At 40.5% G+C, this 72,089-nt stretch overlaps 2 protein-coding genes across 5 annotated transcripts; both read right to left on the reverse strand.

The window, feature by feature from the left end:
- Positions 1-10,524: 10,524 nt before the first annotated feature.
- On the reverse strand, positions 10,525-32,699 carry Vgll1 (vestigial like family member 1). 2 transcript variants are annotated; one of them, XM_087202096.1, is made up of 6 exons: positions 32,563-32,699; positions 31,939-32,026; positions 28,229-28,467; positions 18,884-19,303; positions 17,064-17,123; positions 10,525-10,824 (listed from the first exon to the last, which is right to left on the reverse strand). In XM_087202096.1, the coding sequence occupies exons 3-6, from the start codon at positions 28,440-28,442 to the stop codon at positions 10,646-10,648; spliced, it is 873 nt and encodes a 290-aa protein (XP_087058222.1). In that variant the 5' UTR covers positions 28,443-28,467; positions 31,939-32,026; positions 32,563-32,699; the 3' UTR covers positions 10,525-10,645. The 2 variants fall into 2 exon arrangements, with proteins under 2 accessions (XP_087058222.1, XP_012934127.2); XM_013078673.3 differs by having other exon boundaries at positions 10,720-11,826.
- A 22,448-nt stretch (positions 32,700-55,147) lies between these two features.
- Positions 55,148-69,050, reverse strand: Htatsf1 (HIV-1 Tat specific factor 1). Of its 3 annotated transcripts, none has more exons than XM_004862332.3 (10): positions 68,830-69,050; positions 68,414-68,644; positions 66,531-66,711; positions 66,128-66,175; positions 65,536-65,690; positions 63,353-63,516; positions 61,897-61,996; positions 58,279-58,368; positions 57,181-57,318; positions 55,148-56,678 (listed from the first exon to the last, which is right to left on the reverse strand). In XM_004862332.3, the coding sequence occupies exons 2-10, from the start codon at positions 68,597-68,599 to the stop codon at positions 55,476-55,478; spliced, it is 2,265 nt and encodes a 754-aa protein (XP_004862389.2). In that variant the 5' UTR covers positions 68,600-68,644; positions 68,830-69,050; the 3' UTR covers positions 55,148-55,475. The 3 variants fall into 3 exon arrangements, with proteins under 3 accessions (XP_004862389.2, XP_012934154.2, XP_012934153.2); XM_013078700.3 differs by having other exon boundaries at positions 66,531-66,681; positions 68,830-69,048; XM_013078699.3 differs by lacking the exon at positions 68,830-69,050 and having other exon boundaries at positions 68,414-68,789.
- Positions 69,051-72,089: the final 3,039 nt, after the last annotated feature.

The following is a 72,089-nucleotide window of genomic DNA, read 5'->3' on the forward strand; positions in this document are numbered from 1 at the left end:
GAAGTCTGCTGTGATTTTGATGGGCTTTCCTTTGTATGTGATTTGTTTCTTTTCTCTAACTGCTTGTAGAACTTTGTTCTTCTGCTGGGTTTCTGGAATCTTAACAATTATATGCCATGTGTAGATTTTTTTTGATCAAAGCTAGTTGGAGTCCTATATGCATCACTTATCTGTATGTCAAGTTCTTTTCCCCTGCTTGGGAATTTTTCTGCCATTATGTCTGTGAACATTTTTTTTTATGTCATCTGCACTCTCTCCTATTTCTTTGTTGATTCCAATCTGTCCTATGTTATTCTTCTTTGCATCGTCTAGCAGTTGCTGGATTGATTTCTTGGGGTCCCTTACAATTTTGAAGCAATTTTTCTTTTCCTGGTCACTAATTGCAATCTTATCTTCTATATCTGAAATTCTGTCCTCACATTGGCTCATTCTGCTGTGTAGACTTTCAATGGAGATTTTAATCTCCTGGAAATCTCTTTGTATCTGTTTTATGGATTCCATTTTTTTCCTGTGTTGGGATTCCATCATGTTCCTCAGCTCCTCTATTATTTTATCTGTGTCTCTCTAGATTTTTTAATCATGTCTTGCACTGTGGGCACAATCTCTGATGTTATCTGAGAAATTGTTTCTGATTTCATTATTTCCAGATCCTCTTTTGTTGCCAGTTCAGGGAGTCCAGGCGGTTGAGTATCAGAGTGTTCTGTCTCCTTTCCCTTTCAGGTTGCTGTAGGTGATCTGGAAGTCTGGCTTTGAGATTTGTTTACATGTCTTCTGCTTTTGATGGGGGGGGTGCTGTTGGCACCCACACCGCTCACCTCCTCTGTGTGGGGAGTGGTGGAATGGCAGCTCAGAAGCCCCTTCCTCTGGGCTGGGAGCAATGGACCAGCGGTCTGGAAGAAGTTTATCTTTCTTTATATTTTCTTTACCCATTTCTCTGAGACAAGGAATTGTTAAACTGGGATGATCATGCTATGGCTGGTGCTAGAATCTGGTATCAGGTGCTGTAGAGCCCAGGGAGCTTTGGGAACTCAGAGGCAGGCAGCTCATCCAGTCTTGGAAGAGAAAGGTATGGTCCAAGAAGGATTTGCAAAGTTTATTGGTGCTCTTTGGTAACTAAACATAATATCAACTTGTGAGTGGCATAATGTTATCCTTTATTCACTTATTTATTGAACAAATATTTACTGACTTGTGTTGCTAAACTAGGCATGATTAAAAAAAACAGATGGTGTGGACACGGAAGTTGCTTTTCTAAAAACTGGCTCTTTTATTTAGGAAGTGGGTGACCATAATTCTCTTCAGTTTGTTCAGAATTATCGACTCTGTCAGCTGCAGGTAACAGGTAACAATAGAGCCAAAGCATTCATTGGTTGGATTTCTGCCTAGTTAAATCATCCATTGAGTATTTGTTGTTTTTGTGTCACAAAGTGTGTTGGTTCACAGGCATACAATGTTCCTGATTTTTTGGAACTTCCTACATAATTACATGTTATGCGACTAGCTAATGGAATTATGAAGACTGACTATCAGCTTTTGAGAATGATATTGAGTTCAATGTCAGAGATATGGGCAGACATGTTAATACTGAGGCTTGCCCTACCTGCCATGGTGGAGAATACCTAGACAGAACCTGCTAAATTGTTTTTCTGGGTATTCAAGGCATTTGTGGCTGTGACTTTGAACAAATAATAAAGAAAGGTTCAAATGGTATGCCCACTAATTATTCCAGAATGTTCCATCATGGCACCACTTGAGTATAGTTTCTTATAACTCTTTCACTGGTTTAGGTAGGCATTGCTACTTCTTTCTATGTTTTCTGTTTATTTGTTCTAATGTTCATGTTTTACCATGTCTGTCCAGGTGACTCCTGAAAGTCCTCTCCTGGAACTTCTAACCCTGCATTTTCTCCTGAGGCTTTGCATCTCTAATAAAAACCTGGACTTGTGAATCTTAAAGATAGTGAAGGAGTCATGATTCTGATTTTTCAGTGGAATACAACAGTGAGCCTTTCTAGGTCTTGAGGAGGCATTTGGAAAAACCAATAACATTTAGCTCAAACCATGACTGTGATTCTGAATTTCCACTCTGAGTAGAGATTGGCCATCCTGCTAGGTCATTTATATAGAAACTGTTCAGAGGAGCTACTCCAAGTCCTCTGGGAATTTCGCCTTCTATTAGTGAATTTAATAGCCCATAGAGATTTGCTCCTCTATGGAGGGAGAACTCTGCGAAGCTTATCCACACTAAAAGGTGTGTTAGTCAGTTCTCTGTTACTGTGACAAAATACTGGACATGAACAACTTAAAAGGAGGAAAGATTTATTTTGTCTCAAAGTTTCAGAGGTTTCAGTCCACAGTTAGTTGGTTCCATTGTTTCTGGGCCTGGGGCAGGGCAGAACATCATGGCAGGAAGGATGTTATGGAGAAAAGCTGCTAATCTTGAAGGAAAAGAGAGAGGCTGGAAGGGGGTGAAAGTTCCAATATCTCCTTCAAAGATTCACTTCCAATGACCTAACTTTCTTCCACCATGTCTTACCTTGTAAATATTCCACTGCCTCCCAAGGTGCCTCAGGCTGGCGACCAAACCTCTAACACATGGAACTTTGTGGGACTTTCAAGACCCAAACTATATCAGAAGGCTTTAATGAATACTTTGCCCAGAATGACTGCACTAAAATTCCAGCTTTCAGCTCTGAGCTAGTGGTGCTATCCCAGTATGACTTCTCCAAGCCAGGCTTCAATTCTCTCAGACGGTCTTGAGACAAGTTGAATAATATCTTTTCAAACAGGAAGAGTTCTGTAATTCAGTCCCCACTGACTGAGGTTACCTCTGTATTATGGCCCTTTGTAGCTGCTGTAGAGTGGAAAGAATGTTGACTTTGGAGTCTGTTCAACCAGGAATACATGTGAGACTCCACTGCTGCTTAGCTGTGTGACCTTACACAAGTGACTTAACACCTCTGACCTTCCATCCCCTCATCAATAAAATGAAAATATAGTAGTTATTTCTGATATCATTGTAAAGGTATGGTAGTTAATTATCATGTCAACTTGAATAAGAAACACCTTGCAGATTGGCTTAGCACAGTTCTGGGGTGTCTTGATGATTGATTTACTGAACAGGGAAGCTCCACACTGGGTGTGGGTGGCACTAACGAATAGGCTTCTAGTCTGGATGGGATAAAAAGAGAAAGAAGAAATTCTCACTTCCGTTTCAGAGGAGAGCCAATCTCCACCATTGCCTTTAGATGTCTGCCTCCAAGCTCCCAGTGCAGACCTTTCTGCTTCCTGATACAGACTCCCATGAGACTCTGCAGTGAGCTCCAGGTCTTCTACCTTTGATCAGATCCTCCAGTTCTCTAACACACAGAGAGCCCTTTTGTACTCCCACACCTGGCTCTGTTGGCGGCCATTGTAAGCCTACCTTATTAATCCTACATATATATGATTTTTAATATTAGTGAACCCTGACTGATACAAAAGGATAATGAGATAATGCCTGTAAAGTGATATATAGTGAACAACTCTCCTGGTTTTCCTGGGACTGATGGATTCCTGGGACATGAGACATTCAGGGCTAAGACTAATCAGTCTGGAGCAAACTCCGATGGTTGATCACTTAGATGAGTCTGAGTAAGATGTTCCTTTTCCTTTTTGTTTATCATCCAGGTCAGGAGACCCTCCTTCCAGATGTACATCTGATCTACATCTCTTGCCTGTTCCAGGCAACTTGTTCCACTTACATGAAAATAAAAAATTCAAATTTTCAAGTGCTATATGTGTTTAAACCATTACTGTTGCTCTTATAATGTATATCCTTACATTCTAATAATGATAGATAGGTTCAGCGGTAGAATATACAATGCCATTAAAAGAGAATCAATATTTATTGACTGCCTACTCTGTGAAAGATACTATGCTAAGCACTAGAGAAACAATAATATACTGGGGAAATGGACTAATAAAATTATAACTTCTTGTTTTGGTAAACTTCTTTTTTTCTTTTTCAGTACTGGGGATGGAACCTCATGTATACTAGATAAGCACTTTACCACTGAGCTACACTGCCAGCCCTTTGGTAAACTTCTTAGTGAAGTTTAAAATGCATATGAGAAAGGGCATACATCTTAAGGGGCCAGCTCAGCGAATTGTCAGAAAGCCAAAATACATGTGTAAAGGGCATCCAAATGACAATATAGAGCATTACCAGCATCCCCAAGGAACCAGTCTCTTTGGCCCGTGATTAACCATTAACTCCTCTCCCCTGGAAACCTTGATGTTTGTTTTTTTACTTTATTATACCCTTCCTATACTCTCTTTGGGCTTACCTTATTCTTTCTCTCTAGTTTTTTGAGTTGAGAATTAAATCCATTAATTTTGATTCCTTTATTTTTATTGCTGTAGATGTTTAGGGCTATGAATTTTCTTTTGGCCAGTCCTTTAAATGTATCCCATAGATTCTGATGTGTAGTGTTTTCATCACATATTTTTCAGAAAATTTGTAATTTCTGATTTTTGCCTTTCATCCAAGATTTTTTTTAATAGAAATTATTTAAATTTTCCCTATGGAAGGGCTTTTTTCTTTTCTGTTTTTATTTTAAAATTCTAGTTTTATTCCATTAGATCCTTGTCATATAAGACCATACATTTATTGTTTGTTTTTGAAGTTTATATGAATACAATCCTTCTACTATCTCTTTTGGAACTCCAAAATATTTTTCTTTTCAGAAAAGATAATATATTCTCAAGGTATCAAGCTCTTTTCATCCAAACTTGGAGATTTTTCTACTATAATTTCCATAATTCTAGAAGTTACTGAGACTAAACCAGTTAGAATTGACATATTACCATTGCAACTGTATTTGGGACACAAAACCCAGCCAAAGAGTAGAGAAATTTTGAAAATGTGTCTAGATTGTCTTTTTGAAATGTGCCTTTTCTGTCAATAACAAGCTGGAAGCAAACTAAACACAAAAAAAGAGAACACAATGTTGGTTTTCCAGCTGTTATTCTAATGTGTTTCATTTTCCAATTTCATCAAGAATATAGCCAGAGTACTTCAAATTAGATACTCTATTGTCACCTTGGCAACAGGACAAAATCATTACCAGAAAACTAGGTGGGTTTTTTTTGTTTTTTTTTTTGTACCAGGGATCGAAAGAAAACTAGGTTTTTGTAGCATCTAGTGATGTAGGCAAATATAGCTGGCACGGAAATGCTTTTGAAGTTAACAGTTTTTAAGAGAACCCTTAAGGGCTCAGGTCATGGGGATTGTTTCCCAAGTAGGTTATAGGTGTAAGGAAATTGTCAGCCCCACACACTTTGCTATTACCATGAGATCTGTGGCTGGATTCCTCACTCTGTATGACAGGGTCAGGTCTGTAATCTGAAGATTCTAAGTCTGCACTGGCTACAAGCATAAAGGCAAGCAATACATTTACAGTTACAAAGAAGAAAATAACATTTTCATCATTTCACTCTCATTTTTTTTTCTTTCTTGGACATTGTTTAAAAGCTCTAAGATCTCTGTGATAGAGTTTGTTTTCAACTTCCAATTGCAATAGAAAAACAATATAAAATTTACCATTTTTAGATGGAGCATCCAGTAGTGTTAATTAAATCCACATTGTTATATAGCACCTCTAGAATTTGTTTTATCTTGCAAAATCAAAGCTCTAGACCCACTGAACAAATGCACCTCATATCCCCCTCCACCCCTGCCACTGCCTCATCACCGATCATTCATACAGGGACATTCTGATATGGTCAGTGTTTTTACCAAAAACAGTAATTACCACGAAAATAAACCATATCTTTCTTTTTTCCTGCCAGCCCCCTCAGGAGCAAAAGAATACTTCTGAAATAGCGATGTTCTTATCTTTTGTTAACTAAACCTTAGAGCTACTCTGTGTTTTCATCCATTGCTGCCCACAAGGGCTGGGAGCAGAAAGTTTGAGGTCCTCAAGAACAGGATTTGGTAGTCTACAAAAATTTAAAAAGTAAACATTTTTAAATTGCAAGTATACATCAAGGGAATTCAAACCCTACCAGAAAAAAGTTGCAGAGCTCCAAGCAGGCTCATGGAGAAAACATTTCCCTTGGAAAGGAAAGGGCTGGTTTGGAATTCTGGCTCTGCCAAGTTTCAAGCTGTGTGATCTTTGGGGGGTGGGGGGTGGTTACCGAACCTCTCAGTAATCCCTCATCTGTGAGATAGGAAAAGTAACGCCTATATGTGGTGAAGATAAAAAGAAGTTATACCCTACAACTATCGCATAGTGGGTACTCATTTACTGTTAGCTCCCTCCCTCTCCCCATTTTGGCTATGTGTATGTATCTCCCTGAGCTTCAGTTCCCTCGCCTGTCAGGTGTACAGGGTCACTATGAGGCTTAAAAGGCGAAAAGTATGTAAATGTGTAAGAATAATTTCATACTAGACAATAATTGTTTTTAAATGAACTTTTATTTCTACAGATATTGTAACTAATCAGGAAAGAAAATAAGCATTGAATACAGATAATTAGTATTTCCCCAAAGAAGATTATTAACATTTACCTGATAAACAATGATTGTTCCTGGAACATTTAAATCTCTTATCTGTTTGAGAGCAAAGGGCTGGCCTGGATCTCTTGAGGGTGTATGTGCCCTCAGGACTATATGGTTCTGTCCTAATCCTACAAAAAGACCAACACAAGAAAAGACAATTGGTCTGGGTTTTTAAAGAAGTTTCAAGAGAAAAGAGGGTTTTGCTCTGCATCATAATTATCCCGACCACTCAGAGTCAGGCACTGTTTATTTTACTAAAGATTTTCTGCTTAAGATATATATTACAATGATTTTCTCATGAAAGCAACACAGGCTTATAAAAATTCAAATAGCACAAAAAGGTGTCATACCACTACCAACACACACACGCATATGCATATACTATCATCTCCCTTTTTAAAAAACATATATGTAGTAATACTAAATACAGTAGACTATTTGATAAATTGCCTTTTCAATTAATCTTACATGTCTTTCCATATCAATGTATACAAATCTACTTGATTATTTTTTACCAGCTCTATAGTGTTCAATTGTGCAGATGCATCAAAATTTAATTAGCCAATTTGTTTTTGATAGAATTAGGTGTCACTTCAATTTTTCGCTACTACTACTAGTGCTTTAAAAGTAATTATACTTATTTTAATTATGTGTGTATTTTTACCATGAATTTAAAGTGTGTATATGTACAGTATATGTGTATATAACTTATTGTACTTCATATGTATTTTCATGAATAAATGTAGATCTATGGCTTCGTTTTTAGTGTGATTATAAGATATTAGATATATATGGAACTAATTTGTTTAATGAATGCCCTACTATTGGTCATTTATGTTATTCTTTTTTTATTTTTTTTGGTACCAGGGATCGAACTTGGGACCTTGCGCTTGTGTGGCAGGTGGTGGAACCACTGAGCTAAATCCCCAGTCCATTTATGTTATTCTTGATTTTTTCACTATCATGAGCAATGCAATATTGAACACCTGTCTATTTAAATCTTTGTGTGTTTGTCAAATTTATTTTCTTTGAATCTGCTTCTAGAGGTGAAGTTGCCGGATGAAAGGTGTACATGTTTTTAAGAATAGTCACTCCATTTAAAAGGAATGTAAGTTTTGTCATGTAGATTCATTGAACAAAGTTCCTCAGTATGATAGCCTTGGAAAAAAACATATATATTGCATAGTTGTTGGTTTCTAAACCTGGTATGGTAGGCAGAATAATAGCCCTATGTCCATATCCTGAACCCCAAACCTATAATTATGATATGTTACATGTCAAAGGAGAGGTGAGAGTGCAGATGGAATTAAGATTGCTAATCAGCTGACTTAAAAACCAGTGTGGGTATCTGAGATTCAGTATAATTACAAGGATTCTTAAAAATGGAAGATAAATGCAAAAGAAGCGAGTCAGAGGGAGATGCGACTAGGGAAGAGTGATTAAAGAGATCCAATATTACTGGCTTTGAGGACAGAAACAGGAAGCCATGAGACAAGGAATGTGGGCAGTCTCCAGAAGCTGGAAAGAGTAAAGAAACAAGAGTCTTCCCTAGAGGCTCCTGAAGGAATGCAGCTTGTAGACATCTTGAGTGTAGCCTGATGAGACCTAGGTAGGAGGACTTCTCATATCCAGTGTTGTACGATAAGACATTTGTGTTGTTTTTAAGCTAATAAGTTTGTGGTGGTCTGTTTATAGCAACAATAGGAAACTGATACACCTGGTCAACATGAGACTAATGGCAGTGGTGTGTGTGTTGGGAGGAAGTTCTTATCCCTAGAGATACTGATTCAGTAGTCTAGGGAAGAGCTGAGAGGCGCTTATTTTTAACAAGCTCCACCTGTGATACTGCTGCAGCCAGTGAGGATTTGAAGAGCTCTGATATAGATAACCTAGGTCCGTGGAAGTGGTTGTCTCCTGTTATGTAGACAGTTGCTTGGTGGCTGGAAGGATGGTCCCTAGGAAGGGGATTGAAGATGTGGCTAGGCCTCCAATCTGGCAACAACCTCAACCCCTCAAGTGACAGTGTTGTTCAACCTCATCAATCCAAGCCTAATATAATTATCACCTTGATTCTCAACTGCTCATCAGCTCACATGTTCCACTCTAGTCATCACTGCCTGTCTATTCTATAGGATTTCTCTGTATTTGATCTTGAAATTCTGCTATATGTTTGTATCTGCCGGGCGCTCCGAGAAGCAGATGCCAAGGAGTTAGGAATGTAAGAATTTTATGGGGGCTTGCTGGGTAACACCTGTGAAAGAGAAAAGGCAGGCAGAAGCAGGATTGAGCAGGGATAAAATCAGACCATGATGCAGATCTGACAGAGTCTCAGCCACCTCAACAGGAGTTTTAGAACAAATACTTTGCAGCAGAGGAGCACTGCATCGGGCAGAAATACCCAGGCCCTAGTATTCTTATAATGCTCAGGCACTGGCTTGGGGTCACAAAGAGCACGGCTGAAAAGAATCCTAAGACGTGTTAACAGACTGAGGCACTCAGATAATCACATTCCTTGCAGCTGAACGGAAAATTCTGTCCTAAAGAGTGCTCCTTTTTAGAACGAACATAAAAGCACTTAAACCCAAGCCTCAATTGCATCTGTGAATATTTTTTTTTTAATTTAAGGTAGTTTTTGTTACCTAACAAAGGGAATTGTTACCTTTTATGTTTTTCCAGAGACAGGCATCATTCAATTGCCTGAGGGTTTTCAGCCCAATTGAAGCAATTTCATTCCTCCCAGATTGTAAAGTTCGAGAATGGGTGTGTTTGGAAGTAGAGGGTGAGGACAAAGACAGCTGAGGAGGCAGAGCCACTTGTTAATTTCTCAAAACTGTAGAGAAGGATGCGAATGAGATTTACCGGCTCTAGCTCTATCAGAGCTTGACTTCTGCAGTTTCAAGACCTTGATCAATGTGATGGGGGAAATGTCATCCCCTGCCTCTCAAGTAACTAGCATCTGACAAGATCATCAACAAATGTGTGGGTGAAGTCACAAACAGACAACACTCGGGGACCAAGTGCCCCAAGGAGCTTTTGTGTCGAGGACGGTACATATCTTGGGGAGTGTGAGTCAAATGGAGACTATTTTCTTTTAATTTTAAGGGTAAAATGCCAAAGTGAGTCAAAAACATCCTTTTCAACTCAGGTCTTTGGAAATAAGATAGGAAATGAAACACAGGATGGATAATAGAAAGCCAGAAGTCTGAGATTAAGTAGCAGTCGATCTATACAGGGATCTACCTGTATATGTCAGAGGAGTGAGGATCTATTAGTGACCAGAGATATTTTTCCCTCTTTATTAAAGTATAACATTGATTACCACTTCCAGCTTTATTCAGTCAAGAGCTTCTAAGGATTTGTAAATAAATGTTGTCAGATCACCCAGGCTGCCTAAGATGTCCGCTTTATTGGAATCATTTCTTCTTTTCCCTAAACAGCATATTAAAGCTCAGTTCTTATGATATATGTTATCCTCTAACACAGATGAATCTTTCTAGAATGAGCCAAGATAAACACACTGTGTAATTATACATCATGAGTGCTAGAATCAGCTTTCCAACCATCACCTAAAAATGAGCAAGGCTTTGAAGGTACATGACTTTAAGGGAAGCTCTATTGGCCAGGTCTTTTTTCCTCTTGCTAAATCTAGGAAGTATATGCAACACACTGGCAAAGCTGTCCTTGAGATAGGAGAATTGCTGTATTACTGCCAAAGATTGCCTATGTCCTCAAGCAAGATTTGTGTTCTTACTTACATAGCACACGTGAGGCAGACGTATCTAACCCTTGATAAGTATTGTGAAGAGAGTAGTGGAGGCCGGGGTTTCAGTGTTGGCTCTGTTATATGAGGGAAGGTGACTTACCTTTTCTGAGCCTCAGTATTCATATACATTAAATGGACATAATAATACCAATCTTGGGGTAATTGGAAAGTTTGAATGAGATGGTAGATATGAAAAAATTACAACCAGAATAGCATCATCTGAATTAATTTTATTATGATTCACCCTCTGAGCCATCATGCAAGAGCAAGTGGTGTATGGATTGGGCATGCTGATAGCAGGGGCTTCCAGTATTGTCACAGGGCAACTACTCAGTTCACACTAGATACAAAGCTGTCTACCAGAGTAGGGAGAGGACACTTGAGAAAGTGTCATTTGGTCTGGAGCAATCTTCAGTGAGGTCTCGCTGCCATATCTTGGGCCAAGCCTCACCCTGTTCCTCCAACTTGACTGAAGATGCAGCAGGTATGCACCTGGGTGGCCCCAACGCCAGTTCAGTGCTGAAAAGAAAGTGAGTATTTCTCAGATGTCACTAATGCTGAGTGAACTAAAAGAGAAGTTGTATTGTTTGTGAAAGCCAGGTGGGCCCCTTTGGGAGGGTCTCATACTCCACTAAGTTCCAAAAGAACACCTGTAGGTTGTCAGGTGTGAGCTCCCATCATCAGAGCAAGCAAAGATGGAAACTCATAGAACTGCCTTCAGGAAATGATCTGGATACAGAATAAGTTCTGCTCCAGCAACAAGCCCAACTTGGGATGGGGCCGTTTACTCAGTTTACGATAAGTAAGTTGTCAAATTGCTCAACAAATTTTTGTTTAGAATGGAGGAAACACATTTTCCAAGTGAACATATTTCATTCACTCATCAGGTTCAGACTGATAGTTTTCAGCTTTTTTCCAGATTTGGGATATGTAGAGAGACTGCGGCCTCAACCCATTCTTGGTAGGCCTTGCCTACTCCATTTTCCTTTTGCTTTTGGTAGAGGCAGGAGTGAAGTTGGCCATAGTCTAATTAAAACTGGAAAGCTTCAGACTGTTGTTGATGCCCGGATTCACATGGAAAAATGGGACAACTCCATAAGATCCCACGTGGTCAGTCTTGTCTCAAAGGATGCTGCTCTGGAAAGTGGGGGGGCTATGCTTTTTCAGTAAGAGGGTAGTGGGTATAGTGAGTGAGTGGTGTGGGGAGGCAGGTGGGCCTTTATGCTCTCCACTCCACAACAGCTCTTTTAACCCTTTTGTGTGCTGGGAATTCACTTAACAGGTTTGAAAACCCCTGCCAAAGGACATAGTTGCCAAGGAAAAGAAAAGCACGATTTGAGGGAGAGCATATGCTTCTTCCTGATTCAGTGTTCTTTAGTGGCAGAAACAGAAAACAGAGAAGAGACTCTCTGGATTCACAGTAAAAACAAAATTTTGTGTAGGTTTAGAAAAAAGTATTCTCTTCATCACACCAAGGTTAATAAAAGAACAGATCCTTTCTTCTCTCTGGAGACTGGTTTCCTGTAAAACAAAATAAGCATGATGATGAAGAAGCTAGCTCTGGAGTCAAATTAGCCCAAGTTTGAGCCTTGAATTCCCCACTGCCCAGCTGTGTCGCCTTGAGCCAGTTACCTGGTCTATCGGATTGGTCATGCTAATTGCATGCTTACTTCATAACAACTACTTCCTAAAATTCTGCCAAGGGTTGAGTTAAATATATATAAAGCCCCTAGAAGAGTGGCTGGCACATATCTGTTCAGCAAACGTTCACTATTATTTTGTTTAAAAAGGCAGTGTCTCTGTACATGGTAGAGTTGAATTATTGAGTGGCCAAGCTGCACTTAGCTTAGTGAGCATGACCAAGGACTTCAAAGCCAAAGGGCCTCTGACACTCACCTGAACTTTCAGTAGGTTAGTTAACTTCCCTAAAACTGCAATTTCCCCATCTATTCCTGAGGATATAGAATCTGCATCGTAAGTAGCTACTAGGGTTTTGTTGCTTTCTGTTTCTGTAGTGCTGGCGGGGGTCTCATGCATGCTAGGTAAGCACTCTACCACTGAGCTACATCCCAGCCCACTACTAGCTGTTATTTTGCTTCACTTTTGTGATATTTGTCATTCTCCTCCTCTCTAATGAGCTTGTACTTTACCCGAGCCAACCATTCCTGTGGTCACACCCTAGAATTTGTCACCACCCACAAAGATGAGACCCTTACAATCTCAATTTCAAACATCTACTCTCCCACTTCATTGGCTTAAGCACTCTTATCCCTGCATTTTTATGTTACCTCCAAACCATAGACCTCCGCTACCCTGGCAACTTCCATCTGTGTCCAGTTCCTTCTTTACACAGCTTGGATACCATGGTCTTTTGTTAAATCTCCTTTCAAATACCCTCCATTCCTCATTCTTATGTGTCATGATTACTCGCCACAACCTCATCCCTGGATAAGATAACCACTGCCTTCTCTGCATATTATATGAACCTAACGTCACTGGTGAAAATCCCACAACACAGCTGGCTGTTCCCACTTGACATGCTTGATCTCAAATGTCAGACAAGCATTCAGAAATTCTGCTTCTATTTCTTGACTAGTAGGCTTGCTGTCCCAAAGCCCCCAAAGACTTTTCATACTTTCCTACTCTCTTCAAACATTCCATATGCTCACTCTCAGCTCATGAGCCTGCCTCTAGAGTTGATTGAGAAAATAGAAATCATTAGATGACTACACTGTAGTCACTACACAGGCAAGCCTGAAAATCTATTTGCATTTGTCATTATCCTCTTTGCTCTGTGCACTTTCAATGGCAGAGCAGTTCCTCTTCCCATGAATTGTCAATGCTTCTACATGTCCCTTCTTTCTAACAGCTTCACCCGTGAAGTTATCCCCATCTTCCTGCACTATCAGTCTCTATCTTTATTGGAACGTTTCCATTACCATTCATATAGGCTGTAATATTTGCCATTTTTAAAAATGCTTTCTCAAACCCCACTAGTCTTTTTAGCTATCCCCTCACTTTTCTTCACTGATTTAATGTTAAAATTCCATAAGAAACTGCTGAAACTTACTGTCTCCGTTTTCTCATCTCCCATTCACTCAGTCCAATCTGGCTCTGTCTGCATCACAGATTTAAATCTGCTCTTAACAAGGTTACCAAACATCTTTGAAGCCACATCCCGTAGAAATACCTCTGTCCTCTTATTGATCCCTTGGCCACCTTTGATACAATTGATTTCTTCCTCTGTTTTGAAGCATTCTCCTCTTTTAGTTTCTGTTTTGTACCACCCCATCCTAGTTCTCTCAATCCACTGGCTGATCCTTTCAGTCACTTCTGTTGGTTCCTCATATCCTTAACCTCTAAATATTGGTATTCTCTAGGACTCTGTCCTCTGCCTTCCTCTCTTCTCTGTCTACCTCCTCTTTCTAGCTGATCACATCCAATGGCCTTAAATGCCATTCGTATACTGCACTGATAAATCTTAAATGTTTACATAGACTTCTCCTCTGAACTCTTCACTTACATATACAACTGCTTAAAACATGCATCCACTTGGGTGTTGTATGGGCACCTTATCCTTAACATGGCCAAAACAGAGTTGGGTTTTCCTGTGGTCTGATACATGTACCACCTTCCTTACCCAGTTGCTCTAGCAGGAAATCTAAGAGCTAATCTGGAGTCTTCCCTTTTCCTCACCACTCCTGTTCAATCCATTAGCAAGTCCTACGAGTTAAAATTCCAAAATATATGTCCAATTCATCTACTTCTATCCATCTCCACTGCTGCCACCTATTCGAAGCTATCATCCACTCATGCTTCTTTCTCCTAACTGGCCTCTGGTCTCCTTCATGCCCTTTCCCAATCCATCCTCCCCACAATAGCTTAATGTGCCCTTAACAGATGCAAACTGGATCACATTGGAATCCTTCCATCTCACTCACCAAGTCACTTAGGATATGAAATCTAAAGTCCCAACACTACCTATAAGAAGGCCTTTTGTCACTTGGTCTGTGCATACCTCTCCAGCTTTGCCTTGTACTGCACTCTCCCTTTGTCACTGCACTCCAGCTATTCTGGTCTCTGCTCCCCCAATTCCTCACATACCCCTTGGGCCTTTGCAGGGGCACCTTCTTCCACCTCCCTCCATCTCCTTCCTAACTCTTCCTAAAACTAGCCCTCCCACTCCCACTCACATGCCACTTTCTCAGAGAGGTCTCCCTTGACCACCTTATGGGAAGTTGGCCCCAACTTTCCCTATTTTAGCACCTTGAATGTTTCCTTCATAGCATTTGTCATAACTTGCAAATATTTTAGTTCTTTCCCTTTTGGAGGTATATCTTTCCCATTAGACTATTAACTATGACAGTTTTATTCATTTTTATATTTCCAGTATATTATAGCACACCATCAACAGTTGTTATTACTTGCATATGTTGAAGTAATGTACAACCAGTGTTTGTTTCTACAGGCAAAAAATAAAATCAAATTCACTAAAACTTTTGGCACCAATGTTTGTGGGGCTGGCTCACCTCCAGAATGCCTTTGTTCAAAGTCTCTCTGACCACCCTCCCGGCTCTGATTGCTCTTCTGCTGCACATGACCCCTAACTCATCGCTGCCTGATGGGCTAAGTCCATATTGAAGATGCAAGAGGACGCTACGCTTTCCTTCCTTTGACACATATTTATTTATCTGGGGCCTCACATAGCAAATCTTTCATAATTACTGAAGTTTCAGCTGAAGGTTTCATGCAGTTCACTTCGAAATGAGGTTAATAAAACTGTACAGAGAATAAAACATACAAAGAGGTGACTGAGGCTCATGCCAAATCTGCTAAACCGGGATGTGGGGTGTGTAATCCAGGCCATTAGGGAGCTTCCTTTGAGCCCCTCTCTGCAGCCCCCTCTACCCGAGCCATAATGGCAGGATGGCACAGCCATGTACCCATTCTCAAGCTCCCCTCAGCTACTTCTGCAAGGAAAGATTATCTCTCTTTACCTCTCTCCAGAGGCAGTATTGCTCTTCCCTCTTTTGCTTGGATTCTCAGCCCTCTGTATCCCTCTTCCTTTATTCTAGGATAGTGTCCTGGCCACAGATTTAATGGCAAACCCATGTACTATGAAACAGTCTCATCAGTTGCCATTTTTCTCTGTTGATTTAAGTTGGAATTGTTTCTGAGGATTGTTTTGCGGAAACTGTGAGAATAAGGAGATAATATTACGTCTGCTCCTTGATGTTTTATGATCTTAAGGCAAGTCCTTTCACCTCTTTGAGACATTTTCCTCATCTATAAAATGAGATTATTCATTCATTCAAGTATTATTTATTGGATATCTATTGTATAAAGCACCTAGGATATACTTATATATCACAAGGTCATTGTAGAGAGAAGCAGGACAGTGTATATGGTATCTGCCTCATAGTCAATACCCTACACATGTTGCTATTTTGGGCCTCAAAACAATATAAAGCATTATCAGTATTGCCAAATCTTACAATAAAACATGTAGAAACTCTTAACAAGTACTTAGGAAACATCACAGTCCTGACTTTCATATGTTAGTAGGCCAGCACAGCTTATTGCCTTGGGCAGGGATTTATGTGAAGCCTGACTCAGCAAAGGGCTGAACCAGTCCTAAATGTATCTTCTCATTGGGGCATGGCCAGCTAATCAACAAGGTTGGTTGGTTTGTCTTACCAAAAGACCTTAAGCAGAATAATCTTTATTATATTGGTAGATATTTTCTATTTCCTTTTAAAATGTTCTTATATTGTTCCCAGCATTCATTCATTTATCCATTCATTCATTCAATAAATATTTATGGCCCTTTATGCAAGGCATTATTGCAGGTATTAGAGATGCGACAATCTACCCCTCAAATCTCAGCCCTCATGGAACTGACATTTTGGTAAGGGACGTATATACCCCCTCTTCACACTACACTGTAAAATGCCTGAGATCAGGGGCTACTCCCAGTGCTTTTTCCTTTTGATCTTCTCTTAAACGCACAGCTTGGAGAACAGTTTGGGGCACTCAGGATTCCCTCCAAACATACTTACCTGTTTTGACAGCTTACTATGTGCCGCCAGGCATTATTCTAAGCATTTGCATATCTTATTTCACCTGATGCTCTGAGACACCCTTTGAAGTGATTACTATTTTATGCTTATTCTACAAAAGGTAAATGAGGTATAGAGAGAGTAAGAAAAGTGACCAGGTTCCTGAGGCCAGTAAGTAATGAAGCTGGGATTTGAACCTTGAACTTAAGCCATGAAGGTCCTCTTCCCATTCTTCCCAGACTGTCTTCATTTTGAAGCTCCTACTGCCACCTCTTTCCAGTTGAGTGTAGAACCCGAAGTCTTGGGATTCAGTCATATTTTCCCTGACTGCAGAGTCTTGGGGTGACCCTATATGCTAGGCTGAAAACTGAACACCTTGGATAGAGCAAGCTAATCTTCCCAGATCTGTTCATCTTTCTGAGTCATCTTGGTTACTTCAGCTAAGTTGGGCTTAGATTAAAAAATACAGTAGAACTGCTTCTCTAGCAAAATGAGAAAACATTCAAGAAGTTTCACAAGACATGAAGTGCATGGGCTCTCTGAAACCAAGATGAGACCAATTCTATCCATGAAAATACAAAATAATAGAAATACAGTGTCCTGTCAGCTGCTGGAGACCTTGGTTTCTACACCACAAACTCGACAAGTTTCTTCTTTGGATACAGAACCGCAGTGTCAAAGGCTAAACCAGATACCTACTTTCATTTGCAATCCCGGGGCTGACAGGTCCATGACTCGGGGAGACATATACTTTTTTACCTGGAAAAGAAGAAGAAAAGATGACTCAAAATGAAATCTCTGTGGCTGGGGTTGAAAGTATCCAAAAGCACTCCCAGGGCCCTAGATTGCCTGCCCTTCAGTTTATGGACATCTGACATATCTTCTCTTATCAGACGCTGAAAACCAGAAGCTCCTGTTGTCAAGGCTCCTTGGAACTTGTTCTCATCTTCCAGGCAGCGATCTTGATTAAGAGATGCTGACTTCCTCCACAGATCCTGGACCAGTCACCAATGAATACAACTGTGCCGTCATTAGTAGGAGAGTGTGAAGAGCTCACAGCAGTTGAGACTTTAGTGATAAACATTTATTTGTGAATGTGTGTCTGGAGGTTTCAGGAATTTCGCCATGAAATGCCTGGGTATAGTAGAAGTTCACTAAATATTTGCCGAATTAGATTTGAACTGTAAAGCATTATTATGTCTGGAAGATGATGATTTGAGCCATCTGTGTTCTAACCAACTGTTGAAATAGGGCTCTGCTGTGTGTATACATACGCATATATACAAACACAGTTGTTCTCATCTTCCTTCTAAATCCAGTATGAGAAGATTTTTGAAAAAGAGTTATAGGGGTGGGAAGTTTCAGATTTCCCAAGCATGACATTTTTTTTATGATTTACTGTCTACACACACTGCAGATCAAACTCTGGACTTATGTACTTTAATGGGAAATTTGTTTTCAACATGAGGATGGAACACAGTGCAGGACTTAGGCAGGCCCTACCGAACTGGTCGTTTGTGCACTACATGCTTAGTTCCCAGTAAAGACAGCTTCAAGCAATTTCTTTCAGACATGGGACCACAGATATGTATAGACTAGGGAGTTGCAAAAGAAAATTCATCCATAGTACAGAATGCTACAGCGGATGCAGGCTTGGCTGTATGCAACAATTATATTTAGAACAAGTATTTCACATGAAAGGTACATCTTACAGCTAAGTGGATTGCTTTTTGGTGGAAGTACAGTTCAGGCCAATTCTTCCCTATCCTTTTACAAAGAAGGTAGTTCTGTTTTCTGATGGATATTTTATATACATCTAGTAGGCTCAACTAAATATTTGTTGGGTGAATGTGTGAATGAAAGAATGAGTGAGCTATAAGGGTGTTTTTAGTTCGGGGGAGAGGTGGCGGTCAGAGCACAGGAACCCCAAGGAAACCAAGCAGAAGGAACCCAGTGACCAAGAGCAAGCCAGAGGCAGCCAGGCACTGTTACATCTCCAGGTAGAGATGGGGCTGTCTCTCCAGTCACTATGAATTTTAATGTGTAGAGCAGATGGCTGGTATAGATTGCCCTTGTTTTTGCCCAGGAGCCTGGCGTCATTGCAAGTTGTCAACCTGTTTGGAGAATAGAGTTTGAGCCTGTAGGTATGTCACAGAATTCTTTTTGCAAATAGATTATTTAGTGACTCCCAAAGAGGTAAATGTGAGACCCTATGATTTTAGACAGTAGCACATCATTTTTCTAGGAAAAGGCCAAGCCTAAAGACTCAAGTGCATATCTTGAGCCAAGCCTCTTTGGCTGCCTATCCATGTAACCCTTTAGCTATTAAACTTCGAATGTCAGTGAAGCCTAGGGAAGATATATAGATGTTTATGCAAAACATTCCACCCCTCAGCAGCAGCAGCCCCATGTCCAGAGTTGCAGCAATTAGTCTTAACACCCCATCATCTCATGCCAAATCACTCTCAACCACAACCAATCAGAGGCAATCCTCCAAGTATCTATAAGCATTTCCTTACAGTGGACTGAGCTGGGAGGCAGGTTGAAGAGCAGTCCTGTGCTTCCGGCTATCTGGACAGGGTTGTAATCTTCTCTCATGGCAGTTTCCGGAGGACAAGTTAAGCATCTGTCCTGCTGGAGGAAACTTAGGAAGGGCTCACATTTCCTACCAGGGTGAGGCCCTGGAGCCAGGTGCGCACTGGGAAATGCTTGAGAGTAGCCAGGCTCTGGGGAGCTGGGGGTTGCCAGAGAAGGGAAGTGCCACAGCTCCCTAGGCTGAGCAGAGGAGGTCTCAGGCAGGGCCAGTGGGTAATGATCCATAGCCATAGGATCACACACACTCAATCTGCTGCTGGTGGCAGGAGTGGCAAGGGATGCTTCTGGCCGTGGCTTTGTCCATGGAGAAGAGAAACGCCAATGATTCGGAGGCATGTCACTATCTGGGAGGGAAAGATTTAGAAGGCATGTTAAGTGTTTACTTACCATTTTGAAAATGGAAATAGATTATTTTTTTGGTTAAAGTCTGCTACATTTTTTAATTAGAATAAAATATTTTAAAGGGTTAAAACCACACTAATCATAGTATCAAGAAATAGGGCTGGGGATTTAGCTCAGTGGTTCTGCCACCTGCCTCACAAGCGCAAGGACCTGAGTTCGATCCCCGGTACCAAAAAACAAACAAACAAACAAGAAATAGCCAATGTGCTCTTTTGTTGTACCTCCTTCTAGATTTCTTTCTATTTATGCGTACATTGTTTTCACAGTATACTGTTATTCAAGCTGATTTTTCTTCACTGAAATATCATAAATAATGTCTCACAGCCAATACCAACTTCTTTCTAGGATTTGTTTTATTCGTGTATGCATTGTTTTCACAATATATCTTGTTATAAGCTGATTTTTCTTCATTAAAATATCCTATCATGGTAATAAATAGAGCCAAACATCAGCTTTTTAAATGGCTTTCCACTATTCCCTCAATGGACAGTAATGGAATAACTGGTGTCATATTTGTGAGCAGCTTAGTTCTTTTCATTTTTTTCAATTATATTCACATCATTTCAATGAGCTTCTTTGTATACACGTTTGCCCCACTGTCAAATTAGCTCCTTTAGAAAACTTTTCTAAAAGTAAAAGTATTTGATTTGTGTTTGCTTGCTGCTATTGTTTAGTTCTATGTTATCACTAGTGTTTTAAATATACCAAGTAAGAGGATTTTACAGAGCTTTATAGAGAGTTTAATGCTTGCCTGTGTTAGTCATTTACACAATTCTAGGAGTGGCAGTTTCATTTTCCGAGGAATCTGAGGCATGGGGGTGTTAAGAGACTGGGCCAAGGTAGCAAAGCAGATTAGCCCAGTAGGGAACTGAGTAGGAACATAGTTGCTTGGAACGTACTCTGCAGAAGCAGTATGGTTGGGGTCAAGAGGTGACTCAGCTTCTTGCCAAGCCCATGTGGACTGGCTAATAGGGATGAAGTCTGCTTTGGTCCCATAGAGACTGCTAATGGTGCTTGTGGTACTGGCTGAATCTGAGATCTCAGACGTCTAGGATAGCTCACGACATGGATGGATGTTTCTCCATTCTCAACACCCACTCAGGCGAGAGAGGAGGCGGAAAGAGCTCTGCCAGATGGTGCTTACAGCCTGGAGCCTCTCCTCTAGCCAAGATAATGGGGGAGGGGGCATGGAGGTGGAAAACAAAGAAAGCTGGCTGGCAGGAGAGCCTGTCTGAAACACTCATCCTCTCTCCCTGCACAAGTACCTCTTCTAGCTCTCTGGAATATTCGATTTGTCTGCATTTTGTACAAGATAAAGACATCTGAGAGGCCAGCAGAGTGCTGCTGGAGTGGCCCTACACACCACCATAGCTTTCTGTGTAATGCAGATGATAAGAACAAAAGAAACCTGAGCCCACGTGGCGCAGACACGCTCCTGATACCACAGCATTCACTATGAGCAATGGGCAATGGCAGGCCTCTTCTGATGAAACCAAGGCAAGGGGATATTAGGATGTGTTCCTAGGGGTGCATGTTAGTTTTGAAAATTGATTCTCTCTGGGACAGTAGCAACTGGGGTACTGTGTGGCACAGACGGAGTGATTAAGCTGGTTTCACAGAATCACTGTCAGTGAATCATATTGAATAGGGGTACTGCATATCCTAAGCATAATTAGAAACAAAGCAGAGCCTGCAACAACTGGGTGGTTTCCACCTAGACTGGCCTTACGGACCTCATACATATGACCAAGGTGCTTGCTGAATGCTTCATGTAGAAAGTAGGGCTCCAGGGTGTTTTGAATGTTTCTGTTAATTGCTTCCCTTCCAGAGTTCTGTGGCTGAAATGTTAAGGGGTGTAGGTGAAATGCCACTGTTCATGATGCCATGTGGCCACTGGGTGCACCAGAATACAGTCTGGATGGGAGCTTGAGGGGAAATACAAGGTGCCTCCACCCTGAGTTCACAGCAACCCAATGGCTATGGGGCAACTGGGGAAACATACTTTTTGAGACCAGGCTTGGGTGTTGGTGGTCCAATGAGTGGAGATCCTACACTTGGGTGGGCTATTTTTTCTTAGGCTTCTTGGGCCAACTGTTCCAACGACCATGTCTGTCTAACCCGTTGTCAGTGAAAGGGATCTTAAACCGCAGCCTGGGTTGACACAATGCTGCTGTTGCTAGTAGAAGTGGCTCTGGTGATATTCTTACCCAAGTACCGTTGCTTAGTTACCTCTTGAAGAGAGAGAGAGAGAGACAGACAGACCTGTGGGGGGCCTTGCCCCCCCCCCCCCGCTAGTACTCTTGAGTGCCTTTTATGGGCATGTCTAAGCCTGCTGCAAGTCTACCCGGCAACAAGGAAGTAGCCCCAGTACCCTCCCCTTGCTCCCTCCCTCTAGCCCTACGGTATATATGTTGTAACAGCTTCTGCAATAAACGAGACTTGATCAGAAACCTGTCTTGTCTCCATCTCTCGTGTCCCCTGTCCTTTGTCATTCTCGCTCCCCCTCTAGGGTCTCCGTTGACTTACCCGCGGGCCGGGACACAGACAGACAGCATAGGGGTCAGTTTGCTATCTTCTCAAACCCCAAACAACATTAATGAATGGAGAGCAAGTAAGGAACATTTTGATTCAGGTACTCTTAGGGTAGGGTGGGATTTTTCTTTTAGTAGGAATACAGGATGAACTTCTATTCTATATACTCCAACCATAGGCATATAGACCCTACCCCTCTATATCCATCCCCTTAGAATGCCTGAAGCTCTTTGTCCCTAGCTAAATAGTGCTGTCTCCACTTCCCACTCTGCTCCTTTGGATGAAACTGATGGATTCTCCATGCCTCCCTAGCACACCCAGAGGCATCACCCATTCTCACCCATATATACTTCCAGCAGGCCCAGAACATTATAGAAAGACTTTCTGGCACTGAAGAGTTCGCCATCAACCAGGAGACCATCCATCCACTCTATGTGGTAACCCTAACTCCCTATCCCAGTCTAGTCTCTGTGCACACAAACTCAAATGTCACCCTCTCAGAAAGGCTTTCTTTGAATCTTCAGTTTAAAGTTGCTTATCTTGTTACTTTCTGTGAGCACAACTTATTTATTTCCTTTAAAGTAGTAATCCTATCATCTCTGCATTCATCCATTCACTCATCCATTCACTCACTATTGGGCTTCCTCACTATCCAGTAAGAGTTAAAAGGGAAGAGATCATTTCCCTTCTATTCACCACTATATCGCAGCCATTTGCACAGCACCTGGCACAAGATAGGCCCTGATTAAGTATTCCAATCCATGCACACACATCCATGCAACCACACACATGTGTACACATAACTACACATAAACACACATATACACATAGCTGCAAATGTGCATACTCACAACACATATATGTACATCCATACACACACATGCACACACACACCTTTCCATTTAATCTTTTTAAATTGAGGAAAGAACCATGCAAAATGGTCAGGAGCACAGACTTTGAAATCAGAAGGTTTAGAGTCCAGTCCCAGATCTTCCACTTCCTAGCTATGTGACCCTGAGCAAGTCTCCTCACACCTCTAAGCCTCTTGGGACTGTTGTGAGATTGGATGAGATAGTTCATGCAAAGGATTTAGCATAGTGCCTGGCATACAATAGCCACTCAACAAATGGTAGCCGTTCTGTTGTTACTATTAATCATCTCAGTTTATGAACCCAGTTTGGGTATTTTTGTACAGATTTTTAGCATTCAGCGTGTCCAACCCAGGAAAACTTAAAGTAGCAGCTAATATATGAGGCCTAAGAATCGTTCCTGCTACTAGTCACCTGATGCCAGAGAAGGGAGGGGCAGAAAGGAGAGAGCTGAGAAGCCTACAACAGCAGCAGATGTTACTTCAGGGCTGGTGTGGAGGATGGAATAGGTATTGGCTATGAAAGAGAAATTTCAGAAGCCTTTATTCAGTCTGTGTCCATTTCCAGGGAATAAGACATCAGAAATGGACAGAAATAATTTGTAAATATAGAACAGCTTTTGTGTATTGAGTATTTACTCTAAGCCAGGCATTTTGCTTAGCACTCTGCAGACATGTGTCAGTTAATCTTCATTGGCAACTGACTGGATTAAGAGACTCCTGGAGAGGTGATTAAATCATGGGAGCCTATATTCATCAGTGGATTAATCTACTGATGTTCCTAGCTGAATGTGCTATTAGGAGGTGGGACTCAGCTGGAGGAGGTGGGTCACTGGGGGTGTATCTCCCACTGGTGCTCCTCCCTTCTACTTTGCTTTCTAGCTGCCATGAAATGAGTAGCTTTGCTCCGCCATGCCTTCTGCCATGATGTTCCTGCCTTGGAGCCAGCTAACCATGGACTGGAACCTCTGAACCTGTGAGCCAAAATAAAGCTCTCCTGCTTATGTTGTTGGGTGCCAAGTATTTTTGTCACAGCAACAGGAAAGCTGACCCATACATATGAGCTCTTTTGATCCTCACAGCAAGCCAGATAAGCAAATAGAGACTCAGAGTGGTTCAAATAATTTGCCTAAGGCCACATAGTAAGTGGCAGTGTTGTCTGATTCCAGATTTCATGCTCTTACTGGCTATGCCTCCCCAGTATTGTAAAGAATTCAGTGAAGTGGTTTACTGGGCACTTTTGCACACTACCGTGACTGAAGAGGTGGCATAACATTTGGGGGAATCATTTGCAGTATATATCAAACCTATTTAGTGGCAAACACTATAGCCACCCCTTACTAGCTATGGTGTCTTGGACAAGTCACTTGACTCCCAGCCTCGGTTTCATCGTCAGAAGTATGGGCACAGGTTGGTGTGAAAATTCAGTGAGATAATCCACATGAGAGTCTCCAGCAGCGGGACTGACACACAGGAGGGACACGGTAAATGTTGGCCACCATGAACATCATTAGCTCTAGTCCTTATAGGTATTCATCTTCTTGCTGAATGCTGGTAAGGTCTATAGAGGGCAGGCAGGACATATGGCTCTGGAGTCAGATAGACCTGGGTTTCCATCTCTATCCCATACTGTCTAACTCATCTCTAAACACTGACGCTTGTGGGGCTGCAGTTTTCTCCTCTCTAAACAGGATGGTAATACCCATCGTAAGCTGGTTTGGTGAAGTACAACCAACATGAAGAAAAATGAACAAATGTAAGCATGCAGCCGAGATAATTCTCTCAAACTGAGGAATGAGTGCCCAGACTGAGTAGCAACAGAACATGGCTATCACCTTGGAAGACCCTTTGGGTGCCTTCCCAGTCACTAATCTCCCCAAAGGTAGCCTAGCTTCTAACACCATAGATTTGATTTGCTTGTCTTTGAACACTGTAAATCTTAGTAGGTTTTGAGGACCAAAGTAAATGCAATCATTTTAATGTACTATCTGGCACCTAATGAGGCTCAATATGTTTGTGCACATTCCTTTCTCTTCCCAGAAAGGAAGGCTCAGAGTTGTCAAGACTCTCAAAGGCACCACACAACTAGCATGATTAGAGCACACACAGATTCAACTAAAAGAGAAACCCAGCATTTCTTCCCCACCGCCACTAATCATGCTGGATGGGAGACAGAGAGAAGGAGGTGGGACTCTGAGGCTGGATAAGGGAGACCTTATCAGGTGCTCAGGTAAACAGCCTCCTGGAGCATGTTATGAGGCCTGAGCCTGCACTCAGACTAGGCCTGGAGGTAGGACAGGCAGAATCTGGGCTGAGATATAAACCAGCACCCCACTCCGAAATCGCAGTTATTGCAGCTTCCTGAGTTACTGACTCTGAAATCCTCAATGTCTTTTGAAAGGGGAGATAACTCAAAGATACCTTCAATGTGTTATGTTTTCTGAAGTACAGCCAGTGTAAAATTTACATAAGTAAATAAAAAATCACTGATTTAGGGGGGGAAAAGCCAGGAAATTCAATGGCATTTCCTAGCCACACACCTCTCTGTGTTTGGGCTTTACATATTTGGCTTAACAGAGTACCTCTTAGAATGTGGACAAGTCTTCGGTGGGAGCAGGTGAATGGGGGCCTGTTTTCCTCGGCGTAGCTTAGCCAAGGCTAGGTGGCCTGGGGCTGGCCTATAGGGGTTAGGAGGGTGTTAACTAACAGTAGTGAAAGGCCACTTTATAGATTTCCCACCATTTTCAAAGCTGCATGTCTGTCATATAACACCTCCTGTGAGAACTTTGGCAGGGCTGAACTCCTTTTACGGAGTTCTCCCCGGAGGCAACACAGTTTAGGAGAAACTTGACTCCTCATTGTGATAAGAGAGGCCTTGAGGGATAAAGTCTTCCCTTCAGTTGCTCAATCCACCTAGCCTGCACCATGTTCTGTGAGGAAGACATCTTCATAGTGAAGATATTTATGGGAAAATGTAATAACCAAGAAGATAAGTGGAGAAAAGAGCCACCTTTCTATTTGGCTTGCGAACGCTGACTCAGTGAAGCTTCCTTAGCAGGCAGGGGCTTCATAAAATGATACGGAGTAAAGTCAGAAGGCATAGAAAATACTACAGCAGCCACTCAGCAGGACCCACTGAAAACTTGCAGCCTTACAGGAGAAGCCTTCTGCTCTGTGATTATTTTGAACGCAGGCCATCACAGCCATCTTAGTCATTCAAAAACATGTCAGGTGCAAGCATCATCCCCACAAAAGTATCTAGCACTGACATACACCCACTACTTTCCACTTATCATGGATTATCACATTGACTCCTCCAAAGCATCCTCCTGTAATGAAATAATATTCAATTTTGGTGGTAAGGAAGCAGGTACAGACAGATGATGTGATTTGCTTTGAAATCACACTGTTAGGAAGTAGTGGAGCTGGTCTAGCACCAGGCTGCCTTGTTCTAAAGCTGTGCATCACTATCTCCTCCCTAGGTGACCTCATGCTGTGGTTTGTAAATTATTTGTCCCTTCTGAAGCTCATATTCAGATTTATGCCCTACCATGAGATATTATGAGGGTGGAAGCTTAGTTTGACTGTGACTTTATGAGGTGATTAAGATTAGATAAGGTCATCAAGGTTGGACCTGATGATGATGATTGAATCACTGGTGGCTTTATCAAAAGAGGGAGAAAGACAAGAGGATGCATGCATGTGTTCCCAGCATCTTGTCATGTGATACCCTGCACTGCTTGGGACTCTACCAGCATGAAGGCCATCAGCAGATGGGGCCCTCAACCTTGGGCCAGAGCTGTGAACCAAATTAAATCTCTTTTCTTTATAATTCACTAAGTCTGTGGCACTGCGTTATTAGCAATAGAAAATGGACCAAGACACCGCATCTGCAGAGTCATTTCCCTGTGATCCAAATCACAGTTTCATTCATTTAAGCAACATACACTGCCTTCCATGAGTCAGGCATCGTGTTAGGTGCTTGGACAGCAGCAATTAACAGACTGACTCTCTGCTGCTATGGAATTCAGAAACCAAGTGGGGTAAGGAGGAGTCAACAACAAAACATAAAAATTTATACTGTGGTTGCTGGTGACAAATGCTAAGAAGAAAAGTAAAACAGAGTAAGAAGACAAAGTGACACTTTGGGACTTCTACTTTTTGACATGTCTCTGAAACAACTGGAGATCACAGTCATTCTTGCTCCTGCTCCGATCATTCAACACACTCCTGAATCTCACCTCCCCACTCTCTCCCCATGCCCTCTGGCCATTTTAACAATGTGCTCCACATCCTTTCCTCTGGAGGCTACTACCATGTACCCTTCCACACTGGTTTACTAAACCCACAAGATTCTTCAAAAAAATCCTATCACTTGGCTATAAAAGTAATTTCCATGCAAGAAGTAATTCTGCAAAAGTGAGTACATTGGGTTCACACTAACGCCCTTGCAGACACAAGGAGCAAAGTGAAAACCATGGCAACTGGCAAAAGGTGAGCTCTTCACCTGCAGGCCAAGGCCCCACTGGAGGCGTTCGACATGTAGGCTTGACAACAGCAATGAAGAGCTCTTAAATTCAACCAGACCTTGATCTGTTTGCACATTTTACAAAAGCTGGAGAGCTCCCGTATTGATTCACATCCATGACAGGAGTGAGTCTATGAGGACCGGGAGGCACAGTGTGTAGGGCTCCTGAATATTTCAAAGGGCCCATGAAAATGTCATTTGTTTTAAAATCAAAAGAAAACTATGAATAAGATAATGATACTGCATGCATTAAAAATGAATCCAGCCTGGATTTAATTCATTGTTATAGCCATGCAGTACTAAAATGGTAACTTTTAATATCTTTATAAAGGAAAGGAGCCCATGAATGCAAAAGTGTCTAGGGTCCATGGAAGTCCTACCGTGGCCTCTGCCAGTTTGATGTGCATGTCCTCCCCCAAACTGGGATGTGCACATTGTGACACAGTTCTCTTGAGCAATAGACACCCCTGACCCTGTGAAGAGTGGGAGAAGGATGTGATAAGACTCATCATCTGTCTCCTCTGGCCCCTGCCCTTGCTCACCAGATCATTCACTATTGGCTGAGAGGAGGCTTGGAGCCCTAACATGAGACATGCTTTATCTTATCATGGATCCTTTAGTCTTCCTGCTCTCAGGCTAATAGTTAATAACACTAATACTGATAATGGTGATAATAGTGAACAGTTGTTGAGCTCTTATTGGGCTGAAGAATCAAGCCAGCATTTAACCTAATTGAGGAAATAATGAAATAGGTAAACGACTTTTGCTTAAAGTGTGCATTTTACATTAACTTCTAAGAAGACATGTGGCTTCTCACTAGGCAGTGTGACTTGCCTTTAGCAAGCCTTAAGCTTGGAGTGCATCAAGCTCCTCAAAGAGCTGATCTTTCAGCAAAAGCCTTGTTAAGGAATTCCAGCCTCATCCCTTCCAAATGCTCACCATTCTTTAGGATCACTTCTTCACTCTGGCTCGAGGGGCTCAATTCCTGGGGCCGCTTAATATTACTCAGAGCTCTGGAGAAGTGCTCATCCACTTCACTGCTGATGTCCCCCTGGAAATAGGTGAAAAGGACACTCCTGGAATTCCATTCAGTCTTTATAGGCTTCTGCCGACTCGTGGGCAGCTGGGTGTCAGTCTTCTTCATCTCTTCCATTCTGAGAGAACGACACAGATGATAGCTGTAAACGAAAAGGAAAACATCACTGGTCCTATTTTACCAAGGGGCTTGGCTCTAATTTAGATGAGTGGCACTCTTTTATAGTGTGCAAACATTTATTAAAATTGATGACATGTTTAATCTTCTCCCCCACGAGTATTCAGCTAGCTGCCTGCAATAAAAACACTACTTTTAGTCATATTTCCAGATTTCAACTTAAATGGTACTTGGGAAACACAGAATATCAGATCTTTTATCATTATAAAGCAACCAGTGAGATATGAGTGGCATTCTTGAGGGTAAACAGTTTGCTCCTACCCAGTACAGGTTCTCACTGAAGCCTCAGGGAGCCACCAGGTTCCTAAAGGTCAACAACAAGATTAGGATGGGCGGCAGGCCAGCTGAGGAGCCTAGTCTAATCAGTGTTTAGGCAACAACACAACAAAGGGTACAAAGTGCTGAAAGGGGCCTTCCCTTACAAATGAGACTATCAGGCCACATGACTAGAAAAGCAAAAGGAGATGGGGAGTGAGGGGACACTGAGGCCAAATGGGAGAGTAACTTGCCTTCTGAGAAGCGCCTTCCTTCGAAATGAGTGAGCCAAGCTCAGCCCAGAATGCCTTTCGGGAACAGGCTCCCTGGGGAGCTTGCCTAAGCAGGCCAGTGGGAGCCTGCTAAGTCCAACTTGCATGGTAAGCTTTGCTTTCCATCTTGACCACTTTCATGTGGAAGAATAGAACACATCCAATTCTCTCATTCCTCCCAAGGCCCTAGTCTATGTAAGATGGTGTCCTGCACCTATTCGTGCTACCTTAGAAATTAGCCATTACAAACACCATCAGCTTTAAGGCCTCCAGACAGACACATTTTGAGCCAAATACAGAACTCCTGAAAACAACTGTATGTTCATATATTGTAGGAACAGTCGTAGAAAGCTCCTGAAAGATTGCAAAGTTGCCATTCTCTTCACTACCATGTCCTCTGTATCTAGAACAGTACCTGGAATGGAGGAGACGCTTGATAGCTGTTTGACAAGCTGCCTTAAAGTAGAACTCCATTAGTAGCATCAACATATCCTGCCCTGTGAGTTCCCTGAGGTCACTGGTTGTCCATTTGCATCCAGGCAAGGACCTGGCACAGCATCAGCGCTCGAGAGGGTCTAGTTAGTATTCAGGGAACAGCGTGGCCTTACTCTACCAGGGAAGTAGCCTGTCTAGATGCTTCTTTCCCTTTGGCCACCCAATCTGGCTTATCATGTGCTCTGGCCGAAGTTGTGTTTAATCTGTTCATTCTTGGGAATATAATGAAAATGCCTAGAGTTTAATAGACTGTATCCCTCACTAGCTTAGGAGATATTGGACATCAGGGAGTATTTCTTATTCATGTCTTTGTCCCAGGATCTAGCACAAAGTAGATGTTCGGTAAACAGGGGTTGAATCACTGAGTGGCATTTTCATGCAGAGCAAGGTATCATATATTGCAAGGAAATCATGGTCAGAGGGCTGGGGGTTTCCTTGGCTGTGTACCGCTGGGGGAACTGAATAGCCTCTCTGGGCTTCATATTGCTCTTAAGTGAAAAAAAAGCGTTTGGAGTATGTGAATTCTTCAGCCTAGTCTTTTATGGTTCTACTAAGTTCTAACAGGTGACGATGGGGACATTAGAGAGCAACCTGGCAGTGAACAGAGGACCCTTTCCAAAATGTTCTCTTCTTAGCATCATTCTAGCCCAGTCATACGTTGTCTAGAGAAACCTTTGATTAAACACCATATTTTTGTTTCTCCTGGCTGACAGTCAAGCTAAGTATAACCAGGCATTACATAAAAGTGAATCTATTTTGCATCTTTATTTCAAAAAAGACAGAACAGCCACTTCAAAAAATTGGTAGTTTCTTACAAAGTTAAAACATTTTCTTACCACCTGATGGAACAACCTTACTTGTAGGTACGCATAATCAAGAGAAATGAAAGCTATGCCCACATAGACTTGTACATGAGCATTCGTAGCAGCTTTATCCATCGTGAGCAAAAAAAGAAATTATCCAATTTTCTATTACCAGGAGAATAAACTAGCTGTGACACATTCATACAAAGGAGTGTTACTAAGCAATAAAAAGGAACAAACTACCAATCCACATAAGAGAAAAGTGAATCTGTAGAACACTATACTGAGTGAAACAGGCTCAACACAAAAGACCACATATGGATGTACCCACTTACATATATGGAACAAGCCCAAGTCACAACAGTGGTCGCCTGTGGGCTAGGGACTAAGAAGGGGCATGAGGGAGCCCTCATGATGGTTGTTACCCAAGGAGTAGGAATGTGCTTGGTTTCTCATCAACATGGTCCCACATCTCGATGAGTGTGGTGAGTATTATGTGCATGTATATATTTGTCAAAACTCATCAAATTGTACATTTATGATCTGTGCATTTCACTGTCAGTAGATTATTCCCTAATAAAAAGCCCAAGATCCACTGAGATTCTTGGGGTTGTTGAAATAAAGCAAAGGTGCTGTGAATTGTAAAGTAATTGAGACTTGGGGTTGCAGAAATAAAGCAAAGGTGTCGTGAATTGTAAAGTAAGAGACATGGAGAATACCTATTCTGTGCTAGAAGCTATGCATGTATCTTTGCTCATCTTTATAACCCTCAAAGTAGGTATTATTGTCACCATTTTACAGATAGCAAACTGGAGCTTAGAGAAAGTAAAATCAACTGCCCACACCACATGGCCGGGTAGTAGCAAAGCTGAATTTTGAACCTAAAAGTCTCACTGGCTTCATGTCCGTCTGCTTTTTACTATCCTCTACTGCCTACCTGATGGCCATAATAGTTCCTCCCTCTGTGGGTCTCAGTCTCCCCAGCTACCAATGTAAGGGTGGGGTTGCCCTCTAATCCCTAAGGGGCTGCGAGCCAGGACACTCAGGCAGTGGCATGATTTCCTCCAGGGAAGGCAGGCATAACCTCAGTCCACTCCCCCAGGGCTTCTCCTTGAAGCCACCACCTGCTGCTGCAAGGGCCGGATAGCACCTTTGGAAGACTCGCCCTCTTAATGTGCAGAATTGCTAGCAGCCACTGCTCTAGGCTCAGGCTTGACACAGCTTGCAATCTGCCTTTGTCAACTGTCCCTGAAGCCACATGCAAAGAGGTGAGCGAATTCTTGGGACATCAGGGCCAGAAGCACGTTCCTAGTCTCCTTGGGTAATATCCACAGAGACCAAAGGCCAGCTGAGAAAAGTTAGACAGAAAATCGGGGTAGTGATTCATCCCGATCACCCATGGGCAAGTGGGGAGACGGAATAAATCACAAGGACTACCTCTACCTCTCTTTTCCTCTCCAAACACACAGATACGTGAAGAAAGTGGGGGGTTACCTCTCTGGATTCAACTCACAAGCAAGTCCCTGGGCTGCACTCCGACCGCAGGACAGAGAAACTGGATTTGAGGAATGTTAAAATTCTGAGTATTAAGCTCGCTACGATGGTACGTACCTGTAGCCCCAGATACTCGGGAGGCTGAGGCAGGAGGATTGCTTCCGCCAAGGAGTTCAAGACCAGCCTAGGCAAGAATAGTGAGACTCTGTTTCAAAAAAAAGAAAGAAAGAAAAAATTTAAAAACAAACAAAATTCTGAGAATTGTCATTTGACTTAATACTATGAAGAACTGCATCCCATGGCACCTCTGGAAAAACCTGAATAGCTTCATCTCATGTGATTCCTCTGTGAGGGGTTTCTATTCAAGTGTCTACTGGGGAGGGTCCGGCTTACAAGAAAGGGATGTAAGACACAAGGTAGAAAGACACAAAGAGTTCAAGTGGACCTCAGAATACTGCCCAAACTTCTGCAAAAAGCTCTGAACACAGAATCTAAAACCAGCCGTTTGGCCTCAACCCTACTGCACGGCCAGTGCATGGACACTTTGACCACACTTCTGCAAAATGGCACCTAGCACTCCCGGGTGGAGATGGACATCAGTGAGGTTGGTTGTCACCATGATCACTTGGAACCAGACACCAGATTGGATCTTATTGGGCACAGCATTTGATACTCCCCAATTCCTTCCCAGTTGATTTCCACCCATGTTCCCCAACCCTTGAAGTCCTCAGCTTCTCTTACCTTAATTCTGGACCATCATCTGAGCCAGAGCAAGACTTTATGACTGCGGTGAGGTGAGCGTTGAAGGCCAGAGCTGCCTGGCCTGCTTTAGAGCAGCCCAGTGCTTGCGGAAGCAGGAGGCAGGGATTTGTACCCTCCCTTTGTTGCCTGCTAGCCCTCTAGCTGAGGCTGTACAAGGCGTTTCCTGCTAGCTATCTATTAAGAATGCAGAAAATGCACTCCAACAAGTCCATCTGGTTGGGCACCTGCAAGAATGAGGAAAATGGATAGCTCTTTTTAAAACATTTCTTCTTTTTGTATTAATAATCATTTTGTTATATTGTCTCTTGAACAGTTGTTAGCCCTAAACCATACACAGAGTCAGTAACATCTAAAACATCAGTTATGGGGTTTAAATCAAACTGATGTCATATTCAGTTTTGAGAACTGACAGCAGTTTGGGTTTCCAGATGCCTTAGAATTCTGGATTTGTCACAGGCTTCCATGGGCCACAGAGGGAGTGATGACTTCTATGATCCTGCACTGAAGGAAGCAATTCTGGAGGATTGCTCCAGCAGGAGGTTTGTAACAGGAAGTCTCAAGGTTAAAAGATTTGAAAAACCCTTCATATTGCCTCATTAAATGGCACCATCATTCAGGGCCCAACCTCTGGGGACATTCTTTGCCTTCAACAACATTAATTCAACAAGTATTTATTGAACATGTACTATGTGCCAGGAACTATTCTTGAAGTTTTGTTCTCTAGTAAACAAATCAGACCAAATTTGCCTTCATGGAATAAATGCACACATGTATGTTTGTGTGTACATATATAATGTGTATGTATGTGTATATCAGTGATTTGTACTATGAAGAGAAATGGGAAAGGGCCAGTAGGAGTCCTGGAGCAGGGACTCTCCAAAAAGGTGACATTTGACCCGAGCCCTGAGGGAGGAAGTCCTATGGACACTTGCTTTCCGGATCCCCAAGGGAACATCAAATGCACAAGGTGAGATCACGGTTAGCCTGTTCACAGAACAGCCAGCAGGCCAGCTTGGCTGGAGAGGGGTAGTGAGGAGAGGGGGGACCAGATGCCAGAAGACCTCAGCTTTCATGCTTCCACTTTTCCTCCACTTGAGAAAGACCCACTAGAGGGCTTGGAGGAGCACATCACCAAGTTCTGCAAGCTCTACCTTCCCACCCCTGTCTGATTGCTCCTTCCCCACCGCCTCACCAACGCCCACCCTAGACCAAGCCCCCATCATCTCTCCCCAGGATAGCCACCCCAGCCTCTTACCTGGGTTCCTGACTGACTTCTCCCTTCCCTCCTTCTAGTCCATGCATTCCCAGGCAGCCCCAAGTGATCATTTAGAACATACGCAGAATCCAAGCCCTCCTTATTAAAAGCTTCTAATGGTTTCCCTTCTGGCAGCATGGCCTACAAGACCCTCCATGGCCCAGTCCCCACTTCAGTCTCGACCTTATTTCTTTCCACTCGCCTCTTCATTTCACTGCAATCCCACTGACTTCCTGGTTATGCCTTGAACAGCTTAGGCACCCTCTACTCTTTACCCTGAAGGTTTCTTCTCCCTAGAATGCTCATCCCCCCCGAACACATCCTGCTGACATGCTCTCACACTTTATTCAAATCTTTGCTCAGTCACTTCCTCTGAGAAGCCTTCTCTAACTATCCTGTCCAGAGTAGTGGCCTTTGAGTTCCCTGCCCTATCACTCCACTTTGTGTTTTGTCATAGGGCTTTTCACTTCTTGATATCATATGTTGCATATTTATTTGTGTAAAGTTTCTCACCCTTTCTAAAATAATGCCTGGCATATAGTGGGGACTCAGTAAATATTTGTTGTTGTTTTTTTGTTTTGCTTTGTTTTTTTGAGACAGGGTCTTCCTGTGTAGTCCAGGCTGGCCTTGAACTCTAGGTAGTCAAGCTGGCCTCGAACTCACAGCAATTCTCCTGCCTCAGCCTCCTGAGTGCTGGGATTACAGGCATGCACCACCATGCCCAGCTCAGTAAATGTTTATTGAATGAATATATGAGAAGTGGGGGGGGGAGAATATATCCAATATTCGCACAAATAAATGTACAAGAGCAATCTTGATGAATCAACGCCTGGTACTAGGACAGCCTCTATAATAAGGAAGCCTGACTTAAATCAGGGATGACAAGGCACCTTCCCTGTGAAAATGATGCTTGAGCAGAGGACTGATAGGCCCATAAGGCTAAGAAGGAGTTCACCAAGCTAAGAGGGGAGAGAGAAGCTTTCTAAGCTGCAGAAATAGCACATGCAAAAGCCCTGTGGTAGGAATGGTTGTAAATATGGGTCCCAGAGAAAAGGAGGCATTGCGTTTGGAGTAGTCAGTGGAGAGGAGGGGCACAGCACAGCATGAGCTGGAAAGGTAGTCAGGGGCCACAGTAAGCAGGGATTTGAAGGCCGTACCAAAGAATTTTGTATTTTTCCTGAAAATAAGAAGCTATTGGAAGGTTTCATAGAAATATGTGCTCAGGACAGTAGAGATGGGGAGGAAAGGGAAATGATGTCACCACATGTGTACTTTTAAAATTCCCCAAAGAATTAAAAGCATCATACCACAGTGATATATGTACACCCATGTTCACAGCAGCACAGTTTATAATAGCTAAAGCTTGGAAGCAGCCCAAGTGCCCATCAACTGGAAACTGGATAAAGAAAATGTGGTATTTTCAATAAAATGGAGTACTACTCAGCCATAAAGAATGAAAAACTAGAGTCATTTATAGCTAAATGGATGCACATTGAGGCGATATTCTTAAGTGAAATAAATAGGACACACGTGTGTCAATACCAAATAATTTCTCTGGTGTGAGAAGCTGAAAGTGTAAATAAGGACTAAAACGTATAATAGGTCATGTGAAATAGGAAGAAAAGGGGCAAAGGGGAAGGGGAAGTGGGAGGGCTAGGGGAAAGGATAGAAGGGAATGGGATTAATATGAGAAAATGAAGAAATGGAAACAAAGTCTTTGTAAATAGGGAGGGATGGAGGGGTTGAAGGGAGGGCAGGGGAAGGGGGAAAAATAAGAACCAAGAGAGATTATGTAAAGGTGCAAATTTCCAATGATGAATGTCATTATATTGCATACCTAAATTGTACCAATAAAACTAATTTTAATCAGTCTGGCTGGAGTGTGGAAAAAAGGATTGAAGGAGTAAGTGAATGTGAATCAGCCAGTTAGAGGGATGTCCTCATGGTCTACAGAGGAGATAATGGTAGCTGGTTGGGGGGAAGGATGTGCAAATAGAAGTCAATTTAAGAGGTATTTAGAAAATAAAGTCAACAGACTTGGCACTTAATTGGATATAAGGAAGAAGGTATGTCAAGGATAAACATTAGATTCAGGGTTATGTAACCTGGTTGATGAGTTTGCCTTTCACTGAGACATGAAACCTTGGAAGATTGTTATGTATGGAAGAGAAAAATGAAGACTTCCATTTAGAGCATGTTGATTTTGAGGAGACTTAAAGCTATTTAAGAAGAGGTGACAGTATCCAGTCAGTAGAGATGTTAGAGGTAGAGATACAAGGTCTTGAGCTCTAACTTTCCCAGGGAGAGTGGAATGTGAGACATAAAGAGGCAGTAAGCCCAAAGCCCAAAGAAGAATGTATATTTTAAGAAGGTGGAGCTAATCATCTGTACCAAATACTGCTGTATAGTATAAGAGCCTGATGCCTGCAGTTTGTAGCATGGAAGTCAGACATGACCTGGTGAGAAGTGTTTGCTGGAGAGATAAGGCCAAATTAATATTCAAGGGATGGAAGAAGACAAGAGGAAGATCTGTACTGACAGCATGGAGAGTACTTTGTAGGAATGTGGAGGTGGCAGAGTGGAGAGAGAGAGAGAGAAAGAGACAGAACAAAATCTGTGGGGTAGGAGTAGGAGTGTTGAACAATGTTGTTGTGTCATTTTCTTAAGAGGGTAGATTTCACCATGATTAAAGCCAATTGAAAAGATCCAGTTGAGAGCATGAAGTTGAATATACCACAGAAAGAAAGGGTTTTAAATAACATAAAATACTGGAGAAAGCAGATGGAGGGGATGAGATCAAGGTTCACATGAAAGGACTGGCTTTCAGTAGGAGGCACAGTTCTGTTGTTACAGGAGGAAAGGGGCACAGGATGGCTACAAACACAATGAAGTTTATGACCTCGGTACCTGAGCTGGATATTCTTCATTTACTCACTTTTGGTTGTTGTAGGGATCGGACTAGAAGATGGGAGAGCTTGAGTGTATTCTGGGATACTCTTCTAAACAAATTTGCAATCTTCAGGAAGTCATTTCCCATACTTTTGCTCATTTTAAAAGCTATGCTCTTCTGAATAAATCAAGGGGAGGTGAAGTCTAAAATGGTAGAAAACTAACAACTTAGAATGTTCTTTTTATTGTGTTTTCAAATACAAGTGTTCACTTACAGCTCAAGATGATAGGCTAATTTACTCAAGAAATATTATTTTCCTTCCAGAATTGTCGTAAAAATCCCCAAAGTAAGAAAAAAAATCCAGAGTCCTAGAAAGTCAGAAAAGGTATCATTAGCAGATCAGAAAAATAGTGTGCCATGTACTGAGTTGAACAGTTTAAGCCATTTAAATAATTCCATAAAGCAGGTACTATTACTATCCAATTTTTGTTTTTTGTTTCTTGTTTTTTTTTTGGTACCGGGGATCGAACTCGGGACCTTGTGCTTGCAAGGCAGGCGGTGGAACCACTGAGCTAAATCCCCCGGTCCTACTATCCAAGTTTTGAAAAAAATTGATTAAACAGAGCCACAGAGAAGTTAAGTAGCTTGGGCAAGCCAGGTAGTCTGGCACTATATACTAGGCTATGTTATGTGTCCTCCCAGAAACAGTGAAAATTTCTGGAAATTAGAGGGCAGAATCCATACCCTGCTAATTCAGGGATTGGAAACGATAGTGGAGAAATTATCACGAATCTTCTAAATGGGTCCCCAGGAAAAGCTCAGAGATTAGAGCAGGGGCTGGGAGCTAGAGCGAATCATGGAGCAGAAAGCAGAGAAGTGAGCTGAGGCTCTGCCAAAGCAATTGGGCCGCTCTCGAGTTCCGCACAGTGTCTCACTGAACAACAGTTCAGTTCACCTCTGGCTACAGCCAGTGAGAACTGCATTCTAAATAAAGCTCTTCTTGTGCACAGTGAGGGTATAGACTTTGTGGTTAGAAAGAGGAATAGGGTGTACCCAGGTAATTAGGGAATCATTGTAAGGATATGGTGACAAAAGGCATCTCAGCATCACTGTAAAATCCTCTTATGCACTTCACATCCAATCAGATGTTTTTCCAGCATCTGAATTATTAGCTACAAAGGCTTCAAGTAGTTTCCTATTCACACTTCATAAAGAGCCTTCCTCAATCATACATCTGTGACAATTCTGTCACATTCAGACAGGAGGCCTGTCAGGTGAATAACAACCCTCACAAGCACTGAGAACTCCAAGCTGTTACTAACTATAGCAATCTAGTTCTTCATATAAATGACCAAACATCAGACAGTCAAGGAAAATCAAAAGTATAATAATTAAAAAACCACTAAATTGACAAGCAAAACAACTGACTTCTGAGGGAAAAGTTAACCTACAAAACAGAAAATTGCTGTTTTGAAAATTTTAATTAGTATCTTGAGAGATGTCCAAGAGAATATTTCATCCACAGGACAAAAGTAGTCTGGTATGAAAAAGAAATAGAGAGTAAGAGAGAGGTCTTACAAACTGAACACATAATTGCTGAAATAAAATAACTCAGTAAAACTGGTAAGCAGCCATGGAAATAATGTGAAAACTGTCTTAACAGTTTGGAAGCTCAAGTCGTGGAAGAGTAGTGAAACAGAATATGGAGTACAAATACACACATGGGGATTATGTATTAAACATTTCAAGTCAGTAAGGAAAAGACAGATTAATCAATTGATGATATTGAGACAATTGACTGCTCATGGGAAAAGAATTAAGCTTAAGGTCACCTGACACAAATTAGAGAGGAGGATCATTTCAACTCACAGTTTCAGAAGTTTCAGTCTATGGTTGGCCAGCCCCAAGGCAGAAATATCATGGTGGATGGGCATGGTGGATGGGCTCAACTCCATGGAGGAAAGCTGCTCAACTCATGGCATCTGGAAAGCAGAGAGCAAGGGGAGAAACCAGAGAGGAAGGGGCCAGGGACCAGATATAGTCCCCAAGATCATGCCCTTGTGACTCACTTTCTCCAACTAGGCCCACCTTCTAATAGCCCATTGAGCCATAAACTGTTGATGAGGCTAGCACCCCCACATTCCAATCCCCCGTGAAGAGTCTCTTAATCCATGCAAGCTGGGGCATGACTTTGAAGGTCATATCTTTTCTTGTGCTCTTTCTTCCTCCTGATTGCCATGAGGTGAACAGCTTTCTTCTGCCATGCCCTGCTGCCTTAATGTTTCTGCCTCACCTCAAACCCATAGCAATGGAACCAGCCAACAATGGACTGAAACCTGTGAAACTGTGAGCAAGAATAAATCATTTCCTCCTTCAACTTGTTTATGTCAGTTATTTTGTCACAGCAACAAAAGTTGACTAATATAGTACATATGGGAAATATATAGCAATAAATATAGTATTGAGGTGGGAATGGTCTTTCTAAACCTGACACAAAGCTCTGGAGTCATAAAGAAAATGATTTACCTATTGACACACGGTAAACGTGTGTGCCTTAAACCAAACAAGTTACAAGACAAAGTGCAACTTGAGAAAAACTACCTGTGGTATACATGCATAATGGTTACTCTCCATAACATTGAAAAGAACTACAAATCACTAAGAAAAGGCATATACAGTGGCACATCTGTTCACAAATGTAATTAGTTCCACAATCCTGGAAAAAATGGCCTTGTTCCTGTTCTTGCGGGAAAGATGTCGAGGTCATGTTCGTCATCCGATGCAGAGTTCACAAACAAAAACAAAGTTTTGCCAAATGCTTCTGTTTGCAAACCAAATTGTTCATAAACAAAAGCATTTGTGAACCGAGGTGCCACTGTATGCCAATAGAAAACTCAGCAAAAAATGTGAACAACCAAATCAGAGGAAGAAATGCCAAGTCAACAAACGTTTGGGTCAATGCTTAACTCCAGTAGTTATTAGAGAAGCAAAAAATTAGAATGAGATATCATCTTCAACTATCAGATTGGCAAAAGTTTGAAAGATTTGTAACATCTACTAGTAAAAATATGGGATTACTCTCATATGTGTTGTGAATGCAAATTAGTTCAATATTTCTGGAGGGCAATTTGGCAGAGCTATCAAAAATTAAAATATATATGCTTTTGATATAGTAAACCATTTTATGAAATATTTTTGAAGAAATACTATTTCTGTAAATATAATAAAGATATTTAAAAGAAATGTGCATTTAACAAAATTATATTCTGTTGCATTCTGATTTATAACAAGATAACTACAAGCCAACTATAAAGTCTCAGTGTGGCATGCACCTGTGTAAACCTCCCGGGAGAGTTATATCACAAGTTAGAGCCCAGCCTGGACAATTTAACAACTTACTGAGAACCTGCCTCAAAATTAAAAAAAAAAATTTAAAAAGGCTTAGTGTAAAAACCCTGCTTCAAACCCCGGTACACACACAGACACACACACATACATGCAATCATGACCTAAAATCAGTATTTCCCTGAAATAGTTGGTAGCACAACAAATTTATTTGTTACAATTTTGTCAACGATCAATGTGGATTGCTGAGCGTGGTGGTGCATGCCTGTAATCCTAGCACTCCGGAGGCTGACGCAAGAGGATTGTCATCAGCTCGAGGCCAGCCTGGACTACAAAGTGAGTTCAAGGCCAGCCTGGACTACATCTGGAGATCCTGTCTCAAAACAGAAAAGAAAAATAATCAAGGTGAATCATCACATGACTAACTTAGCTTAAGCTGCCACTAAAAGAAACAAATAAGGGCCCTTTCTGCCCTCTTGTTGACTTGCCCAATATTCCTGCATCTTTACATCTCACATATCTTTCTTATGAAGTTTTTCTTGTTTTCCCCCACCAAGCAGGGATCAGTATTTTTTCCTCTGTGCCAGTGGTTCTCAAAGTGTTGTCTCTGATCCAGCGCGTCCTATGTGGGGTGAGAAATGTAGAATCTCAGGCCTCACCCCAGACCCACTAAGTCACGTTCTCTAGGTGTGTGCCCCATGTTCCAACTGGCTTTTAGGGGTTCTACATGCTGAAGTTTAGGAACCACCGATATAAAGGCACTTTTGTTGTACTAGAGCCTCATCAATCTGAGCACCAATGAGGTCACAGGCCCACCAATGCCCAGATGCCACAAGATCCCTTGATTTGCAGGACTCCCAAATCCTTTTGAGGTCATTTTCTTCCCCCAAAGCATTTCAGGGAATTGCTAGGGCCTATTCTCACCTGATCTTAGTTGAGGAGGGCTGCTGTCAGCATTTCTGTGCTTCATCTCCACCACTGTTCATAGATGACTTTTAAGCAGATAGTTAAAAGTGATTCCAGTCCCCTAACCAAACAAAAGTACAACATGTGATGTTTTGCTGGAGTGAGATGCAGAAACTGCTGGACACAATGCAGGGCTAAGTGACATTAGCTGCGCTGTAAATTGCATTGATACATTGAATTGCCCTACCAAAGGCAACTTGATTGCGTGTCTCCAATTGAAATAGCCTACTCCAGGCCTTTAATCCTGTAATCGTCCTGTCTCTTGTACATCCATCTCTCCTGTAGTTTCCCAAAATAATAAAAGAAAATTGAATAAAACTTATTTTTTAAACCCTTCCTTGAATTTCACATTCTCCTCTAGTATCTGCCCCATTCTCCATTCTCACTCACAGCAAAACTCCTCAAAAATTGTTGTCTATAGTTATTGCCTTCATTTTCTTACTTCTCATTCTCTTCTCAGCTCCCATTGTTTGGGTTTAATCCCCGGCACTCTACTGAAATGGCTCTCAACAAAGATCACCAATAACCTCCAACCTGAAAAATGCAATGCTCAGGGTTCCCCCTCCATCTCACCTAGATGTTCCGTCACTCAGTTGCTCAGGCTACAATCCTAGAAAGTAATTCTTGATCGCTTTTGCTGAGTCTTTTCCCTTCATCTCTTGCCCCTGATCCTCATATCAAGGTAATACTATCATCAACTAATACCATCTTCTGCACCTCCAAAATTGATCCAGAATGGTTGGTACAGTTGACCACTCCTTCCTTCAGGAAATATTTTATCCTCTAGGTTTCCAGAAACCCACATTCTCCTCTTTTTGCCCCCTCTATCAGTGATCAGCCCTTCTGAGACTCTTTTTCTGCCCTGCCCCCCCGTCTCACCCTCAAATGTTCAAGTGTTGGAGGGGTTGATCTTGTCCTAGCCTCTCTTTCTACACTCTCTTCTGGAGACTGCTCCTCCAGATCCTTGCTTTGTATATCTTCTGTAAAGGAAATGATTATTAGAGAAGAGAAGGGATCAGGGGCAGAGGGAGGGGAGGATACAGAAGGGAAATGGGAAAGACGATGTGATCAAAATATTTTATATGCGTGTATTAAAATATCACAATGAAATTCATTTTTCTGTATTAATTAATATGCACTTATAAAAACTCAAACTAAAAAATACAATAAATATCACCTAGCTATTGTCAACAAGATTTTATCTCCAGCCTGGACTTTATTCCTTTATCACCTATTTTTGTTTTTTAGTTAGTTTATTAGTATGTGTATGTGGTACATAATGTTTATTTTCCTTATGGGAAATTGGTAGATGTACGTGACACATGTAAATTCCATTTTCATCCATTTTCCCTTCCCTGCCACCCTGTCCAACCATCTCCTGACCCCCTTCCTTTTATATATATGTATATATTTGCAGTACTTTATGTTTCCATTCCTTGTGTGGAGTTGGTATATATGCATAACACATCCCAATTCCTTTTTTCTCATCTCATATCCCTCCTCCTTCAATCTCTTGATCCTCTTCCCATTTAAGAAAGAGCTATCGCCCCACTTCCTATTATCTATCTTTTATTTTGCTCTTTAATTTTTACTCTGAGTCTCTCATATAAGAGAAACCATGTGATATTTAAGTTTGGGTGTCTGATTTATTTCACCTAACATTACGTTGTTTTTTTTTTAACATTATGTTTTCAAAGTGCATCTATTTTCCCACAAATGACTCAAGTTTATCCTTCTGCATGGCAGAATAGTACTTCATTGTGTGTAAATAACACATTTTCTTTATCCATTCATCTGTTGATAGACATACAGGCTGCTTCCAAGATTTAGCTATTATGAGTTGTGCTGCTATAAACATGAGTATGCATGTTTCACTGCAATATGATGTCTTTAAATATTTTGAGAACATACCTAAAAGGGGAACAGCTGGGTCAAATAAAATTTCTAGTTTTAGTTTTTTGAGGAGTCTCCATACTATTTTCCATAGTGGTTGTACTAGTTTTCATTCTTTCCCAGAGTGTAGAAAAATTCCTTTTCCCCCACAGCCTCTCCACAGCATGTTATTATTTGATTTTTCTATGATGCCCATTCTTTCTGGGGTAAGATGGAATTTCACTGTTGTTTGAATTTGCATTCCTTTAATGGCCAGTGATTTTGAGCACTTCTTCATGTATTTATTGGCCACTTGTACTTCTTCTGTGAAGTGTCTGTTTATTTCACTCGCCCATTTTTGATTGAGTCTTTTATTGGGGGGGGTCAACTTTTTGAGTTCTTTATATATTCTAGATATAAGTCCTCTGTCTGAGAAATCACTGGAAAATTTTTTTCCCATTCTGTAGGTTGCCTTTTTGCTGTTAGTTGTTTCTTTTACAGTGCAGAAGCTTTTACATTTGGTACGATCCTATTTTTTGATTGTTCATACTATTTCCTGTACAACTGGGGTTCTGTTCAGAAAGTCCTTCCTACACCTATGAATGACTTGAAGAGTTTTATCTACTTTGTCTTCCAGCAGGCTAAGTATTTCTGATTTAACATTTAGTTCTTTGACCCATTTTGATTTTAGTTTCTTACATGCTGAGAGATATGGGTGCAGACTCAATCTTCTGCATGTGGATAGCCAGTTGTTAGGGCTTGTACTTGACGTCCCCCAAAGCCTCATGTACTCACTCATAAGTGGGGCTTTTGGGAGGTGGTTGGATCTAGGGTGTATGAATATGGATTATGGAGGTGTGGTAACTGAATTAGTCAACTGACTGAATTAGCATGGTTTTGGGTATGGCTGAATGGATTAATTGAAGACAGAAGGCCCACCCTGGGTGTGGGTGGCACCAACCAATAGGTTTGCAGCCTGAATGTAATAAAAGGAGGAAAAAGGCTTGTTGCTTCTGCTTCATCCTCCTTGCCATGCCATGTACTGCTTCTCTTCTGCCATGCCCCACTGCCATGACATCCTGGTTCGGAGCCAGCTGACTATGGACCGAAACTGTGAACTAAAGTAAATTAACCTTTCCTTCTTTAACTTGTGGGTCTGGGGTATATTTTGCCCCAGCAATAAGACAGTAATTAAGACTGATGTTTTGAGTACCACGTTGAACAGGAGTGGTGATAGTGGACATCCTTGCCTGGTTCCTGACTTTAGTGGGAAAGCGTTCAGATTTTCCCCATTTAATATGATGTTGGCAGTTGATTTGCCCAAAATGGCTTTTATCAGATAAAGATAAGATCTTTTTATACCATTTTCTTCACTGTTTTGTTTTTGTCATGAAAGGATGATGGATTTTGTGAGAATGATTTTCTGTGTCTATTGGGTTGATCACGTGACTTTTGTCCTTGCTTCTGTTTATGTGATGTATTACATATATTGATTTGCAAATGTTGAACCATCCTTGCATCCCTAGGATGAAGCCTACTTGGTCACGGTGGATATGATCTTTTTGATGATTAATTGCTTTCTGTTTGCCAGTATCTTCTTGAGGATTTTTGCATCTATATTCATTGAAGAGATTGGTCTGTAGCAGTGATAGTGAACCTTTCATAGCTTTCAATGATAACAAACAGCTCACTGCAGCATGCGTGCCACAGGTTTGCCACCACTGCTCTACAGTTCTCCTTTTTTTATTAGGTCCTTGTCCAGTTTGGGACTCAAGGTGATGACAGCTTCCAGGAATGACTTTGGGAGTACTCCTTCCCTTTCAGTTGCATTAAAAAGCTTGCGGGTAAGGGGATTTAGCTCAGTGGTTTCGCCGCCTGCTGTGCAAGCGCAAGGACCCGAGTTCGATCCCTGGTACAAAAAAAAAATCTTCAGGAAAAAGCTTGCGGATCATTGGTGTTAGAACTTCCCTGAAGTTTTTGTGTAATTCAGCAGTGACCCCTCCAGACCTGGGCTTTTCTTAGTTGGTGCTAATTTATTACTGCTTCAATTTCATTGCCTATAATTAGATTATTCAGGGCTTTTATATCTTCTTGGTTCAGTTTTGGTAATTCATATATATCTAGGAATCTATCCATTTGTTCTGAATTTTTCAATTTATTGGCATACAGGTCTATGATACAGATGTTAATTATGTTTTTTATTTTGGCAGCATCTGTTGTGATTTCATCTTTTTCATTTCTTGTTGCATTCATTTTGGTCTTTTCTCTCCTTTTTTATTGGATTGGCTAAGGGGTTGTCCATTTTATTTTTTCAAAGAACTGACTCTTAAATTTATTGATTCTTCCTATTTTTGTCTTAATTTAATTGATTTCTGCTCTGATTTTTATAATTTTTTTACTTTTAATAGCTATGAGTTTAGATTGTTTTTGTTTTTCTAGGATCTTGAAGGGCATTGTTAGGTTATTTATTTGGGCTTGCTCTGTTTTTGTGGTATGGGCATTTATAGCTCTAAACGTCTCTCCTAGGACTGTTTTCATTGTGTCCCATAAGTTCTGGTATGTTGTACTGGCATTATCATTTAGTTCTAGAAACTGTCTTATTTCTTCCTTGATTTCTTCTGTTACCCATTGTTTCCATGCATTTGCATAATTTCTGTGATTTTTTTGCCATTGATTTCTAATTTTGTTGTGCTATGGTCTGATGCATAATATGCACAGAATAATTTCAATTCTTTCACATTTATGTAAGGTTGATTTATTGGCTAGTATGTGGTCTATTTTGGAGAAAGTTCCATGTGCAGTTGAAAAGAATGCTGTAGTGAAACACTCTGTAGATATTTATTAAATTCATTTGTTTGAAGATTTTGTTCAACTCTAATATTTATTTTTTATTTTTTTGTCTAGTTGATCTGTCTATTTGTGGTAGTGGGGTATTGAGACTAACTACTAGCCCTTGCCTCTTTCCCAGGATCCAACACTCTGTTTACTTGAGATTTGAGGTTGCAGCATATTTGGCCCAGCATCCACCATATTGTTAATGATCCCAGTGCAATCTACATTGCATACTGGCATCTCAAGGAAACCAATTAATAGCAACAGCTGTATCACCTTCATTTTAGTGATGAAATGAGCATCAATTAGAGCATTAAATACAAATTGAATATTGACAAACCCTAAGGACCAATAAAGTACCACCCTTTTCCATAGAAAAGAGATCTATAATTATAGTGTGAACACTAACACAAACCAAACATTGACCCACTGTTGACTTACAGTTAATATGTACTACATGTAACAACTTTACTTCTATCAACAATAGCACAATTTTCAACCACAGTAATGTAAAGTTAGCTATTTATCTGGAGATTTATAAAGGTAATAATTATATTAGTAAAGGTGGAGGAGGAAAGAACCAGAGAATGAAAAAGCAAACTTTGAAAAGTTAATTAATGGAATATGAGAAGGGGGAGATAAAACTAAGATATGGGTTTCTATTGAGGAGTGTAAGAAAATTAATAGTGATAGAGAACCGTCACTGGAAAGAATAAATAAGAAAAAGAAGAAAAAATAAACGTCAAAAACAAGAGATAGGGCTGGGGATTTAGCTCAGTGGTTCCGCCGCCTGCCTGGCAAGTGCAAGGTCCTGAGTTCAATCCCTGATACCCCCCCCCAAAAAAAAAACTGAAAAAAAAACCAAGAGATAAAAGACAGATAAGAAAGAAGAGAAAAAATGTTCGAAGGGAAAAAGATAAAAGGTGAACAAAAAATAAAAGAAGAGAGAAAAATGTGAGAGAAAAGTCCAAACCCTGAAAAAACCTGATGAGCCAAAGATAAAAATAATAGCAAAAAAAAGAAAGAAAAATAGAAAAGATGAAGTCAAAGAAATAGTGGTTACTTAGCACAATCTGCCATCTCCTGATCCAGCCAGTCATAATTTTCTATCCATAGCCTCAGGGCCTGTGGGTCTTATGCCCTCCTTGCACTAGAGACCCTTCTATTCATTCCCCCCAGATTGTGGTTACTGTTCAAGCCAAGGCATGTCATTGCTCCTGTTTATAGATGTGGAATGCGATCAGCCTTCTGTTCTCTGCTGGACATAGGCCACATGGCAGAGGTTTGAGTGGGCTGTTGGACTTAACATTGACGGACGTGCGGTCTGCTTGTTCCTTTCTTTCCCCGGGTGTTGATCCTCATCCAGGACCAGGGGGGTTGGTTAGTCTTTGCCTCTGCTGCCCCTTGCTGCACTCCCCTGGTGCAGAGCACCACCCTTCTGGCACAGGTAAGTTGTCTCAGTGGGGTTGGGGCACCGCTCCATGTCTGCTCTCTCACGTTTAGGTGGGGTGAGGAGCCACCCCTTCAGCATGGGTCTGCTCTCTCACGCTGGGGTGGGACACCACACCAGGTTGGCTCTCTCATGTGAGGGCAAGGCACTGCTCCTCTGGCACAGGTCCGCTGTCTCAGCTTTTTACATATCTATTGTCCACTTGATATCTCCATTGGTTGTCTTATCGATACCTTGAACATAACATCACCAAGACCAAATCTTTCATCTCTCCCACCCCTCAAATGTATTCCTTTCCTGGTTTTCCCTATCACAGCTAATAGCACCATTAGGTAATCATTCACTTTCACAGGCTACATTCCTGTAAAGTTGTTCTTGATCTCTTTTGCCAAATCCTTTCCCTTTGTCTCTTTCCCTTAACCTCAACATTCAATCTATCAGCAGATATTATTACCTCCACCTCCAAAATATATCCAGAATGAATCATGTCATTACTCACCATCTCTACCATTAGCCCGGTCTGATCCACCTTCACTTCTCACTTGGACTACTGCAACAGTCCTTAGGGCCACCATCTCCATCCCTCCATCCCTCCTCCATTGTTTGTCCTTCTTGCAGCAGCTAGAATGATCTTTATGGAGCATAAATCAAATCATGTCACTCTTCTGTTTAAATGTCCCATAGGCTTTCTTTTGTACAATCTGTATAGTGGATGTTTCTTTTTGGTAATTCTTAAGCAATAAGGGAATAATGTTTGGGATAACAAAGAAATGCTGTTGTTTCACATATGTTAACAACTTGACGTGATCCATGACTAATTTTCACATGGTTAAAAAGGCAGCAGTAACAATATATGAAGACGTTAAGCAAAAAGCAAGAAATCTACAGAGAGACTTTCCTTGGGTATGAGTGTGGCTAGTCTAGTGGTTTAAGCTCTGCTACCTTTTGTTCTGTGTTAAGCTATCTGACAAAGCTAGGAGTCCAGACGTACATGATGCAAAAACAGAAATGTTAAATGAGGCTAACATTTCACACCATTATGTCAAATAATGGAAAATGAAAAAAGCTATGTCCTGAATCACTTAATTGTGATGAAAATTATCTCTATTAGAAATGATGTTAGCCAGGGATTTAGCTCAGTGGTTCTGCCGCCTGCCCTGCAAGTGCAAGGACTGGAGTTTGATCCCCGGTACCAAAAAAAAAGAAATGATGTCCTCTAGGAGTCACATCTTGGAGGATGATGCTGATCCAGAGTTTAGGAATTAACACAGGGTTTTACCTGGTGGGGATATGGGACACAAATGCCATGAGATAAACCCACACTATTCTTATCACTGGAATCAGTATTGCTCTTATTAATGCTCTAGTTACAAACTTCTGTGGGTTTTGAGTGGTTTTCCCTCCCATCACTTGCTATCAGCTCTATCATTTTTAGCATTTATTTTTGCATTATGTGAAAATTTTCAGAGGCATCATTATGATAGAAATACTTGTAGTTATTATAAAATCTAAACTTCTTAGTGTCCTCCTACTTCCTTTTTACATATACATCCAAAATATGTACTGAGTCTATCCAATTACTCCTCACTACTTGCATAGCTACCACCCTAATCCAAACCACCACTTTTTGCTTGTTGGGGCTACTGAAATAGCCTCTTTCTAATAAAAATATTCTTTTAAAATACAAATCAGATTGTTTCACTGCTTTCTTTAAAAATGAGCTTTTTAATGGCTTTGCACTACAAACTGAACAAAACTTACTCTCTTTCCAGGGCTCTCAAATCATTCTCCTTCCCAGTCTGGCCCTCGTGACCTCACCAACCATGTCTCCCTTGCAAACCTCCTTCCAGCCACACTGGCTTTTCCTGGACCTTGGACATGCAAAGCGTATTCCTACCTCAGGGTCTGTTCATGTGTTGCTTCCTCTGCCTGGAATCATTTTCCTCTGCTTATTCACCTGGCAGGTTCTTCCTCATCATTTGAATATTGGCTTGAATGTTACTTCCTTCCCTTTACTCCTTACCACCCTAAAGAGTTGTCTCCCCCAAACAATATATATATATATATATATATATATATATATATATATATATATTCGCAAAGTGTTATAAGCAATCTTTCATTACGTGGGCCTCCATATAAAGAAACTAATGTTCTAAAATCTGCAGGCCTCTTCTTATATTCCACTGATTTCCTTACACATTCCTACTCTGTCATGGGAATTGGTTCATCATTCCTGGCGATTTCAATGTAAGGGGCATGAACTAGTATCAAGAAGACTAAGTTTGTAACCAAGATTGGTAAGCATGTAAATGAAAGATAGTCTTATTGACCACTGGCTCAAGTTGCTACACGTTTGCAGCAATAAGAGCAAGTGCATTTGAATCAGGCTCTTATATCTTCATTATAATCAAAGATGGAAATAATTTTAATGGCGAGAATAATGTGGCCAGGCTGAAAAGAACCTGAACAAATTTGTGAAGATGCATGATTTTGGGTCAAATTTGTCATCATCTGCCAAGCAGATAGAGCAAATAAAATAACAGGGAAAGAGTGTAGGGAAGTCAGAGCCTCAAATAATTTTAGAGATCAACTGAAGGGGTTTTCTAAAGGAATTTCTACGTAGTTCATTTATGAAAGATGTTTTATATTTAGTAAGGTTTCCAGAAGCAAGGATTTCATAAGCTTCCCACTGAGAGGCCCTGGTGATTAGTGGTCGAAACGATAAATTATCTCACCAAGGCCTCTGCCTATTATTGAAATCCAGTTCCCTATGAAGATGAAGAAAAAGAATATAATAAAATAATAATTAATTTCATATCTCCAAATGGCAACTAATTTTGGCTCTGAGCTTTGTGTTTTCAAAATCTTATCTCATTGGTCTTATGTTACAAATAACTGTTGTGCCCCTTTTCTTGACCTACTCGAAGTTCTTCACATTCTTCTAAAGACATGGAGCTCCTAACAATTTATGATTATTCCCAACACTTGAAAAAAAAAGATTTGTGTCTTATGTGCCAGTCACTGTTTTAAACACTAGAAATACAACAGAGACCAGGACAAACCTCTGACATGGAAATAAGATAATCTAATGCTGTAATAATTGCTCTGGAGATGGTTTGAGAGTAATAGTAGAAAGGGATATTTGGGTGGGGATGAGGAGCAGGTTACCATGGATAGGATAGTGAGGATTTCTAAGTAGGAAATGCTTAAGCAGGCTGAAGGATGAAAAAGACCTCACTTGGCCGGGGAAAGGGCTTCCCATGCAGAGGTATGTGCAAAAGTCCTGAGGTGGGCGTAAGAAATCCAAGTCATGCATGTACAACTGAAAGTGGTGATCTCAGAACTAGGGACAGCTCTACGCAGAGCCTTGTAAGCAAGCCATTGTAGAGTTTGCACTTTATTCTAAGTGCTACTGGTACATTTTAATAGAAAACCATTAGGTATTTGGGGCAGTGATTGTTTTTAATCATCCTGGCTATTGTGTAAAAAGCTACTTGGAAGAGGACAAGAGTGCAAGGAGGGAGTTCAACTTGGTGGCTCTTTAAGGCAAGCAGGCAGAGGTGATGGGGGTTTGTACTAGGGTGGAAGGATGGGGACCTATATTCAGATGCTGGATGTATTATATTTAGAGCCAACAGAACTTGGATGTGCAGGGTAAAGGAGGCAGAGAAATCAAAGACGATGCCTACATTTTGAATAGTTGGACTCCTGAGGTGGGAAGACTGGAGTTAGAACAGGATCCTTTACATCAATAATGAAGTCACCAAGAATGATGACCAGGTAGTGAAGTCAATAGTTTCAAGTGAATGAGGGGGAGCATGTATGTGTACCTGATGGTCTTATAAATTCTCTGTGAATATTTGTCAGTATTCTTATAGATTTTTTTCTCCTTATTGAATCTCTTTCAGGAACAAGTTGCTTGCCCTTTTTAAAAGATCACTAAAACTGCTGAAATGTTTTGTTGTCTCTTACACCTCATTCACATGTCTACCTTTGTTTATATCCCCCTTACTAAAATGTTCCCGATGTGAGAAAAAATGGTAAAAATGCTTCTAAAATCACTAACATGCTACAAATAGTCAAAGTCCTAGATACCAGTTATCAGAGGAAATGACTGAGAAGAATGCTTTATTGTGTAACACTGACTCTGGTGTTGGGAATCCTCCTAGTTTGTTTTATTTCCCATTTGAAGCCAAGAAAATACGGAGATTATGGTACACCAGGTTTGTCACAGAAATTAGTCTTAATAACAATAAACCTCCAACATCTTAATGTAAATATGTTCAGACTCAGTTATATGTGACTTTCAAGCTGACCCTTTTTTTCTTAAAGTATTTTTATACTGTCTAAAATAACATGATCTTTGATTTTAGGTGATTCTGAAGAAATTATAAATTACGTTAACTAAATTTTGTACAGCACTTCATTGCTTTTGATATCACCTTAGGTATATACAGATTATCACACTGAGATACTAGCAATGTTAAACTATTGATTGAACATATTTATACTAGCAACTATTTAACTTGGTTACTTCAATTACCAGGTATGCATTGAGCTAGTGTGTGCCCTAAATATGCCAAGTCAGGTGTGACAGTGAGGAATAAAAGTGTTATGCAGGGATCCTTCTCGAATGGCTGGTATAATGTCTATATGGAGACAAGACAGCCAAAACATATGTGGAATTGACCCAGCAATACTACTTCTAGAGCCTAGAGTGATGCCTGGAACATAATAAAGGCTCAGTAAGTATTTTTTAAATGGACTAATTCATCCATTGGATACACTTCACCTCTCAAAAGCACCACCTATTAGTGCATGATATCTAGAAATAAACCATAACATCATGTACTTATTAGTCATTTGTACTTCTTTTGTGAAGTGTCTATTCATTTCACTTGTACATCTTTTGATTGGGTCTTTTATTTTGGGGGGTCTAATTTTTTGAGTGTCGTATATGTGAATCTTTTTTTTAAAGTAAACATTTCCAGGTAATACAGAAAACTGTCAACTAGTTTGAATAAAACAATAACTTGGAGAATAAAAGACTCAATCAAAAAATTGGGCAAGTAAAATGATTAGACACTTTCAAGAAGTACAAACAGCTAACAAGTACATGATGTTATGGTTTATATCTAGATGTGCCCATAAAGTCATCTGTAGAAAAATGGATGCACCATAATGAAATAAATCAAGCACACAAGAGTAAATATCTCCTGGTTTCTCTTACATGAGAAACTCAAGTTATAAAGAGCAAAAATAAAAGACAGATAATAGGAAATAGGAAGATACATCTTTTGCAAATGTGAAGGGGACCAAGGAGACCAAGACATGGAGGGAGGAAAGAGAAAAGGAATGAAAAAAGGAATTAAGACGTGTTATGTACATGTACCAACTCCACACAAGATTTAAACATTATGTACTGCAAACGTGTAATCATAAAAATAAAATTAAAAAAAATTCACATTTGAAAAAGACATACAGTGGACCCTTGACTTACAAACTCAATTCGTTTGAGAGGGCTGGTTTAACTCAAGTTGGTCAACTGGAGGCTTAAGACACCTCTACACAGCCTTCAAAGTTTCTCTCCTGTATACAGGCAGATCTGTGTCCTTAGACACTGGCCAAGATTTCTGAATTAACCTCACACAGGAAAGGATGTTGTAATGTTCCTTCCAGGACTCTTTAAGGGTTAAGTCTGTATCTGAGTCCACCTGGAAGTACAAATGGCCAGTATTCGGGTCATAACTCAAGACTCTGGACGTAAGTTAAAACTAAACTTGGGTTGTAACCCTAGTCGTATGTCAGGCCAGTAGTAACTTGAGGGTCCACTGTAATTCAAATATTAACTAATTCCCACTTTCTATCCACACCTAAGAAGTGACCAAATAATTTACATCGGGAAAATAGATTGCACTCAGAACAGGAAGTAGTGGTTTCCAAATGGACTGGGTTGGCCCCTCAAGGCTGTGGAGAGCCATTATGACTCCTAGAAAAGGGAAGGAAAACAGGGATATCTGGAATGTTATCTCAATTCTGCCCTTACCAGTTTTTTTTAGGAAGCAGTAACGATTTCAATGTTTAATTAATATTGCCAAATACTATTAATCATTTTTATCCTCTAACATCAAGTTTCATGTTTCTTCCTCAAAGTACTCAGACTCAGGAGAGCAGGCATTCAAGCCACTCAAAGGCATGCCTGAAGCTACTGATGGTGCACACATCTGGGCTGAATGCAATATAGTAGTAGGGAACATTTTGTTTAAAGCCTTATGGAACATTACATTTAGACATTTTGTCAAGTAATTGTTATGGATTATTGTGCTCAGCATCCACATCCATTTATTTTCTTTTGATACAGGATATATTCTCACCTCACAAAAAACTTTCAGGACCAGTGAAACCTGATCATGAAGTACAGATGGCTATGTATGAGTGCTTTGTTGCTTCATTTCTATCACCTCATAAGTTATTTACCATCTTACAGCTGTTTGACTTTCACTTCCAGTGTTTATATGAAAAAAGTATTTGTTATCAACCGATTAAAGAGCAGGGGGGAAAGAGGTCAGAATATAGAACAGCAATCTCATAATCAAAACACCTCTCTCCCTCTCTCTCACACACACACTCACACACACAAATACCTGCCAGGGTTGGCAATGCTTTTTAACAATGCAGCCCCCCAAAGAGTGAGTTTACTACTTCTTGAAATGAATTTCCCATCTCCAAATGACCTTGAGTTACTACTAAATAATGGTTAATACCTGAAACACTAGATATAGTCGAGATTGTGGATTTCCAAAATTATACATTTTAATGTAAAGAATGAAATGGCCTCCTTCTCATGGCTGTAGAACATGTTGTACAGTTGCGTCCCAACCACTGAGTGCAGAAGGTAAAGGATTCTTTCATTTAGAAAGCCAAATTCTCCAATAAATCAGTGTTAAATGATTATCTTTGAATGGAACACTGTATCAGTGTTAAATGATTATCTTTCAATGGAACACTATTTTGGTTTGGAGTTTCTCTTTACATAACTTTTTTCACCTTTGATCATTCATACCTGGTAAAAATTCTGAAGATTTTAAGAAATCCTGGACACTGACTAAAAAATTCTAACAAAAATGGACTTGAAGTATAGCAACTCTTTGCTGTCTGAACAGGGCAATGATTACACTTACAGACACTATAATGGAGGAGCAGCACCAATTCAGTTTAAGCTTCTAATTTATAAGAATAACTTCCTACTGCGACACCATCAGTAAATTCACCAATACTGAATATGGAAAGCACAATAAAAAAGACCCACATTTTATTGGACTATCCAACTTTGCATAACAGTAGGTCCTGAGACTCTAAAACAAACAAACAAAAATGAAGTGTGTGCTTAAGGGATTCAGGAATTGCCCCAAAGTGTACATGGGAAGTTATATAATGTATATGCATACCTTTCTCTGGGGGGAGGGCTCGTAACTTTGATCAACTTCTAAAGGGGCACAAAGAGGCTAATAGTATGTGCAAGAATTATCATTTCTATATTTTCAATAACTGAAGTTGTGGACCACAGGAAGTTTATTTTTATATATCTAAGTCAGTTTTAATGGAAGGAGGGTAGGAAAGAAAACAATAAATAATTTGAAAGAATTGCAAATTTCCTTTATGAGTTAAGGAACATGTTCTGGTTTAGAGTGATGAAATGGGGACAGAAGTTGTAACACAAATTGGAAATAAGGGGACTCTAAGGGATTATTTAAAATGAAATTTAGCTGAGCAGAGCACCTGTAATCCCAGCACTTGGGCAGCCGAGGCAGGAGGATTGCCACGAGTTTGAGGCCAGCATAGGCTACACAGTGAGTTCAAGGCCGGCCTGAACTACATAGTGAGATTCTGTCTTAAAAAACAAACAAATGAAAAAAAAAAACAAATAAAATGAAATTTAACTCAAATCCAATTTTCAGTTTCTGCACATTACCAACTTTTATTTTTGAGTATCACAAACTTCAATCAGAATACTTTTAAAAATATTATTCTGCATGCATTTAACAAGTTTGACAAAAAGACAAGTATCCAGTTTATTTGCATTATAACAGCTTTAACCGAACAGCCAATTAACATACATTTAAAATCATCAGGAACAGGAGACAATGAAAAAACTGATGCGTTAATCTGATGGCGGCATTCTACCACTACGCACATGTTCATTTAACACTACTAGCAACAACTCTGAAGCATAGGCAAATGGAGTTGGGAAACTCACCCTAGAAAGCAAGGTTAGGAGATTAGATATCATCATCACTGTCGTCATCACTGCTGAGAAAAAGGCTGCTGCCTGTGGACAGTAGCCCCTCTTCCTTCACATTCTCCAGAGTCCCCCTCTCATCAGAATCATCAAATATCTTCTCAATGGAACTCTCCTCCTCATCAAACTTCTCAAGGGAGTTGTCGTCTTCGAACAACTTTTCATCTACATCTTCTCCTTCTTTTCCATCTGCATCTTCCTTATCTTCCTTTTCATCGGAGTCTTCAAACAGCTTTTCATCTGTGTCATCTTCCTCTTTTACGTCGGCATCTTCATGCCATTTTCCATCTACATCTTCTTCGTCCTCTTTCTCATCTGACTCATCATCAAAAACCTTTTCATATGTTTCCTCTTCATCCTTTTCGTCTGACTCTTCATCAAACTCTCTCTCGGAGTCTTCCATATCTAACACTCTTTCGGAGCCTTCAAATTCTGAGTTGTCTGTGTCATTTTCTTCTAACTCTCTGTCAAGAAGGTTTTCAGGAAACTCCTTGTCAGAGCCATCCTCATCAAAATCTTGTTTGACACCATTTTCTTCTAATTCTTTTTCAGAGCTGTTTTCAGAGCTGTTTTCAGACTGTTTTTCCAAGCAGTCTTCGTCAGATTCTTTCTCAGAGTCGTCCTCTTCCGATTCTTTTTGGGGGCTGCTCTCCCCTTTGGACTCCTTGTCGGCATCATCAACTTCAGACTTGTTGGCAAGGCTGCTCTCTTCATCACCTTTTTTGAGTCTCTTCTTAGATTCTCTTTTGGAGCCATTCTTTTTCAATTCTTTTCCAGGACTACCCTCTTCAAACTCCTTTTCAGGGCAGTCTCCTCCAGCCTCTCTCTCAGGGCAGCCCTCTTCAGATTCTTTTTCAGGGCAGTCATCTTTGCTCTCTTTTTCAAGCTCACCTTCTTTAGTATCTTCTTCATAAGCATCTTCTTCAAATTCTCCTCCATCTTCTGTCTTTTCAAACTTCTTCTCATCAATAGGTTCTTCAAATACCATTCCAGTTTCAGCTTCTTGAGCATTCATTTTCAGTGTGCTTGGGCCCTCTGAAAAATGCCTCATTCTAGAAGGCCCTGCCATTTCTGAAGCACTGACAGAATCGGAACGCCGAAGGCCTCTGTTGGCCTCAGGAGTACTGAGGAATGCCTCCCATCCTTTCAGCCTTTCCTCCCTTTCTCTTGCAGTCTCCTCCACCTGTGGATAAGTATAGTCTGCCATTAAAATGAGTTTTAGACAAAAAGAAGCAATAATCTCAGTATTTCTAATTCTGAAGAAAGTACCCTGAGTTTATTAGGAAGCTTTTCTTAGGAAACACAAGCAATTACCTGTTTTCAGTTCTCAAAACTTTACATCTTGCTGACCTGAACTATCATGTAATTAAATGCAAACAGCACAATACTGCAGAAATGCCTCATTTCTTATCAAATTAATATTTGAGCTCTGTACAACATAGAATGGAAGACAAACACTTTGGTTTAATGTGTTCTTATCTCAATTCTGAGCAAATCTCAGAATTTCAGACTAATCAACTAAAAGACTGAAACATTTTTCTTTTTATCCCCTGAATGCAAAGTATTATTTAAAAGAAGTATAGTTACACTAAACAAACTGAAATTCAAAACTTCTGAAGGACTGCTAGATCAGTGTTTGCTGGTAATGAAATAATTCATGAGCTCCTGACAATTGCAGAATTTACCTGATAATCTGTAGTCCCATCCCACGGCTGGGCAGTGATCTGACGGCCACCAAACCACCTTCCATCAAGGGTTTGAATGCAATGATCAGCTTCCTCTGGATCCCTAAAGGACACCGAGGCCACACCATCGGGGTGCCTCTAGAAAGACAAGAATGAATAATAAGATTAAAAGTAAAACACATATTTGATAAAGTAGTTAAGGAGCAGTGGTCTCTTAGATACAGTGAAGTAAAAGACTTTATGAAGTCTTTGTTCCCAGCCAGTAACATGCAGTCAGCTGCTTCTTTAGCTTCACCTTATCTATAAGAACCAAGCACAATGTCTTTGAACACATTTCTGGTGACAACAATATCTAATGAGAGGCAAGGGAGTATAATTGTTAACAGTGAAAACTCTGAGTCAGATTTGCCCAGGATTTGAATCCTGGCTCTGTCAGTTATCAGTGCCATGAACCTCGAGCAAAGTACTCTATCTTAAAGTATCAGTTTCTTCATCTGTGAAGCAGGTAGAGTAGGTCATTACCTACCAAGAGGAGTTGTGAGGATTAAATGAGGTAACAGGTAAAGTAGCTTGTAATATACCAGCAATAAATGGTGACTTAATTACTGTGTCAATTTCAGAAGTAAAAGAGGGATAAGAAGTGGAAATACGCAGGAGACTATTTTTGCCAACTGTTCCAAATACGAAGGAGAATAATTCACACAGAGGAAAAGGTGGGCAAATAGGGAACCATAAAGCCTCATACATTTTTTCATTTGCTTTCTTTGACTTGATCACATACTCTAGAGCAGTGATGGTGAACCTTTTAGACCTTTCAATGATATAAACAGCCTGCTGTGGCATGGCTGCCATAGGTTTGTCACCACTGCCCTAGAGTAATGAAGGGAAATGAGTAAGGCGTACCAAATCTATCAAAGCCTTGACCTGTATACCATGTTCATGTAATTACTGCCGACAGACAACTACCATCAAATAGACCTACTGTATAAAAACATTAAATCCAAAATTCAGGGTGTAATGGTGTCTGATAATCACTTATTCAGCTAGAAGAAGCATGTTAATTGCTTTAGGATTCTTTTGTCTGCATCATCAACTTACATCAAACAGAAGGAGCTTCTTAATTTGTCCAAACTTTGAACACTCTACTCGAAGGTCATCTCTGATCTCATTCAGCACCAATGGATCATCCTGCACAAAGAAAAATGATTAAAATGGAATTGGCCCCTTTTTAATTTCAAAGAATCAAATTTCTTATGCTGGCAAATCAACAAATTAAAAAAAGAAAGGTTTCACTTAAGGCTGGTTATGTTTGTCTGTGGTTTACAAAATTAAAAGAAAAATCAAAATCAAATGAAGTTAGACTACTATGGCCACTACTACTAGTATATGTCTGCCCCACTCTAAGACTAAGGAAATGGACAAAAATGGCAGACAGCAGAAGGCTCTACAGTGGCAAAGGAAAAGGGAAGTGGGACTCGAAATGCCCAAGAAACAGAAACTTTGGGTAGAAGTCCTGTGGCACACATTCATCAGAGCCTGCTAATTCCCGTTCTGTGTGGGCATCATAATCATACTTATTTTGCTGTGTTGTAGAAAGATTTCATTTACAGAAATTGTGTAATAGAGAGAGGTATGTCCTTTTCATTGACTAAGTGTGCTAAGATTATTTTGCATACTTCCAAGAGTCTACTTCAATTCACAGGGTAAACTTTGCAAGGATTCGGTTTGACTTCTCACCTGCCATACTGCAACAGAACCACATACCACACAAAATATTAAGCATACAGTAAAACACATTCTTGCAGTTGCTTTCTTATAAATAAAAAGGGAATTAAGAACATTCAAGCATTGCTGTTTCTAGTGGTTTGCAGTTCAGGTAGACTCTCCTTCCCATAGCAAAAGTATTTAAGATTCCCAGTAGGGACTGACGAACCTTTTCTAAGTCTCATTACATAAAAATAGCTCAGAAAAATATTATCAACTTGAATTTTAACTACTAATAAATACAAATGTATGAATTTTATTGATGTCAACTTATACTTTCTAGGAAACAATTTGGTGTATCTTCCTTACAGGTTTTCTCACCAACTAAAGAAGAACTACAATGAACTACCAAGAAGTGGCTTTAACCCTAAATTTCTCTCAAAAAGCTAAAATAAACAACTTGTAAATATCAAAATCAGATTTAAAATAAAAAATATAAAATCCTACTCATTTGCACAAATCTGAGACTTCTGAAATGACAGCTGGCAGATTAAATTTCCCCACTTATAAAATTTAATGTTGGAGAAGCCCATTCATTTTACAAGAACAAGTAGAACTGAGAAAAGTGGGGAGAGAAGCATAAATATCTTGGTATTCATACAGTGGCTTCTGGTGGTGTGTGTTTGGTTAACTCCTACAGGATAATGCGCTTTCTGAAAGCTGCATCTTTGTTTTGATTAATCTTACGCACACCCCAGAATTTTATTACAGTCAACAATCAAGGGGAATAAAGGTTCTATCAAAAGTAAATAGGGATCACTTCTAAACATTTGCCAAAATTTGGATTTACGTGTGATTTTATTAGGGCACGGGGAAGAAGGGCATCACCTTTATTTCTATCCCAACATATCAGCACTCTTCTCCTCTTAGAAGATACTGATTCTCAGCCTAAGTCTTCCCAGATCTCCATCTCATTTATGTCAGCTTAGAAAACTAATACATTACATTGCTGTGTAGTATCCTTACGCTAAATGATAATATTCCCCTCCATTTGGAAGATTCTTTTAACTAAGTTACATGTAGCAATTTTCTGAAGACTAGACTTTGCAAGTAATATGTCTGAGATTAAAATCAGCTTCATGCATTCCAACTTTCTGCAGTTAACTCTCAGAATTTTATCCAGGGTGGTATTTTGTTTTCCATGGAAGAAATAAACCATGTTTCTCATGCCTTTCAAATTTGAACTTATGCTGGCTAAGCTGGTAGACACTGACCGACCACATGCGGTTACTGAGCACATGAAATGTGGCTAGTCCAAACTGAGGTGTGTTCTACATGCGAAATGCAGCCCAGATTTTGAAGATCTAGTACCAAAGGAAAAAAATAATCCAGCTCATTACATAATGAAATTATACTATTTTAGATACACTGGGCTAAATGAAATTCATCATTAAAACTAATTAGTTTCATGTTAAATTTTTATTAAGGCTACAGAAAAACTTGAGAGTACACATGTGCTTTACATTGTATTTCTATTTCTATTTTCTATTTGACAGTGCTGCTACACACAAAGAGAAATGTATCTCTGCATCTGAGATTTGATTCTTTATCTCTTGTTATTCAGATTTGGCAGGAAAGGCATTTTAAATAAGGCTTTGAAGTGAAAACTGAAGATCTTCTGAAATTACATTAAAAATATTATCCTTCACTATTTTGATATCACAGAGTGTTTTTAGGTATACTGCTTCTAGTATAGTTAACTATTTGGTATAAAAATATACTTCACCTCCCTAAATCTGACTTCTGGTAGCCCAACTGAAAATTCATGTGTTTTCAATGGAAAAGCTCAATGCTGGTATCTGTCCTGTAGGTTCCTATAAGTCTTTGGTCAAATCCGACAGTCCCCAAAATAGTGCAAGGAAAGAAGGCTTTCATGTTGAACCTTTCTACTGAGTTATGGCTATACCAGTACTGTTGAATACTTTCTGCGATGACAGAAACTTTATATGTCTGTATTATTCAATACAACAGCTACTAGCTACAGGTGGCTAGTACAACTGAGGAACTGAATTTTTAATTTTATATAATTTTAAGTAAGTAATTGTGGCTACAGTCTACCACACAGGATAGCACAAGGTTATACTAGTATACTTTGAGACATCAAGCAACTTTATAAATAGACCAACTATTTCAACAAAGTGACTACAAAACTGATTCCACAGGTGGACAATAAACCCTGTCTTATCACAATTCAGAGAGAGGAAGCTCAAGTGTCCATTTGGGATTCTTAAGTGGACTAAAATGATACTGCCATTTTGATACTATTTACAAACCATGCACAAAAGCAACAAGGTGCTCATGTAGTAAGCAGAGTTTTTCCATTAATGATTGTGCCAATCTATACCAGCAGACACAGATACAGCAGAAGCAGAATGCAACACAAGGTAATATCCCTTAAACTTTAGTAGGTAGATTTTCTTCCTTTAGTCACTTTTAGTTGCTGTTCTACAAACTTTACATGGAGATTAAGTACTACAACGCCCTAATAGCTACTAAAACGTTTTGTAAAAATGAAGTCCTGAAAAACAATCCCCATTATTTAAACATTAGAGGCTTAATTTCATGAAGCTAACGTTTAAGGATCAAACCTTTAGGAAGAAAGTGAAGTTTTCATTTTCAAGTGTGAAACCGGTATCTTTCCACCAAAATCCACAAGCTGTTCCCATCAATCTTAATAATGACATTTTTTAACAATATCCCATACCAGGCAGCTGTGTTTTGGGCCACAGTATGCATATGAAACAGTCTTACCTAGCATACAATTATGGTAAAAGAATGTCGGGTGAAACAAAAGGAATTCCAAAACTTAAATTCAATCATGCCTCTATTTTCCTTCTTTGCCTACTACACAAACAACCTAGAATGTGATGGCAAAGATGGGGCAGAGCAACTTTAGGCACCTTTGAAAGAAAGGACATTGGCATCTCTATCCTTTAGGGCACGATTTCCTACCTCAAAATCTGTGGGGTGAAACATATTTTTGAGGATGACAACTCGCTCATGACGCATTCGGGATGGTCCGGCTCTCCTCTCAGGTCTCCAATCCAACTGCCTAAAGCAATGAAACAGCAACAAGAAACTGAATTGTTTCAGACTTGGTGGTGAGAAAGGGAGTTGTTAATATACTGTTTTACAGAGTATTTAATAATGATAACTATTTGAGTCTAAAACAGTAATGTATATTTCAGTCACAGTTCCATTCCCAGAACCTTCTGAAATATAAAAACACTGGGTCCTGGGGAGGGGGGGAAAACCCAGTGTATCTGAACTCCTCAGCATATATTTTTTTTCAGAATAACTCATAAAAACGTTGCAAAGAGACTCTTAAAAACTGCTAATTACTTAATATTTATGACTCTCTAGGAAGACAGTCATTCATCCCTCTGTATTCATGGAGCATATGTTCCAGGACCCTCTCTAGATATCAAAATCTGCAAACATTCAAGTACCTGGTATAAAAAGGTGAAGTATTTGCATATATCCTACAAACATCTTTCCATATACGGTATATTAAATCACCTCTAGATTAATTATAATACCTCATATGATATAAATCCAATGTAAATGTAGCTTTTACAGGGCTTTGTTTAGGGGAGGACAAAAGTGAATCTTTAGTACAGATATAATTTTTTAAAAATATTTTCCATTTATGGTGGGCTCAGTCTAGATGTGGTGCCCATGGATATGAAAGGCTGATTGTACTTTGAGGCCAAAAATTAGTTTCTAGGCATCGTTATCATTATAAAGAACAAACTGCACCAAAATATATAAAAGTTATCTGTTCTTTGTTATAATCTTAGATTTTACTACAACCACTTATAAAAATGTGTGGATATATTAACTAATCTTGTAAAAACTACGGGACATCACAACTCAACATTTTATGATCATTTTATCTTAAGAATAACGTTAGAAGTATTACAGAATTCACTCTGATGAAAGAATCATTATGACTTTTTAAAAACTAGCATATTTCAAAGTCTGTTGAATAACAAAATGGATGAACAGAAACCTGATGACATTACATATATATTACACCATCAGTCATTGATAAATCCTATCATTTCTGATTTCTGCTAACAAACTTGGCTATACAATTTAGCTCCGAGGATAGCTGATTACAATCCACACTGAAAATGAACTAGTGGTTCTGGTATGTAAGCCTGATCTTATCTAATTTGATATTCAACATTTTCCAATGAGAAGGCTTCTCTTAGCTCAAGTTAAGCACCCTGTAAACACGTGAGAAAAATACCACCACTGCCAAATCAACCCATCACACAGATTACTGATGATCCCTATCTAATGAAATCTTTTAAAATAATTTGTAGAAATATCTGATGGCACTAGGTAGCTATTAACAAAAGTATACTCATATAACTTTTTAAACAGGAAAAAAATTACAAACTTTTGTTGCACAGACAGTTTCTTCTTATAGTCTTTGCACTTCTTTTTCTTCTTGGAGGCATCATATTCTCCCTTCAGTTGAAACTTTGCCACCTCGACATGTAATTTGTAGCCTCTAATTTCATCTTCATCCAAAAGTTTCAATGCAAGTTCCACAGATTCTCTCTTTACAAAGATAAAGTAAAATACAACCAGTAATTTACACACTGAAATGAAACTTAAGGAATCATTGCTTTTAAATAATGACAACTACTTACTTTGGGATAAGGAATTCTAGAATGAAATTAAGAAATCTGCATTTGATGGGCCAGGGATTTAGCTCAGTGGTTCCGCCGCCTGCCTCGCAAGCAGAAGGTCCCGAGTTTGATTCTCGGTAGCAAAAAAAAAAAAAAGAAACTTGCATTTGAAATAGCTGTCCCTAACCAGCTTTGTGAACTCAGGCTAACCTCAAGTTTTCTGAGACTCAATTTCTTCATCTGGAACTGAAAAACAATTGAATAGTAATATCTTTCTTCATAGGGCCCCTGACAAAATTAAATGAAATAATGCATGGGAAGGAGAGGGACTAGCATATAGTTGGTATTCATCAAATTAGATTATTAGGTAATTTTGCCCGTGAAGCCCCAATTTCTCGTCTGCAGAGTAAGGCAAGCAGACTCATAAGCTTTCTGAGGTTCATGCTAGTTTTAAAATCCTATTAATACTTTTACTTAAAATATTAGATGACTCAAGGAATTGGGAATAGTATAGCCAGACTTCATCTGCTTTACCAAATAAGTCTGTAATACACTGACAAGTGGAAGATAATTACTTGATAGCTTATACATTAAACACATTTATGGATTCTGAGTCTTACACAAAGGGGGAAGTTATCAGCCTCCCCCTCAACAGAATCAAAAGATCTGAGAGTCTGAGGAAAACACAAAAGGACAACTAAACTCAGCTGTTCAATCCAATATGAATCCTGGAACAATTAACTGTATTTTTTTCTGGAACTCAATTTACTGGCTTGACAATCTTGTACCTTTATGGGCTCTAAATTGTACATATGAAGATTCTCAAAATTCTTTTTTCTTTAAAAACTTAAAAATTCAATCAAATCCCCTAAATCAGTTCACAGATGTTTAGTAATCCTTGCAGAACCTGTGAAACACCTGCATCTCCATACATTGGAACATTATAAAAGCACCTTCCTAAAATGGTCATGCTTATGTTCTATGCCCATCATGTTTACAAACCAGGTCAAAAACCTATCTCTGCAAAAGCTGTCAGCTTGACCCTACCACCTTCTGATCCCACTGCAATAATGAATACTTACAACACATCTGTGGTGTTTGCACTGCTTTGCAATTGTGATTTTACTTTGTAATTATTTTCAGGTTCAACGACAAATGTACATGTCTTCATCATGTCCCTTTCTTTCAAACCAGACAATGCAGAAAGTACGCTCCTAAGATAGAAGGTGTTCCAGAAATGATAGCTGCCTTTGGCTCTGAGTGAGCTTTCCCTGTGTAATTTGTAGTATGAGGACTATACAAAGTTCTGCAAATTTCTGTTTATTAATTTTTGGTTTTTCACTCTCCTCTCCCCTTCAAAAAAAAGATTTTAAAGCAGTAAGCATAAGCTATCATCTCATTCATGGATTAATTTAAGGGTCAGAAAAGTCCTTTTATTTATAAAGAGACAGTGAATAGTTTAGGCTTTGTGGACCACAAACCTCAAAGTCTATGCTGCAACTACACAACTCTGCAGAGGAAGCACAATAACAGCTGCTGACAAATACCTGCGTGAACAAGGGTGGCTGTGTTCCAATACAAATTTATTTACAAAAACAAGTAATAGGCCTGAGTTTGCTAAGCCCTAATCTAATTTACTTCAATGAACAAACAAAATGCCATTGACTTTTGTTTTTGTTGGATTTTTTAAATGTTTTCTCAACTGACTGCATGCACTGATAAAGATCTTTGCAGTGGGAATTTTTTTAAGATAAAAGAAGCACGTCTGTCACATACTTAGTGGGTAACCTTACCAATGCAATATACACAGGTACCATCTGAAATTTCAGTTTTCTTTGTATCCTGTTTTGAATAATTCTGAGCATAGACTACCATCTATAAAAGAGTACACCCCTGGATCCTGAGTTAAAAATAAAGATAGAAGAAACTATGTGACCATATGACTAACCTTCAAATAACAACAAAGCCCATCTCCTTTAAGATTTCCTTGGTTATCTTTGTAAAGTTTGACTTTAAATTCTTCTGTTTGAGGATCTCTCATAATAATACCAAACTTAGACATGAGCTGTATAAATTCATCCACTGTAATGTCTGGAGGCAAACCTGCAATTATCAAAAATATTTTTTAAATAGTTATATAGGTGAGAAGTACTTAATATTCTATAATTGAAAATCAGCAATTTAGGGGAGTAGAGGCAAATGAAGGCAAAAATTTCACACCTATAAAACTGACTATCATTCCTGTTTTTATAAATTCAAAAATACATTAAGATCATACTTTGCTTAGACCTCAGGGCCTTTTAGGGCCAGAGGTTACCTAAACCAGGCAAAAAAGATGGCGTCCAAAACTATATACCCTTAAATTTTCTTAGTTGTATAATAGACAAATTTATCAGTAACATAAATAGCTGAACCAAAACAACAACAAAAACAACACTGATAAAAATGTGCTTTAGAGAAACTGAAAACTAAAAATCACTTGTCAAAATTTCAACATCAAATATTTCCAAGTCTAACTTTGCTTAAAAAAGTATACATACCAGACACATAAACATTTGTATTTCTGTCTTCTTCAACATGAAACCATCCTGAAAATGAAATCAAAAAATAAAATGCTTGCAAGAAAAGAGTCACCTTACTAAATCTTGATTTTGTGGCAGTTTTCTTGAAACTTTTACGAACTTTCCTCTTCCCTTAGAAGATTAAGCCAAAGTAACTCAAATCACTACCTAGATTTCAAAGTATTTGAACCTTTTGAGAGTTTTCGGACCCTATCTGAAAACAAAGCTGGCCAGTATATCTCGATTTTAACTTAATAACACTAACCTTAAATAAAAATTCATCTTCGTATCCCTTCCAAGCTACTATCTTCTCTAGAAACTAACGATACGTCCACACACTCATATTTTCTACACTCATATTTTCTAAGCTGGAACCACTTGCCTGATTCACCCTTTCTTTTCTCTCCCTTCTTTCTGGGTTCAGTGGGTTCCGGGGTTTTTCCTTGTGGAAGATCTTTTGCAGTCCTCATACTGGTATCTGGGACGTGTGCAGTAGAACTAGATGCACCATCACTACAGAAGCCATAATTAGCCTGGTAGGTAGCAATGAAATCTTCAGTGATCTACACAAGACAGTTAGCACACACACACAGAAATTCAGTAATTTCTGCCCATAAGAAGTTTAGATTGTGTTATGTTACGACATATTCGGCAATACAACTTAACACGGGAGATTTTCTACAGACAACAGCTGTAATAATTAAAGTATAAATGCAAGAATACTCATTTATACTGAAAACTATATATAAACTGATAAAAATAAGCCATAGTTACTTAGAATATCAAAGCAAAAGGCTGAAACAGCATTAAATCATTTTAAGTGATGTTGGTACTTTTTTTTTTAGCTATTTCCCTTATAAATTACTACTTCTCTACAGTATACTTTACTGAGACTACAAATACATAAAACAAAAGTAGTATCAGAGAACAGTAAAACTGCATAAAAACCAAAAGCCAACAATCTAACTACAGAACCCACTTTTTTATTGTATAGATGCACAAATATGTATGTACACCAAGTATTTAAATATGAGTATGCAGAGCACACAGCACGCAACTTTGATTTTGTGTATAAAAAAGTGGGGCTACAACTGAAAAACAAAATGTTCATTTAACTATCACAAACTAAATTACATTATCATTTAGTCTCAGAACTATTTAGGAACAAGTGCAATTCATGTGTCTCCCCAGGTTTTGAGAGAAAGGCATTATTGCACAATGAGAAAAATGTAGTTTTCTCATCATACTAATTAAATCGTAGGCACATATAGAAATAGGAAAAATCTGAAACTCAGTCTGAAGACGTATGGACTTCAATGACATAAAAAGATAAGAGCCTGATATTACTCTCTTATAAAACTATTGTTTAAAGTACTCAGACGGTAGAAGAAACCAAATCTTTGCCTGCTGGCGTTACCAGTACAGAAGTTAGTTACTAGTAAATTTTAAGAATTTGTAGAGGTTGGGATATATATAAATCCAAAATGAGAAAGCAAAGTTGAAATAAAGAATTTTTAAAGTAACAGTCCAATCACACAATGGGGACATGTTTTGTTTTACTGGCCTGCACGTCCGTGTGCTGTTAGTATCCTTTGATACTGATGCTCTTATAAGACTGACATTAACATGGTACTTTTACCGCGAAGTGTACGAAACCAAGTTTAACACTAGTTATTTTACCTCCACACTAAAATCATACACTGAACAATTTCCAAGTACTCCAAACAAACGTACACAAGTCTTTTTCACTCATCTTTTGTGCATCGCTAGTCACATTCCTGTGTTTATGCGGCTCAAACATATATGCCCCTGGACAACATTTAGTAGGAAAGTAAAGCAAAATGCAAAGAAAGTTAAATCAACAAAGATATCGTGCTCACTTTGGCAGCACATATAACAAGACATATAAAGAGCTACTTAATCAACAAGCTGTATTTTGCACATAGTACACAAGATAGATATCTGAACTCCTGGGATAATTTTAGCTACTGAGACGAAATTACTAAATCTGGTATTTTTCCCCTTTGCAATAAAAAGCAGTCATCAATGTGAAAAACTGTGACCTTCACAGAAAAAATAAATAAGGCACGAAGAAAACAACTTAAGACACCGCCTTGAAGATTTTCGCTCCTTTACACATCGGTTCTGCACAAACAACAAGACACCAACCCCAGAGGGCTCGGATCAAGGACCTCAGCAAAGCAAACGTGAAAGGAGTGCCCCATCAGGTGGAAGGCTCCGCAATGGAGCCTGTGCCACTCTTACCTTGGGGAACCAAGCCTTCTTGTCCAGGTCCCATTCGTAGGGGGTGTCAGCAGCCTGCTGCCCGAAAGACTCGGTTTCCTCACTGGGATCATTCTCGGTATCACTGTCTTTGGTGTCTCCGTACAATTCTTGCATTCGCAACTGCTCGTCAAACTCGTCGTTCTTATTTAAGTTGCTGCCGCTCATGTTTCCCACCTAGCAGGGCTCAGACGCGCAGAGGCCGAGGTGACGCTGAAGGGGAGCAGAGAAAGGGAGGTCAGCCGAGCTCTGCTCGCGCCCTGCCGCCCCCCGCCCGGCCCGACTCCCCGCGGGGCTGCAGCAGTCCCAGGGAAGTCGCAGCTGCACCGCCTCGCACCGCCCCGAGCTCCGCCCGTCCGCGGGCCGCACGCGCCCGCCTCAGCCGCGCCGCCGCCCACCTGACTCGCTCCGCCGGGCTTCCGCGCCGCCGCTCGGTTCAGGGCGCAGCGGGAGCGCGCACGCGCGCAGCCGCCGACGACGACCCGGTCTGAGGTGTCTGAGGCGACTGTGGCTCCCGCCGGAACGTCAGTAAAAGATTTGAAAACGAAGCCTCGCTCAGGCTTACGCAGTCACCATTGTCGGCGCGTCGCGACGTCGCGGATCGCGTCGCCACGCCCACAAATGGCGTCAAAAGGCGCCGACGCAGACCTGCGGCCTCGAGGCCCGAGGGCGGGGCGCTAGGGGGCGCGCTGCTGCCGAGCGTCCACGCCCACCGATGCCCGCGTCGTGACAGGTCGCGGCCCACGGGCACCCGTTACATCCCAGGGTCTTGGGCTTGGTCGGGTCCCAGATAGAGGAGGCTGGGTTTGGCCCTGGCGGTGGCCCTAAGGAAGGCGTGGGAATATTACCATGCAGCGGGCGCCGGACGTGTGTCGCGGCGGCTGCCATTTTGGGAAAGTGGGTAGGGCGGGCAGGAACAGTTTCCCTGCTGGGAGAAAACGACGCACCTCCTCCGCCCGAAGGCCCCTCCCCTGCGCGGAGACCGGGTCTTTTACTTACTTTGAAATGATTATCCTAGGCTAGACACCTGCTCTCGTTCATTTTGGTAGCCTAAGCACCTGGCACGGGGTCTGGTGTCTAGTGCGGGGCGAATGAATGAATTGAACTAATGATCTCACCTCCCTCCTTTATCGATCTGGTACCTTCCTCAGGCTGGAGTTCGATTGTGTGGAAGGGAGGTAGGGGCAGCCATTGCCTGGCATTGTATCTCAGGATTCGCAGGGGCTCTGGCCTCAGACTTGAGGCTTACATGCAAACATACCAGTGTAAACACCAGCGTTAGTGTATAACTGACTCCATTTCTTTGTCTTTTAGAAAGACACAGCATGCTTCTCTAAACAGATTCTCCAACCCCAGAAATTGCACCCTGCTAAAAGTGAAGAGGTCCGCATTTTTGATTCGGCGGATATTTACTGAGCCCCTACTAAGCGCCAGGCACTGTATGAGGATCTGGTGACAGGCGTCAGCGAGACAGACACAGCCCGGGGGAACAGGATGGTTGGCAAATGATATGATAGGAAAAGTGCGGTATGCTGGAGAGGAGTGGTACTCAAACTTTTTGGTCTCAGCACCCCTTTACACTCAAAAACTTGACCCTAAAGAGCTTTTTTTGTATGTGTATTATATTTATTGGTATTTGTTGCTCTAATATAAATGTTGCCATTTAAAATATTCATTAAAAATAACAAACTATTACAGTATGTGAAAACATTAATATCATAACCCAGACTTGAGAGTGGGAAAAGCTCCCCAGAAATTATTTCTGTTTAGCTGGGTGTAGTGGTACACATCCGTAATCTCAGCACTCAGGAGGCTGAAGCAGGAGGATCACTTCGAGTTCGAGGCTGGCCTGGGCTACATAGCGAGACACTGTCTCAAAGAAAAAAAAAAAGAAAAGAAATTGTATTCCAGTAACCTTTGCATACAAACAGTGGTGAAGTTCAGGTTCTAGAAAATCCAGGCTCCCAACATACCATCTGCGTGAATTAGTTTTCGAGTGTAACAATGGTTTTTAAATAAATAGTAGTTGGGGCTTGTTTTTGTTTTCAATTACATTTTTTTCATAAAGTTCTTGTTTTGGTAGGGACTGTTGGAAAACTGAATTTGCATGCATTCTTATAACAGGAGATTTGTTAGGCTCATTTAAACATTGTTAAATGTTTCTTCCTGAATCCAAAAATTATAGACAGCTGTTTCAGCAACATGTTGCTGGCCTCCCAATTCATTTCTGAGTGAGTTGATAGCATAGGTGATAATACATACCTCATCCTACAGCACATGAAGATCTGACTGCCTGCTCTACCACAGCCCCCTTCCAAGCAGGTGACCAAAGAGCTTTCTTATGCCTAGGTCCCATGTCACCCAGCCACTCAAAGGCTGCCTGGAAGCCTGTGGAGTGACCTGTCACAGTAATGTTACTTTAATGGATTTGACTAAGGTCCAATAAGAGCCTCTCCTGGGATGTTAGAGCGTGAAACAGATGTGCATGGCCAGAGTAGAACAGGGCAGGGGGACACACATAGGGAAGATAAAAGGCAGGACAGGGACGGCCTACTATGGAGAAGGCCCAGAGGCAAAAGGAGCAACCAAAGCGATATCAAGAGGGCCACGAGTCACCATAGTAATGGAGCAGTGGCATCGGGAGCCAGGCATACTTGTTGTACCTGCCATGCCATTTTTTGTCTGAGACACCTGAAAGTTGCATTTTGATAATGCTTTGCTGTATGAAGCCTGGTCTCTGTTTGTATTAGTAAAATAACTCCCTAGTAACTGGGATGATCTCTTGGTAATTCCTAGTAACTGGAAGCATCTCTGTCTTTGTAAGCTATGTTTTCAAGATTGTGTGCAATGTACAAAAACATTCAAGGTAGCAAAAAGGGAGACTAGCGGTGGTGGTGAACCTATGGCACACGTGCTACAGCAGGCTTCTTGTTATCACTGAAAGCTCTAAAAGGTTCGCCATAGCTGCTGTAGAGGCAGGGGAGGGTTCCTGAAACCCCTAGGACACATTGTAGATGGGCTGCATGAGAGATTACTGGTCCTAGGCAGAGGAGCCAATGGAAGTCCAATCAGCCAACTTCACTCTGAAGAGCTGCTTCATTCTTCTCTATTTGACTCGGTGAGGGGTCATCTGGGTTGTAATCCTGGTCTAACAGGCCCTGGCTTTCTTGGTGGATAAAATATATTAACCTACCGAAGCAGAGACTGCTGGGCTGAAGAAGTCACCTATCTGCCCAAGAAAGTCTTTCTGAGGTATTACGGAACTATATCAAATTCGATTTTTTGTTTTTTGGGTTTTTTTTTTGGTACCAGGGATCGAACTCGGGACCTTGTGCTTGTGAGGCAGGTGGCAGAACCACTGAGCTAAATCTCTGGCCCCTCAAATTCGATTTTTAAATAGCCTCTTCAAGCCAATTCTTTACAAGAATATTCTTGTCTCCACATCCTGTCATCTGAAGATTTCGTAGAAATAAATGCAACTCCTGACAAAAAGACTGATGGTTGGGTGCTGTGACGCATGCCTGTAATTCCCAGCTACTGGGAAGGCTGAGGCAGGAAGCTCACAAATTTTCACCCAGCCCTGGCAACTTAGCGAGAGGAGATTGTCTCACAGTAAAACTTTAAAAGGGGTGGGCTAGGGATTTAGCCGCCTGCCTTG

The sequence above is a fragment of the Heterocephalus glaber genome, unplaced genomic scaffold (assembly GCF_053883595.1).
Source record: "Heterocephalus glaber isolate CG9 unplaced genomic scaffold, H.glaber_assembly_v1.0 deba00001764, whole genome shotgun sequence".
Classification (NCBI taxonomy): domain Eukaryota; kingdom Metazoa; phylum Chordata; class Mammalia; order Rodentia; family Bathyergidae; genus Heterocephalus; species Heterocephalus glaber.

Excerpts from the sequence above, each read along its gene's own strand:
- Htatsf1 (XM_004862332.3), bottom strand. The coding sequence starts at position 68,599 with ATGAGCGGCAGCAACTTAAATAAGAACGACGAGTTTGACGAGCAGTTG. Across the intron at positions 65,691-66,127 it reads TACAAATGTTTATGTGTCTG|GTTTGCCTCCAGACATTACA; the intron begins GTATGTATACTT and ends TGATAATTGCAG. Across the intron at positions 63,517-65,535 it reads GGCTTTGTTGTTATTTGAAG|AGAGAATCTGTGGAACTTGC; the intron begins GTTAGTCATATG and ends ATCTTTGTAAAG.
- Vgll1 (XM_087202096.1), bottom strand. The coding sequence starts at position 28,442 with ATGGAAGAGATGAAGAAGACTGACACCCAGCTGCCCACGAGTCGGCAG. Across the intron at positions 17,124-18,883 it reads GCCTCCCAGCTCAGTCCACT|GTAAAAAAGTATATGTCTCC; the intron begins GTAAGGAAATGC and ends CTTCTTTTCCAG. Across the intron at positions 10,825-17,063 it reads CCCCGGGATTGCAAATGAAA|CACTGAACTGGCGTTGGGGC; the intron begins GTAGGTATCTGG and ends CTTTCTTTTCAG.